Here is a 72,089-nt window from a genome sequence, read left to right as displayed (position 1 = left end):
GGAAACGGGCCGAGGTTTGTGACTGGGGGCCTATGGCTGGGAGTGACCGACTGGCTCCTGAAAAGCTATGATAGGCAGGATGGTGACCAGACCCATGGTGGCACCAGTGCCAAGTTGGGCTGGTTTGATAGTACCAAGTGGCTCCTGCAATCTGCCATCAAAAATTTGGCAGGCGAGTTTTGTTTTCCAGGGAAAAGCGCCGTTGTTTGTGTTTGGAGGCCTGTGGCTGGGAGTGCCCGGCTGGCTCCTTAGAATCCACGATATGCAGGATGGTTCCCAGACCCAAGGTGGCACCAGTGCCAAGTCAGACTGGTTTGATAGTACCAAGTGGCTCCTGCAATCTGCCATCCAGAAGCGGGGTAGCTTACTTTAGTTTGCCGGGGAAACGGGCAGAGCTTTGTGTCTGGGGCCCTATGGTTGGGAGTAACCGGCTGGCTCCTGAAAAGCTACGATAGGCAGGATGGTTCCCAGATCCAAGGTGGCACCAGTGCCAAGTCGGGCTGGTTTGATGGTGGAAAGTGGCTCCTGCAATCTGCCATCCAGATGCGGGGCAGCGGATTTTTGTTTCCAAGTGAAATGATGCGTGGTTTTTTTTTGGGTGTATATGGCTGGGCATGGCCAGCTGGCTCCTTAAAAAGCTACGATAGGCAGGATGGTTCCCTGACCCAAGGTGGCACCAGTGCCAAGTCGGGCGGTTTTCGTAGTACAAAGTGCGTCCTAAAATTTGCCATCCAGAAGAGGGGCAGTTGAGTCTTGTTTGCCAGAGAGAAGGGCCGTGGTTTGTTTATGGGGGCATATGGCTGAGAGTGGCCGGCTGGCCCCTGAAAATCCACGATAGGCAGGATGGTTCCCAGACCAGAGGTGGCACCAGTGCCAAGTCGGGCTGGTTTGATAGTACTAAATAGCTCCTGCAATCTGCCATCTAGGTGCGGGGCAGCTTACTATTGTTTGCCAGGGAAACGGGCCGAGGTTTGTGTCTGGGGGCCTATGGCTGGGAGTGACCGGCTGGCTCCTGAAATGCTACATTAGGCAGGATGGTTACCAGACCCATAGTGGCCCTAGTGTCAAGTTGGACTGGTTTGATAATACCAAGTGGCTCCTGCAATCTGCCATCTAAAAGTTGGCAAGCGAGTTTTGTTTTCCAGGGAAAAGTGCCGTTGTTTGTGTTTGGGGGACTGTGGCTGGGAGTGGCCGGCTGGCTCCTTCGAACAGACGATACGCAGGATGGTTCCCAGACCCAAGGTGGCACCAGTGCCAAGTCGGGCTGGTTTGATGGTGAAAAGTGGCTCCTGCAATCTGCCATCCTGAAGCGGGGTAGCTTACTTTTGTGTGCCAGGGAAACGGGCCGAGGTTTATGACTGGGGGCCTAGGGCTAGGAGTGACCGGCTGGCTCCTGAAAAGCTACAATAGGCAGGATGTTTCCCAGACCCAAGGTGGCACCAGGGCCAAGTTGGGCTGGTTTGATAGTACCAAGTGGCTCCTGCAATCTGCCATCAAAAAGTTGGCAGGCGAGTTTTGTTTTCCAGGGAAAAGCGCCGTTGATTTCGTTTGGAGGCCTGTGGCTGGCAGTGGCTCCCTGTCGTCTTAGAATCCGGGTTATGCAGCATGGTTCCCAGAGCCAAGGTGGCACCAGTGCCAAGTTGGGCTGGTTTGATAGTACCAAGTGGCTCCTGCAATCTGCCATCCAGAAGCGGGGCAGCTTACTTTTGTTTGCCAGGGAAACGGGCCGAGGTATTTGTCTGGGGGCCTATGGCTGGGAGTGACCGGCTGGCTCCTGAAAAGCTACGATAGGCAGGATGGTTACCAGACCCATGGTGGCACCAGTGCCAAGTTGGGCTGGTTTGATAGTACCAAGTGGCTCCTGCAATCTGCCATCAAAAAGTTGGCAGGCGAGTTTTGTTTTCCAGGGAAAAGCGCCGTTGTTTGTGTTTGGGGTCCTGTGGCTCGGAGTGGCCAGCTGGCTTCTTAGAATCCACGATACGCAGGATGGTTCCCAGGGCAGAGGTGGCACCAGTGCCATGTTGGGCTGTTTTGATGGTGCAAAGTGGCTCCTGCAATCTGCCATCCAGAAGCGGGGTAGCTTACTTTTGTTTGCCAGGGAAACGGGCCGAAATATTTGTCTGTGCGCCTCTGGCTGGGGGTGGCTGGCTGGCTCCTGAAAAGCTACGATAGGCAGGATGGTGACCAGACCCATGGTGGCACCAGTGCCAAGTTGGGCTGGTTTGATAGTACCAAGTGGCTCCTGCACTCTGCCATCTAAAAGTTGTCAGGCGAGTTTTGTTTTCCCGGGAAAAGCGCCGTTGTTTTTGTTTGGGGGCCTGTGGCTGGGAGTGGCCGGCTGCCTCCTTAGAATCCACGATACGCAGGATGGTTCCCAGACCTGAGGTGGCACCAGTGCCAAGTCGGGCTGGTTTGATGGTGCAAAGTGGCTCCTGCAATCTTCCATCCAGAAGCGCGGTAGCTTTCTTCTGTGTGCCAGGGAAACGGGCCGAGGTTTGTGTCTGGGGGCCTATGGCTGGCAGTGACCGGCTGGCTCCTGAAAAGCTACGATAGGCAGGATGGTGACCAGACCCATGGTGGCACCAGTGCCAAGTTGGGCTGGTTTGATAGTACCAAGTGGCTCCTGCAATCTGCCATCTAAAAGTTGGCAGGTGAGTTTTGTTTTCCAGGGTAATGCACCGTTGTGTGTGTTTTGGGGCCTGTGGCTGGGAGTGGCAGCTGGCTCCTTAGAATCCACGATACGCAGGAAGGTTCACCGACCCAAGGTGGCACCAGTGCCAAGTCGGGCTTGTTTGTTAGTACCAAGTGGTTCCTGCAATCTGCCATCCAGAAGCGGGGCAGCTGAATTTTGTTTGCCAGAGAAAAAGGCTGTTGCTTGTGTTTCGGGGCCTGTGGCTGGCAGTGGCCGGCTGGCTCCTGAAAATCCATGATATGCAGCATGGTTCCCAGACCCAAGGTGGCACCAGTGCCATGTAGGGCTGGTTTCATAGTACCCAGTGGCTCCTGCAATCTGCCATCCAGAAGAGGGGCAGTTGAGTTTTGTTTTCCAGAGAAAAGGGCCGTGGTTTGTGTTTGGGGTCTGTGGCCGAGAGTGGTCGGCTGTCTCCTGACAATCCACAATACGCAGGATGGTTCCCAGACCCAAGGTGGCACCAGTGCCAAGTCGTGCTGGTTTGATAGTACCAAGTGTCTCCTGCAATCTGCCATCCAGAAGCGGTGCAGCTGAGTTTTTTTTGCCAGAGAAAAGGGCCGTGGGTTGTGTTTGGGGGCATATGGCTGGGAGTGGCCGGCTGTCTCATTAAAAAGATCGATACGCAGCATGGTTCCCAGACCCAAGGTGGCACCACTGCCAAGTCGGGCTGTTTTTATAGTACCAAGTGCGTCCTGCAATTTGCCATCCAGAAGAGGGGCAGTTGAGTTTTGTTTGCCAGAGAAAAGCGCCGTTGTTTGGGTTTGGGGGCTTGTGGCTGGGAGTGGCCGACTGGCGCCTTAGAATCTGCGTTACGCAGCATGGTTCCCAGACCCAAGGTGGCACCAGTGCCAAGTCGGGCTGGTTTGATAGTACCAAGTGGCTCCTGCAATCTGCCATCCAGAAGCGAGTTAACTTACTTTTGTTTGCCAGGGAAACGGGCCGAGGTTTGTGACTGGGGGCCTATGGATGGGAGTGACCGGCTGGCTCCTGAAAAGCTACAATAGGCAGGATGGTGACCAGACCCATGGTGGCACCAGTGCCAAGTTGGGCTGGTTTGATAGTACCAAGTGGCTCCTGCAATCTGCCATCAAAAAGTTGGCAGGCGAGTTTTGTTTTCCAGGGAAAAGCGCCGTTGTTTGTGTTTGGGGGCCTGTGGCTGGGAGTGGCCGGCTGGCTCCTTAGAATCCACGATACGCAGGATGGTTCCCAGAGCAGAGGTGGCACCAGTGCCACGTTGGGCTGGTTTGATACTACCAAGTGCGTCCTGCAATCTGCCATCCAGAAGCGGGGCAGCTTAATTTTGTTTGCCAGGGAAACGGGCCGTGGGTTTTGTTTGGGGGCATATAGCTGAGAGTGGCCGGCTGGCTCCTGAAAATCCACGCTAGGCAGGATGGTTCCCAGATTCAAGGTGGCACCAGTGCCAAGTCGGGCTGGTTTGATGGTGCAAAGTGGCTCCTGCAATCTGCCATCCAGAAGCGGGGCAGCTGATTTTTGTTTGCCAGAGAAAAATTCCGTGGATTGTCTTTGGGGGCATATTGCTGGGAGTGGCCGGCTGGCTCCTTAAAATGCTCGATACGCATGATGGTTCCCAGGCCCAAGGTGTCACCACTACCAAGTGAGCCGGCGGTTTTAGTATCAAGTTCATCCTGCAATTTGCCATCCAGAAGAGGGGCAGTTGAGTTTTGTTTGCCAGAGAAACGGGCCGAGGTTTCTGTTTGGGGGCATATGGCTGAGAGTGGCCGGCTGGCCCCTGAAAATCCACGATACACAGCATGGTTCCCAGATCCAAGGTGGCACCAGTGCCAAGTTGGGCTGGTTTGATAGTCCCAAGTGTCTCCTGCAATCTGCCATCCAGAAGCGGGGCAGCTTACTTTTGTTTGCCAGAGAAATAGGCCTAGGTTTTTGTTTGGGGGCCTGTGGCTGGGAGTGGCCGGCTGGCTCCTAAGAATCCACGATACGCAGGATGTTTCCCAGACCCAAGTTGGCACCAGTGCCAAGTCGGGCTGGTTTGATAGTACCAAGTGGCTCCTGCAAACTCCATCAAAAAGTTGGCAGGCGTGTTTTGTTTTCCAGGGAACAGCGCCGTTGATTTTGTTTGGGGGCCTGTGGCTGGGAGTGGCCGTCTGGCTCCTTTGAATCCACGATACGCAGGATGGTTCCCAGACCTGAGGTGGCACCAGTGCCAAGTCGGGCTGGTTTGATTACACCAAGTGGCTTCTGCAATCTGCCATCCAGAAGTGAGGCAGCTAAGTTTTGTTTGCCAGAAAAAAGGGCCGTGGTTTTTGTTGGGGGCCTGTGGCTGGGAGTAGCCGGCTGGCTCCTTAAAATCCACGATAGGCAGGATGGTTCCCAGACCCAAGGTGGCACCAGTGCCAAGTCGGGCTGGTTTGATAGTACCAAGTGGCTCCTGCAATCTGCCATCCAGAAGCGGGGCAGCTGAGTTTTGTTTGCCAGAGAAAAAGGCTGTGGTTTGTGTTTGGGGGCCTGTGGCTGGCAGTGGCCGGCTGTCTCCTGAAAATCCACGATACGCAGCATGGTTCCCAGACCCAAGGTGGCACCAGTGCCAAGTGGGGCTCGTTTGACAGTGTCAAGTGCCTCCTGCAATCTGCCATCCAGAAGCGGGGCAGCTGAGTTTTTTTTGCCAGGGAAACGGGCCTTTGTTTTTGATTGGGGTCTGTGGCCGAGAGTGGTCGGCTGTCTCCTGACAATCCACAATACGCAGGTTGGTTCCCAGACCCAAGGTGGCACCAGTGCCAAGTCGGGCTGGTTTGATAGTACCAAGTGTCTCCTGCAATCTGCCATCCAGAAGCGGGGCAGCTGAGTTTTGTTTGCCAGAGAAAAGGGCCGTGGGTTGTGTTTGGGGGCATATGGCTGGGAGTGGCCACCTGGCTCCTTAAATTGCACGATACGCCGCATGGTAACCAGACGCAAGGTGGGACCAGTGCCAAGTCGTGCTGTTTTTGTAGTACCCAGTGGCTCCTGCAATTTGCCATCCAGAAGCGGGGCAGCTAAATTTTGTTTGCTAGAGAAAAGGGCTGTGGTTTGTGTTTGGGGGCCTATGGCTGAGAGAGGCCGGCTGGCCCCTGAAAATCAACGATAGGCAGGATGGTTCCCAGATCCAAGGTGGCACGAGTGCCAAGTAAGGCTGGTTGTATGGTTCAAAGTGACTCCTGCAATCTGCCATCCAGAAGCGGGACAGCTGAGTTTTTTTTGCCAGAGAAAAGGTCCGTGGTTTCTTTTTGGGGCATACGGCTGGGAATTGCCGGCTGGCTCCTTAAAATGCTTGATACGCAGGATGGTTCCCAGAGCCAAGGTGGCACCACTGCCAAGTCGGGCTCTTTTTGTAGTACCAAGTGCGTCCTGCAATTTGCCATCCAGAAGAGGGGCAGTTGAGTTTTGTTTGCCAGAGAAAAGGGCCGAGGTTTGTGTTTGGGGGCATATCGCTGGGAATGACCGGCTGGCCCCTGAAAATCCACGATACGCAGGATGGTTCCCAGATCCAAGGTGGTACCATTACCAAGTCGGGCTGGTTTGATAGTCCCAAGTGGCTCCTGCAAACTGCCATCCAGAAGCGGGGCAGTTGAGTTTTGTTTGCCAGGGAAATGGGCCGTTGTTTGTGTTTGGGGGCCTGTGGCTGGGAGTGTTCGGCTGGTTCCTGAATATGTACGATACGCAGGATTGTTCCCAGATCCAAGGTGGCAGCAGTGCCATGTTGTGCTGGTGTGATAGTCCCAAGTGGCTCCTGCAATCTGCCATCCAGAAGTGGGGCAGCTGATTTTTGTTTGCCAGAGAAAAGGTCCGTGGTTTGTTTTTGGGGGCATATGGCTGAGAGTGGCCGGCTGGCCCCTGAAAATCCACGATACACAGGATGGTTCCCAGATCCAAGGTGGCACCTGTGCCAAGTCGGGCTGATTTGATAGTACTAAGTAGCTCCTGCAATCTGCCATCCAGAAGTGGGGCAGTTGAGTTTTGTTTGCCAGAGAAAAGCGCCGTTGTTTGGGTTTGGGGGCTTGTGGCTGGGAGTGGCCGACTGGCGCCTTAGAATCTGCGTTACGCAGCATGGTTCCCAGACCCAAGGTGGCACCAGTGCCAAGTCGGGCTGGTTTGATAGTACCAAGTGGCTCCTGCAATCTGCCATCCAGAAGCGAGTTAACTTACTTTTGTTTGCCAGGGAAACGGGCCGAGGTTTGTGACTGGGGGCCTATGGATGGGAGTGACCGGCTGGCTCCTGAAAAGCTACAATAGGCAGGATGGTGACCAGACCCATGGTGGCACCAGTGCCAAGTTGGGCTGGTTTGATAGTACCAAGTGGCTCCTGCAATCTGCCATCAAAAAGTTGGCAGGCGAGTTTTGTTTTCCAGGGAAAAGCGCCGTTGTTTGTGTTTGGGGGCCTGTGGCTGGGAGTGGCCGGCTGGCTCCTTAGAATCCACGATACGCAGGATGGTTCCCAGAGCAGAGGTGGCACCAGTGCCACGTTGGGCTGGTTTGATACTACCAAGTGCGTCCTGCAATCTGCCATCCAGAAGCGGGGCAGCTTAATTTTGTTTGCCAGGGAAACGGGCCGTGGGTTTTGTTTGGGGGCATATAGCTGAGAGTGGCCGGCTGGCTCCTGAAAATCCACGCTAGGCAGGATGGTTCCCAGATTCAAGGTGGCACCAGTGCCAAGTCGGGCTGGTTTGATGGTGCAAAGTGGCTCCTGCAATCTGCCATCCAGAAGCGGGGCAGCTGATTTTTGTTTGCCAGAGAAAAATTCCGTGGATTGTCTTTGGGGGCATATTGCTGGGAGTGGCCGGCTGGCTCCTTAAAATGCTCGATACGCATGATGGTTCCCAGGCCCAAGGTGTCACCACTACCAAGTGAGCCGGCGGTTTTAGTATCAAGTTCATCCTGCAATTTGCCATCCAGAAGAGGGGCAGTTGAGTTTTGTTTGCCAGAGAAACGGGCCGAGGTTTCTGTTTGGGGGCATATGGCTGAGAGTGGCCGGCTGGCCCCTGAAAATCCACGATACACAGCATGGTTCCCAGATCCAAGGTGGCACCAGTGCCAAGTTGGGCTGGTTTGATAGTCCCAAGTGTCTCCTGCAATCTGCCATCCAGAAGCGGGGCAGCTTACTTTTGTTTGCCAGAGAAATAGGCCTAGGTTTTTGTTTGGGGGCCTGTGGCTGGGAGTGGCCGGCTGGCTCCTAAGAATCCACGATACGCAGGATGTTTCCCAGACCCAAGTTGGCACCAGTGCCAAGTCGGGCTGGTTTGATAGTACCAAGTGGCTCCTGCAAACTCCATCAAAAAGTTGGCAGGCGTGTTTTGTTTTCCAGGGAACAGCGCCGTTGATTTTGTTTGGGGGCCTGTGGCTGGGAGTGGCCGTCTGGCTCCTTTGAATCCACGATACGCAGGATGGTTCCCAGACCTGAGGTGGCACCAGTGCCAAGTCGGGCTGGTTTGATTACACCAAGTGGCTTCTGCAATCTGCCATCCAGAAGTGAGGCAGCTAAGTTTTGTTTGCCAGAAAAAAGGGCCGTGGTTTTTGTTGGGGGCCTGTGGCTGGGAGTAGCCGGCTGGCTCCTTAAAATCCACGATAGGCAGGATGGTTCCCAGACCCAAGGTGGCACCAGTGCCAAGTCGGGCTGGTTTGATAGTACCAAGTGGCTCCTGCAATCTGCCATCCAGAAGCGGGGCAGCTGAGTTTTGTTTGCCAGAGAAAAAGGCTGTGGTTTGTGTTTGGGGGCCTGTGGCTGGCAGTGGCCGGCTGTCTCCTGAAAATCCACGATACGCAGCATGGTTCCCAGACCCAAGGTGGCACCAGTGCCAAGTGGGGCTCGTTTGACAGTGTCAAGTGCCTCCTGCAATCTGCCATCCAGAAGCGGGGCAGCTGAGTTTTTTTTGCCAGGGAAACGGGCCTTTGTTTTTGATTGGGGTCTGTGGCCGAGAGTGGTCGGCTGTCTCCTGACAATCCACAATACGCAGGTTGGTTCCCAGACCCAAGGTGGCACCAGTGCCAAGTCGGGCTGGTTTGATAGTACCAAGTGTCTCCTGCAATCTGCCATCCAGAAGCGGGGCAGCTGAGTTTTGTTTGCCAGAGAAAAGGGCCGTGGGTTGTGTTTGGGGGCATATGGCTGGGAGTGGCCACCTGGCTCCTTAAATTGCACGATACGCCGCATGGTAACCAGACGCAAGGTGGGACCAGTGCCAAGTCGTGCTGTTTTTGTAGTACCCAGTGGCTCCTGCAATTTGCCATCCAGAAGCGGGGCAGCTAAATTTTGTTTGCTAGAGAAAAGGGCTGTGGTTTGTGTTTGGGGGCCTATGGCTGAGAGAGGCCGGCTGGCCCCTGAAAATCAACGATAGGCAGGATGGTTCCCAGATCCAAGGTGGCACGAGTGCCAAGTAAGGCTGGTTGTATGGTTCAAAGTGACTCCTGCAATCTGCCATCCAGAAGCGGGACAGCTGAGTTTTTTTTGCCAGAGAAAAGGTCCGTGGTTTCTTTTTGGGGCATACGGCTGGGAATTGCCGGCTGGCTCCTTAAAATGCTTGATACGCAGGATGGTTCCCAGAGCCAAGGTGGCACCACTGCCAAGTCGGGCTCTTTTTGTAGTACCAAGTGCGTCCTGCAATTTGCCATCCAGAAGAGGGGCAGTTGAGTTTTGTTTGCCAGAGAAAAGGGCCGAGGTTTGTGTTTGGGGGCATATCGCTGGGAATGACCGGCTGGCCCCTGAAAATCCACGATACGCAGGATGGTTCCCAGATCCAAGGTGGTACCATTACCAAGTCGGGCTGGTTTGATAGTCCCAAGTGGCTCCTGCAAACTGCCATCCAGAAGCGGGGCAGTTGAGTTTTGTTTGCCAGGGAAATGGGCCGTTGTTTGTGTTTGGGGGCCTGTGGCTGGGAGTGTTCGGCTGGTTCCTGAATATGTACGATACGCAGGATTGTTCCCAGATCCAAGGTGGCAGCAGTGCCATGTTGTGCTGGTGTGATAGTCCCAAGTGGCTCCTGCAATCTGCCATCCAGAAGTGGGGCAGCTGATTTTTGTTTGCCAGAGAAAAGGTCCGTGGTTTGTTTTTGGGGGCATATGGCTGAGAGTGGCCGGCTGGCCCCTGAAAATCCACGATACACAGGATGGTTCCCAGATCCAAGGTGGCACCTGTGCCAAGTCGGGCTGATTTGATAGTACTAAGTAGCTCCTGCAATCTGCCATCCAGAAGCGGGGCAGCTTACTTTTGTTTGCCAGGGAAACGGGCCGAGGTTTGTGTTTGGGGGCCTATGGCTGAGAGTGACCGGCTGGCTCCTGAAAAGCTACAATAGGCAGGATGGTGACCAGACCCATGGTGGCACCAGTGCCAAGTTGGGCTGGTTTGATAGTACCAAGTGGCTCCTGCAATCTGCCATCCAGAAGCAGGGCAGCTGAGTTTTGTTTGCCAGAGAAAAGGGCCTTGGTTTGTGTTTGGGGGCATATGGCTGGGTGTGGCCAGCTGGCTCCTTAAAATGCACGATATGCAACATGGCTCCCAGACCCAAGGTGGCACCAGTGCCAAGTTGGGCTGGTTTGATAGTACCAAGTGGCTCCTGCAATCTTCCATGATCACGTGGAGAAATACTTTCTGGTTTCAGCCATATGCTCTTTCTTCTCTCCCTCAACTTCTCTATCACCTCTCATCTGGTTCACATGCGCTGTCTTCAAGGTCCACAGGCTACTTTTCCCAGAATCTTCTGGCCTGATGAAGTAAGAATGATGAATAGAACAGAGCTGGGATCTATTTTCCAGTTTGGATAAAATGCATTCTGCACACAAATCCAAGGAGAACGGGCTGCCCCGATGCCCAGAAAATCTTTCACTCCTGCTAGTGTTCTACGTCAACCGCAACTTAGTCTGAAAGAAAAGCTTTTTCTCTGAGAGCATCTGAGAGGTTTGCATGAAGCCCTGATATCTGACATATGCAATTTTGAATAGGAGAGGAAAAAGAAAATGGCAAGGAGTTTTTAATTTTAGTGGTTTCAATTTTAATTTCCGTGCACTTTTTCAAAACTTGTCAGCTCAAATGCCCATCAACATCTTTTAGTCATCTGTAAGTCAGTATTCATATAAAATGTGCTTCAAATCCAAAGAATTTCAAATTTGCACTCCAAGCTTCTATGCCTAGATTTATGATTTCCTACACATATTAGATGAAAGGAAGGCCTTTTTTACTGTGGGAGTGCTGGAACACTGGAACAGGTTGCTCAGAGAAGTTGTGGGTGTCCCATCCCTGAAAGTATTCAAGGTCACCTTGGATGGGGCTTGGAGCAGCAACAAAGGAGAAGCTTGATGGTAGAGAAACAAAGTTGGACTATAGAAGAAACTCGGATTGAAGTATAGGATCAAGTGTTTCTCTCAGCTCTTGGGGTAAATTCAAAGTTGTACAAAATGACATTTATCTGTGCTATTCACTACTGTAACAGAAAGTTTCATGAAAACTGTACAGAAGATAGTAAATTTTAAAAGAGATAAGAATTACAGCATAAAATCCATGGGATAGGTTACAACATGAGACACTCTCTAAGAGAAAATCTCTGTGTTTCAGCACTTCATCGGGGTAAGATTTCATGAAGTGCCAAAGAAGGCGGCAAAATATCATTCGGGACATTATTTACTGGAATTCAGCCTGGCCATTAGTAGGAACTGCCTTTGAACATATCATGTAGATATACCACACACACTTTCCCTTCACTGAAAAATTACTGTTTACAACAAATAAGCAATTGACGATCAAAATTGATTGAAAGCATCTTAAACATGTCAAGTATTTCATTGTAGATGATCTGTGATCCAAATGCTTCTTCCACCTTCGAGAGGGACAGAAGAATTCTTCCATCTCATGATGGTTTAAAATTGTATCAACCAATGTTTTCTGCTGAAAAGATATCATCTATTTTTTTCTATTTTTGGAAGAAAATATTCCTAGACATACAACAGGTGAGAACTAAGTAATTTTAAAGAAACAAATGAAATGAAAATATTCTGTAAATAGAATGAAATGAAAAGCTGTGTTTTAAATAGGAGCTAAATATTAAACAGAATTTTTGTACCAGGCATTTGAATTACTGCACCAGCTCTTTTGCCCATCAAGAGAGGCATTTAGCATTTCAGTCTTTTCCAAGGTGTTCATGATCTGCTATGCTGATCTCTGTGTGTGCCTAGGTGTGTGTGGAGGGGGGGGCATATGAAGGGGAGTGTGTATGTTTCCTTTACAATTGTTGTGGCAGATTCATGCCTCAGCTCCACATTTTGTTTTAAAAAGGTCACACCGAGTGGATATGAAGTTTACTATCAACAAGAGATCGATTCCCAAATCATCCATTTGACTCTCCCTTATAAATCATGTGCTTTGTTGCATATTTTATCAAATATACTTTCAAGCCAGATGGAGGAAGGAGGATGTGGGAATCCCTCCACCATCTTGCAACTTTTATGTAAGTAGGTTTTCAAGAAAATCATCATTTCTCTTTTAAATATGTCTGGAACAGGCATGATGGTAGTGTCAACCTGTTGGAGTTTTTGTTGCTGGAAGAAGTTGTACAAAAGGATTGGTTTTTACATTGACCAGTTACTGAATCAAGCGCGGGAATACATTGGAAATTTAGCTGGGGGTTCCTTTTCCCAGCAGACTACTTCTAGAACGAGCTTGTACACTGAAGCTGACTCTTTTGCTCTCTTTTTGTTTCTTTCCTATTTTCTTGGCTTCTTTGCCACTATCTAGACAATTTTGGAACTTTGTTCCCAACTAAAATGGTTTCAATAGTCTGATTGTGATCATACATTTTTACAAGGAATTTTTAAAATCTTTCCTCGAGTCCAGAAAGTCAAGGACTTAGATCTTTTTCTTCCCTTATCAATATTGCCATGAAATTGATAAATAAAGACCAACTCTTTATTTTTGTTTTTAACCCACGTAGATAATTCCCATCCATTAATCCATTTTGTGGACCAATAGCTGCCATTCTGATGGAAGCTGTCACTTCTTAACAATAGGCATTCTGTGACTATGTTGACAGCACTTTGGGTGAAGATCCTAACTGGTCTTAGATATACATAGGGAGAAATTTGCTCAGCCAGTGTCAGTCTTAAGCATGCGTATCAGAAGATCTTTCTAGAGCTGGGAATTTTCCCATGAAAGGGATTCAGTTAGGGAAGAGACACTTGTGCCAGAGTTTTACATTCTTCTTGAACACTGCTTAAGGAACTTAGATGCCATGTCCATTTGGATCTCTGTCTGCACAGAACTTTGTCATGCCAGTGCTTTGAAATGCATCTTGAAGAGAATTCACTAGCACAGAATGAAAGAGAGTGGAAGGGGTTGGTGGGGCTAACCAGGCCCAACCCCCTTGCCTAAACCAGGATAACTAGAGCCTCTTGCCCAGGATTCTATCTGGGTGTACTTTTAATGTCTTCAAAGATCCAGGCTCCACAATCTTTCTGGGCAGTCTGTGCCGTGGTTCAGTCACCCTGACAGTAAAGAAACATTTACTGATGTTCAAAGGCAATCTCCTGTATTTCAGTGTGTGCCCACTGCCTCTTGTCTTTTCCCTCAGCATCACTGAAAAGACACTGATTCCCTCCCCTTTGCACTATTGCTTCCATATGTATGTGTGATGCCATGTAGAGGTATGTCAAAAACCTCCCTGAAGCCCAGGCAGATAATATTCCCTTCATCTACCAGTCAAGTTGATTCATCAGAGGAGTTTAAAGTGATGTTCAGCATGAAATTCCCCTGAAAAATCATGCTAACTACATTATTTGGTCATCTTTCATGTGCCTGGCAAGGATTTCCAGGAAGAGCTGCTTCATCAACTTCCTGGGGATAAAAAAGAGGCTGGCTGGTTTGTACTATCGCGAGTCCTCTTAATTGCCTTTTTTGAAGATGGGTGTCATTTGTTAACATCCACTCTTTAGCCTCTCTTGTCGTCTACATCTTAGCAAAACGCCTTTCCACTATGTCTGGCTAGGAAAAACTGTGCCAGCACAGAAAACATCTCCCATCGTGTTCTAGAAGTTGCACGGATGTCTGCCAAGTGTTTGGCAGGAAGAAAAGAAAAGTTGTCCAAAACAGCTTCCAATCGAATGTTCATGTGATTGGAAAAGTCAGGAGAGTGCAAAGGTACTGTTTTCTATCAGTTGGCAAGGTGCGCACACAATCCCAGTGTTGTACAGCTTGCTTCTTCACCTTCCCGAAGCTGCCGCTCTCGCCGGCTGCCGGAGCCCAAGAAGCGGCTTCTTCGCGCAAAGACGATTGTGCCGCTCACAGTGCTCTCCTTAGCGCGGCTTCTGCCGAAAGACGCCCGGCAGCGGCTCTTAGCTGCGGAGAGCATCCTACCTTCGTCTTTAGCGTCTCTTCTCATCTACATCTCAGCAAAAAGCTTTTCCACTATGTCTGGCTAGGAAAAACTGTGCCTGCACAGAAAACATCTCCCATCGTGTTCTAGACGTTGCACGGATGTCTGCCAAGTGTTTGGCAGGAAGAAAAGAAAAGTTGTCCAAAACAGCTTCCAATCGAATGTTCATGTGATTGGAAGAGTCGGGAGAGTGCAAAAGTACTGTTTTCTATCAGTTGGCAAGGTGCGCACACAATCCCAGTGTTGTACAGCTTGCTTCTTCACCTTCCCGAAGCTGCCGCTCTCGCCGGCTGCCGGAGCCGAAGAAGCGGCTTCTTCGCGCAAAGACGATTGTGCCGCTCACAGTGCTCTCCTTAGCGCGGCTTCTGCCGAAAGACGCCCGGCAGCGGCTCTTACTTCCGGAGAGCATCCTACCTTCGTCTTTAGCGTCTCTTCTCATCTACATCTCAGAAAAATGCTTTCCCACTCTGTCTGGCTAGGAAAAACTGTGCCAGCACAGAAAACATCTCCCATCGTGTTCTAGAAGTTGCACGGAGGTCTGCCAAGTGTTTGGCAGGAAGAAAAGAAAAGTTGTCCAAAACAGCTTCCAATCGAATGTTCATGTGATTGGAAAAGTCAGGAGAGTGCAAAAGTACTGTTTTCTATCAGTTGGCAAGGTGCGCACACAATCCCAGTGTTGTACAGTTTGCTTCTTCACCTTCCCGAAGTTTCCGCTCTCTCCGGCTGCCGGAGCTGAAGAAGCGGCTTCTTCGCGCAAAGACGATTGTGCCGCTCACAGTGCTCTCCTTAGCGCGGCTTCTGCCGAAAGACGCCCGGCAGCGGCTCTTAGCTGCGGAGAGCATCCTACCTTCGTCTTTAGCGTCTCTTCTCATCTACATCTCAGCAAAAAGCTTTTCCACTATGTCTGGCTAGGAAAAACTGTGCCTGCACAGAAAACATCTCCCATCGTGTTCTAGACGTTGCACGGATGTCTGCCAAGTGTTTGGCAGGAAGAAAAGAAAAGTTGTCCAAAACAGCTTCCAATCGAATGTTCATGTGATTGGAAGAGTCGGGAGACTGCAAAGGTACTGTTTTCTATCAGTTGGCAAGGTGCGCACACAATCCCAGTGTTGTACAGCTTGCTTCTTCACCTTCCCGAAGTTGCCGCTCTCTCCGGCTCCCGGAGCCGAAGAAGCGGCTTCTTCGCGCAAAGACGATTGTGCCGCTCACAGTGCTCTCCTTAGCGCGGCTTCTGCCGAAAGACGCCCGGCAGCGGCTCTTAGCTGCGGACAGCATCCTACCTTCGTCTTTAGCGTCTCTTCTCATCTACATCTCAGCAAAAAGCTTTTCCACTATGTCTGGCTAGGAAAAACTGTGCCTGCACAGAAAACATCTCCCATCGTGTTCTAGACGTTGCACGGATGTCTGCCAAGTGTTTGGCAGGAAGAAAAGAAAAGTTGTCCAAAACAGCTTCCAATCGAATGTTCATGTGATTGGAAGAGTCGGGAGACTGCAAAGGTACTGTTTTCTATCAGTTGGCAAGGTGCGCACACAATCCCAGTGTTGTACAGCTTGCTTCTTCACCTTCCCGAAGTTGCCGCTCTCTCCGGCTCCCGGAGCCGAAGAAGCGGCTTCTTCGCGCAAAGACGATTGTGCCGCTCACAGTGCTCTCCTTAGCGCGGCTTCTGCCGAAAGACGCCCGGCAGCGGCTCTTAGCTGCGGACAGCATCCTACCTTCGTCTTTAGCGTCTTTTGTAGTCTACATCTCAGCAAAAAGCTTTCCCACTATGTCTGGCTAGGAAAAAATGTGCCAGCACAGAAAACATCTCCCATCGTGTTCTAGACGTTGCACGGATGTCTGCCAAGTGTTTGGCAGGAAGAAAAGAAAAGTTGTCCAAAACAGCTTCCAAGCGAATGTTCATGTGATTGGAAGAGTCAGGAGAGTGCAAAAGTACTTTTTTCTATCACTTGGAAGCTGCGCTCACAATCCCAGTGTTGTACAGCTTGCTTCTTCACCTTCCCGAAGCTGCCGCTCTCGCCGGCTGCCGGAGCCGAAGAAGCGGCTTCTTCGCGCAAAGACGATTGTGCCGCTCACAGTGCTCTCCTTAGCGCGGCTTCTGCCGAAAGACGCCCCGGAGCGGCTCTTAGCTCCGTACCTTCCAATTCAATTTTTTGGCTCGACAAACCAAATGGTATACTTGCAGCAGTAGGGCATGACAGTGAACCTGACTTTCTCCTTGTAGAGAGAAGCTAATGAAAAAGTTTCACTGCAATCAGAGCAGGCTGTCAAACAAGAGAAATGTCATGAAAATAAGCCAGCCTTATCCTCTTAGTCTTGCTTGTTGTGATTGACCAAGAATGAAATATGTCAACTCTGTGTTTCTGGGTATCACATCAGTAACAGGTACTTCAGCTGCTGTACTTCTCTCCTAAAGTTAAGAACAGAATCCAAGGAATTGTGCTTCCATGGTCTCAATTCACCCTATGAAAAAGGAGTGGAAGGTGCAGGGGTCAATTAACTTGAATGGCCTATGTCAATCAGCGGCCACTGATTTCCTGAAGGCTTCAACAGGTTACTTGCCCATGTTTTTCTTGGAATTGTTTTAACCTTTGGTCATGTTTTTCTTGGGATTCTTTTACCCTTTCCCCATTTGTTCAGCCTTTGCTCTCAAGCCTTTGCTGACATTTCCAATATCTCGGTAGCCTGGAAAAGTGTTGTCTTGATTGATCACATCATTATTCCCTTCCAAGGGTCGTTTGCCTCAAGTCTCAGTTTGGCTGGTTTTCTGCCACCTGTCAGAGGGCAGCAGGTGTTTTGTAAGAGCAAGTACACAATCCCATAGCTTGCTTTTCTTGGATTTGGCCTGTCTAGAAAATGGAATGACTAAACATCTCTGAGAGGCTTTTCTCTCCCCATTAGGTTTCACTGGAAGAGCAGATGCAAATCGTCTACCTAAAGTCTTGGCACAGAAGAAAGTAGTGTTTTGCTGCTGCATATAGCTAGAAGCTTAAAAAAGGAAGGCCTTGGGCTGAGGCCCATTACTTTGGCTAAGTAGAAAAGGACTGTGGGAGGTGAGGCAGCTGAATTAGAGGTATATCAACAAGTTCTAGAACCGTCGTGTGTTCACAGCGTGGTGCATGGTGGTGGGTTGAATTGTGTTTGTTATGGCTAAAAGCTTTGGAACTGATAAAGGCCTGATGTTGGAATCCATAAGGTTAGAGGATTTTTAAGAAATGGTTACAAAGAAGTATGTAGGCCTTAGACTGGAGTTTTGTTAGCATTGCAGAAAAGTTTCCCATGCAAGCAGAAAAGATCTCCGTGCAAGCAGAAAAGTTTCCCAAGCAGCAGACGTGAAAAATGGAAACAAGGTCATTTATTGTATATCTTTAGAAGGTTAGCATGAATAGAACTCTGTTCTTTGTCTCTTATCAACTAGTCTTTGTTTTAGCTACGATTACCTATGTTTTATAAGATTGGATAGAATGCTTGTCAGGATGTGTTTTCTGTGTCTGATTGGCTGAATTCTAGTCTGAGATGATTTTATGTATTGCTGTATGAGCCCTGTTGAAGGAGACATTTTTGGTGTGGATCAGTGAGCTGTCATGTCTCCATTTTGTATTTTGAGACTGATGTGCTGGAAATAAAAGCAAAAATCTCTTCACTGGTCTGGTTACCATGTTATCCATATTTGGATATTTTGCCGCGACCTAGTGGGTTCCTTTTTTAAGGCGCGGGCTAGTGACACCATTGGACTTATACCTGTCCCGTCCCCCGCATATTGGTGCCTCGTGTCAGGACGTAGAATAGAAGAAAAACAAAGAAAAATCGTGGAAGTAGCAGCTGCGGAGGCCCAAGTGATAACAAGGAGCACACTGTATCATCTCTCCCGCCGAAGCCAAGAAAATTGTAAGTAACTTATCTCGGGAGAGCGCTTGGGTGACGTTGGGAGGCAAAATAGAGAAAAAGAAAATTATTACAAGAACACAAAAATGGGAACGAATTTATCAAAAGTTGAATGGGATGTTTTTCATCATTTAGAGACAATGTTACAAGAAAAAGGTCACTCTGAAATTTCAAAAACTGAGCTTAAAAACTTACTTATCTGGGTTAAAGCGAATACGCAAGATTTAAATCTGCAGTCTGCTTTTAGTTTTCATTTTTGGGATCAGATAAACTGGAGAATCTATAATCTAGTCTCTCTCAAAAAAGATGAAAGCTTAAGAGAACTTATGCCGGTTTGTAGAGCGCTGTTGGAGTGCTGTTTTAAACAAACGGATAATAATAAGATCAACTTGGACTCAGAAAACAAAGCTTCTGGTTCTGTCTCATTAAATTCCAGTAAACCGGAGACTGTGTGAGTATCGGAGAATGTTACAAGTGTTGTTGCAAATGCTGAAAGTATTGCTTTGAACTCTGTTGACCAAAATCTTTCTTCTCTCTCTCTGGGAAAAAATGAGACTCTTTTGGACTTTTCTTTGCGTTGTTCTGTGAATGTAAAAATATGTGACTCTTGTAAGGGGGATGGAACAAAGTGTGTAAAAGATGGAAATGAAAAAGTGACTGTACTTCCTAAAATTGTTTGTGCAGGGACACTGAAACTTGAATTGGATTCTGTTGGGCCTGGGGTGGAGGCTGAGGTGGCTGCTTCCACTCGGGAAATTGTGGTTCCGGGGAACTCTTTTTCAGTTAAGCAAAAACATGGTTGTTCTGGTGTTTGTCAATCTATAGATACAGAGAAAGAAAAATTGGCTTTAAGGGTGGAGTCCTTTGAAAGGAAGAGATGGAAGAAACTCGCGACTGTGTTGTTGCTGAAATTCAAAAAGCTGGACTTGAAATCTCTGCAACGAAAATTCAACAAGTTTCACCTTAGAAGTACCTGGGATGGAAGATGACTGAGACGACAAGAAGACCACAGAAAATTCAGATCCGAACCAGAGTCAACAACCTACAAGAGTTACAACAACTTCTAGGAGAAATCAACTGGGTCAGACCGATGTTGGGAATCACCAATGATGAACTGAGTCCGCTCTTCCATTTGCTGAGAGGAAGTTGCGACATCACTTTGCCAAGAACTTTAACCCCTGAAGCTCGTGCTGCTCTCGACAAAGTCACAGAAGCTCTTCAAAAAAGACAAGCTCATCGCTGCGTTCCTGAAAATCCTTTCTTTCTTGCAATCTTAGGAGAGAAGATGCAGCTTTGTGGTCTCATTTTCCAGTGGGATGCCACAGAACAAGATCCTTTGTTAATAATGGAATGGGTTTTTCCTCCCTACAGGTTTTCAAAGACCATTTGCTCAGTTTTAGAAATGATTGCATACATTATAATTAAGGCTAGAACCAGATTGTTAACTTTGGCAGGTCAAGAATGTTCAGTTATCTATTTGCCATTGAAAAATGATTATTTCAATTGGGCAATGCAAAATTCTGATGATTTACAATATGCATTCTTAGGTTTTCCAGGTGTTTGTTCCATACACTCTCCAGCTCACAAACTACTGCAAGCAAAATTGAGTTTCAGAGAAAAACCTAAATTAAGTGAAGAACCTTTACATGCTGTGACTCTCTTCACTGATGGCTCTGGTAAAAGCCACAAGTCCGTTGTGACTTGGTTTAATCAAAAGACTGATGTTTGGGAATCTGATATTCAAACAGTAGAGGGATCCCCTCAAATTGTTGAGCTTGCTGCAGTAGTTTGAGCTTTTCAGCTGTTTCCTCAGCCTTTTAATTTGGTCACAGATTCTGCTTATGTTGCTAATGTAGTCAGGAGAATAGAAGGTTCCATTTTAAAGGATGTTAGTAATGAAACTTTACATCGTTGGCTTTCATGTCTTTTTATAACTTTGCAATATAGAACTAATCCATATTTTGTTTCTCACATTAGGGCGCATTCTTCACTTCCTGGATTTGTAGTGGAAGGAAATGCAAGAGCGGACAAGCTGACAATGGTCATTTCTAACACATTGCCAAATATTTTTGAACAAGCAAAATTGAGTCATGCCTTTTTCCACCAAAATGCACAAGCACTCATGCGAATGTTCCAAATCACTAAAAGTCAAGCTAAAGCTATCATTCATACTTGCCCTGACTGTCAATTGGTACAACCTCCTGTTTCTACAGGAGCAATCAACCCCCGAGGCTTACAAAGCCTACAGTTGTGGCAAACAGGTGTTACTAAATAGCCTTCTTTTGGTAAATTTAAAAATATTCATGTTTCCATAGACACGTTCTCTGGTGCAGTTTTTGCTTCCCTTCACACAGGTGAAACTGGCAGCCATGCCTGTCATCATTTTCTGCAAGCTTTTGCTTCATTGGGTATACCCCAAGAAGTAAAAACTGACAATGGTCCCGCATACATATCTCAAAAATTGGCCACATTTTTAAATGAATGGGGTGTTCAACACATTTTTGGTATTCCCCACTCTCCCACAAGCCAAGCAATCATTGAAAGAACACATCAAACCTTAAAACGCATATTAGATCAACAGAGCGGGAAAACGGAAATCACCCCACAGATGAGACTGAGTAAGGCTTTGTATGGTTTTAATTTTCTAAATAGTTCAAGTACAGAACCAGATCCACCAATCTTTAGACACTTTTCAAATAGCACCCAGGCAAAACTGAAAGAACATCCTCCTCTTCTAATTAGAAACCCTGACTCTGGACAGATGGAAGGCCCGTTTCAATTAATAACGTGGGGCAAAGGGTATGCTTCTATTTCCACAGGTGCTGGAAGAATTAAGTGGGTTCCTGCCAAAAACGTCAAACCGTATCGCACTTCAGAACCTGTTGTCGAGCCTAGAACTGAGGAAGCGAGTACGCAGACCTGGACTGAATGGAAGGATCCCGGGTCTCGCCTGACGCCTCTTGTGCCTGACGTTCTTTGTGCATTGGTGGAACCCATGAACTCTGATTTTGTGCCAATGTTATTTATGAGCATACGAATTGAATGCTGAATGTTTGTTTAACAAAGCTAATTTTTGGCTGAAAATTTAGGTTGTTGTTTTTGTTTAGAAAGAATTCTGCCAAAACTTAGTTCTTGAAAGAGATGGAGCAGAATCAAATGGTATACTTGTTTTGCTTGATGTTAATTGTTTTTTGTCGTGCAGATTTGCCTGTGGATCAACGAAAAACGAATGTTTGGGTGACCTTAGCCAAGGCTGCCGGATCGGATACTATATGTCTGTCTAATTCGGAACCAGAAAAGCCTTTCTCAACCTGTTTGGTGGGTGTGCCAGTGAAAGAGTTTCCTTTGGTCAGAAAAGAATCCAATGGTAAACCAGGTGGAATTGACAATGGAAACAGTCCTTCCTTCAATTGGAACATTTGTTTGAAAAAACTTCTCAGGGCAGCAAATGTTTCAAACAGTTGGGATGTGTTTCTGGAGACGGACCAATATCCACGGCAATTGCCAAAAGGGTATTGGATCATTTGCGGAGACAGAGGTTGGCAAGGCATTCCAGCCCACCTTGAAGGTGGCCCTTGTAGCATTGGTATGCTTACCATAATTGCCCCCACTGCCAAAGCAGTGATGAAAAAGAAACAAAGGAAAACAAGAGCTGTTCCTCATTATGATGACAACTGTCAGAGTGATTTTATGCCTTGGAATGCCGCCAGAAGGCTTTCAGCAGGTATATTTCTACCCCAATTGGCTTCAGCTGTGGCATTGAGACAATTAGATCGAGTTGGATGTTGGCTGAGCAAACAAGCTAATGCCACATCCTCCGCAATCAGTGATATGTTGACCGATGTTGATAGTATTAGACATGCTACTCTTCAAAACAGAGCAGCCATTGATTTTCTCTTACTGGCAGAAGGACATGGTTGTGAGGAATTTGAAGGATTGTGTTGTATGAATTTGTCTGATCATTCTGAATCCATTCACAAAAGCATTCAAAAATTAAAGGATCTGACAGCCCAAATTAAAGAAGATGGAGGTTCCTGGTTGGATGATTTGTTTCAAAATTGGAGTTTTGCACCTTGGCTAAGGCAACTTTGCAAGATAGGTCTTTACATATTAGGTGTTCTAATACTGATATTGATAGTGGCACCTTGTATACTCTGTTGTCTTCGGCGAATGATGAACAAAACAGTCCGAGAAGTTTTTGTCATTCAAGCAGGAGAACTAGGAAGTAGAAGCACAGAGAGTGTACGAAATCTCATGAAAGCAGTAGATGAGGGTATTGACATGAACGAAGGTTTTGAATTAAGGCCTTGGAATCGACCAGAGTTTTTTGAACGATGCCTTGTGACTGTTGCCAAACGTGATTCATATCTCTCTTTCAGGGATTGGGTCTTCACAGCATGAAGTTGCTGTGCCGTAATATAGCAATGCTTCAGTTTAGTGAAAATAGGTCTTCAGCAGATAATAAGCAGAAATTTTGCAATAGAGCTATGAAACGCAAATAGCAAGCGACAAGAAAATGAAAGCTTCTGGGTCAAACAGAGAGGGGGAAATGTTGGAATCCATAAGGTTAGAGGATTTTTAAGAAATGGTTACAAAGAAGTATGTAGGCCTTAGACTGGAGTTTTGTTAGCATTGCAGAAAAGTTTCCCATGCAAGCAGAAAAAGTTTTCCATGCAAGCAGAAAAGTTTCCCAAGCTGTAGACGTGACAAATAACAATAGGCTTCTGTAGAATTGGCTTTAGGATGGCAACAAGGTTATTTAATGTATATCTTTAGAAGGTTAGCATGAATAGAACTCTGTTCTTTGTCTCTTATCAACTAGTCTTTGTTTTAGCTACGATTACCTATGTTTTATAAGATTGGATAGAATGCTTGTCAGGATGTGTTTTCTGTGTCTGATTGGCTGAATTCTAGTCTGAGATGATTTTATGTATTGCTGTATGAGCCCTGTTGAAGGAGACATTTTTTGGTGTGGATCAGTGAGCTGTCATGTCTCCATTTTGTATTTTGAGACTGATGTGCTGGAAATAAAAGCAAAAATCTCTTCACTGGTCTGGTTACCATGTTATCCATATTTGGATATTTTGCCGCGACCTAGTGGGTTCCTTTTTTAAGGCGTGGGCTCCTGACACCATTGGACTTATACCTGTCCCGTCCCCCGCATATTGGTGCCTCGTGTCAGGACGTAGAATAGAAGAAAAACAAAGAAAAATCGTGGAAGTAGCAGCTGCGGAGACCCAAGTGTTAACAAGGAGCACACTGTATCATCTCTCCCGCCGAAGCCAAGAAAATTGTAAGTAACTTATCTCGGGAGAGCGCTTGGGTGACGTTGGGAGGCAAAATAGAGAAAAAGAAAATTATTACAAGAACACAAAAATGGGAACGAATTTATCAAAAGTTGAATGGGATGTTTTTCATCATTTAGAGACAATGTTACAAGAAAAAGGTCACTCTGAAATTTCAAAAACTGAGCTTAAAAACTTACTTATCTGGGTTAAAGCGAATACGCAAGATTTAAATCTGCAGTCTGCTTTTAGTTTTCATTTTTGGGATCAGATAAACTGGAGAATCTATAATCTAGTCTCTCTCAAAAAAGATGAAAGCTTAAGAGAACTTATGCCGGTTTGTAGAGCGCTGTTGGAGTGCTGTTTTAAACAAACGGATAATAATAAGATCAACTTGGACTCAGAAAACAAAGCTTCTGGTTCTGTCTCATTAAATTCCAGTAAACCGGAGACTGTGTGAGTATCGGAGAATGTTACAAGTGTTGTTGCAAATGCTGAAAGTATTGCTTTGAACTCTGTTGACCAAAATCTTTCTTCTCTCTCTCTGGGAAAAAATGAGACTCTTTTGGACTTTTCTTTGCGTTGTTCTGTTAATGTAAAAATATGTGACTCTTGTAAGGGGGATGGAACAAAGTGTGTAAAAGATGGAAATGAAAAAGTGACTGTACTTCTTAAAATTGTTTGTGCAGGGACACTGAAACTTGAATTGGATTCTGTTGGGCCTGGGGTGGAGGCTGAGGTGGCTGCTTCCACTCGGGAAATTGTGGTTCCGGGGAACTCTTTTTCAGTTAAGCAAAAACATGGTTGTTCTGGTGTTTGTCAATCTATAGATACAGAGAAAGAAAAATTGGCTTTAAGGGTGGAGTCCTTTGAAAGGAAGAGATGGAAGAAACTCGCGACTGTGTTGTTGCTGAAATTCAAAAAGCTGGACTTGAAATCTCTGCAACGAAAATTCAACAAGTTTCACCTTAGAAGTACCTGGGATGGAAGATGACTGAGACGACAAGAAGACCACAGAAAATTCAGATCCGAACCAGAGTCAACAACCTACAAGAGTTACAACAACTTCTAGGAGAAATCAACTGGGTCAGACCGATGTTGGGAATCACCAATGATGAACTGAGTCCGCTCTTCCATTTGCTGAGAGGAAGTTGCGACATCACTTTGCCAAGAACTTTAACCCCTGAAGCTCGTGCTGCTCTCGACAAAGTCACAGAAGCTCTTCAAAAAAGACAAGCTCATCGCTGCGTTCCTGAAAATCCTTTCTTTCTTGCAATCTTAGGAGAGAAGATGCAGCTTTGTGCTCTCATTTTCCAGTGGGATGCCACAGAACAAGATCCTTTGTTAATAATGGAATGGGTTTTTCCTCCCTACAGGTTTTCAAAGACCATTTGCTCAGTTTTAGAAATGATTGCATACATTATAATTAAGGCTAGAACCAGATTGTTAACTTTGGCAGGTCAAGAATGTTCAGTTATCTATTTGCCATTGAAAAATGATTATTTCAATTGGGCAATGCAAAATTCTGATGATTTACAATATGCATTCTTAGGTTTTCCAGGTGTTTGTTCCATACACTCTCCAGCTCACAAACTACTGCAAGCAAAATTGAGTTTCAGAGAAAAACCTAAATTAAGTGAAGAACCTTTACATGCTGTGACTCTCTTCACTGATGGCTCTGGTAAAAGCCACAAGTCCGTTGTGACTTGGTTTAATCAAAAGACTGATGTTTGGGAATCTGATATTCAAACAGTAGAGGGATCCCCTCAAATTGTTGAGCTTGCTGCAGTAGTTTGAGCTTTTCAGCTGTTTCCTCAGCCTTTTAATTTGGTCACAGATTCTGCTTATGTTGCTAATGTAGTCAGGAGAATAGAAGGTTCCATTTTAAAGGATGTTAGTAATGAAACTTTACATCGTTGGCTTTCATGTCTTTTTATAACTTTGCAATATAGAACTAATCCATATTTTGTTTCTCACATTAGGGCGCATTCTTCACTTCCTGGATTTGTAGTGGAAGGAAATGCAAGAGCGGACAAGCTGACAATGGTCATTTCTAACACATTGCCAAATATTTTTGAACAAGCAAAATTGAGTCATGCCTTTTTCCACCAAAATGCACAAGCACTCATGCGAATGTTCCAAATCACTGAAAGTCAAGCTAAAGCTATCATTCATACTTGCCCTGACTGTCAATTGGTACAACCTCCTGTTTCTACAGGAGCAATCAACCCCCGAGGCTTACAAAGCCTACAGTTGTGGCAAACAGGTGTTACTAAATAGCCTTCTTTTGGTAAATTTAAAAATATTCATGTTTCCATAGACACGTTCTCTGGTGCAGTTTTTGCTTCCCTTCACACAGGTGAAACTGGCAGCCATGCCTGTCATCATTTTCTGCAAGCTTTTGCTTCATTGGGTATACCCCAAGAAGTAAAAACTGACAATGGTCCCGCATACATATCTCAAAAATTGGCCACATTTTTAAATGAATGGGGTGTTCAACACATTTTTGGTATTCCCCACTCTCCCACAAGCCAAGCAATCATTGAAAGAACACATCAAACCTTAAAACGCATATTAGATCAACAGAGAGGGGGAACAGAAATCACCCCACAGATGAGACTGAGTAAGGCTTTGTATGGTTTTAATTTTCTAAATAGTTCAAGTACAGAACCAGATCCACCAATCTTTAGACACTTTTCAAATAGCACCCAGGCAAAACTGAAAGAACATCCTCCTCTTCTAATTAGAAACCCTGACTCTGGACAGATGGAAGGCCCGTTTCAATTAATAACGTGGGGCAAAGGGTATGCTTCTATTTCCACAGGTGCTGGAAGAATTAAGTGGGTTCCTGCCAAAAACGTCAAACCGTATCGCACTTCAGAACCTGTTGTCGAGCCTAGAACTGAGGAAGCGAGTACGCAGACGTGGACCGAATGGAAGGATCCCGGGTCTCGCCTGACGCCTCTTGTGCCTGACGTTCTTTGTGCATCGGTGGAACCCATGAACTCTGATTTTGTGCCAGTGTTATTTATGAGCATACGAATTGAATGCTGAATGTTTGTTTAACAAAGCTAATTTTTGGCTGAAAATTTAGGTTATTGTTTTTGTTTAGAAAGAATTCTGCCAAAACTTAGTTCTTGAAAGAGATGGGGCAGAATCAAATGGTATACTTGTTTTGCTTGATGTTAATTGTTTTGTGTCGTGCAGATTTGCCTGTGGATCAACTGAAAATGAATGTTTGGGTGACCTTAGCCAAGGCTGCCGGATCGGATACTATATGTCTGTCTAATTCGGAACCAGAAAAGCCTTTCTCAACCTGTTTGGTGGGTGTGCCAGTGAGTTTCCTTTGGTCAGAAAAGAATCCAATGGTAAACCAGGTGGAATTGACAATGGAAACAGTCCTTCCTTCAATTGGAACATTTGTTTGAAAAAACTTCTCAGGGCAGCAAATGTTTCAAACAGTTGGGATGTGTTTCTGGAGACGGACCAATATCCAGGGCAATTGCCAAAAGGGTATTGGATCATTTGCGGAGACAGAGGTTGGCAAGGCATTCCAGCCCACCTTGAAGGTGGCCCTTGTAGCATTGGTATGCTTACCATAATTGCCCCCACTGCCAAAGCAGTGATGAAAAAGAAACAAAGGAAAACAAGAGCTGTTCCTCATTATGATGAGAACTGTCAGAGTGATTTTATGCCTTGGAATGCCGCCAGAAGGCTTTCAGCAGGTATATTTCTACCCCAATTGGCTTCAGCTGTGGCATTGAGACAATTAGATCGAGTTGGATGTTGGCTGAGCAAACAAGCTAATGCCACATCCTCCGCAATCAGTGATATGTTGTTGATAGTATTAGACATGCTACTCTTCAAAACAGAGCAGCCATTGATTTTCTCTTACTGGCAGAAGGACATGGTTGTGAGGAATTTGAAGGATTGTGTTGTATGAATTTGTCTGATCATTCTGAATCCATTCACAAAAGCATTCAAAAATTAAAGGATCTGACAGCCCAAATTAAAGAAGATGGAGGTTCCTGGTTGGATGATTTGTTTCAAAATTGGAGTTTTGCACCTTGGCTAAGGCAACTTTGCAAGATAGGTCTTTACATATTAGGTGTTCTAATACTGATATTGATAGTGGCACCTTGTATACTCTGTTGTCTTCGGCGAATGATGAACAAAACAGTCCGAGAAGTTTTTGTCATTCAAGCAGGAGAACTAGGAAGTAGAAGCACAGAGAGTGTACGAAATCTCACGAAAGCAGTAGATGAGGGTATTGACATGAACGAAGGTTTTGAATTAAGGCCTTGGAATCGACCAGAGTTTTTTGAACGATGCCTTGTGACTGTTGCCAAACGTGATTCATATCTCTCTTTCAGGGATTGGGTCTTCACAGCATGAAGTTGCTGTGCCGTAATATAGCAATGCTTCAGTTTAGTGAAAATAGGTCTTCAGCAGATAATAAGCAGAAATTTTGCAATAGAGCTATGAAACGCAAATAGCAAGCGACAAGAAAATGAAAGCTTCTGGGTCAAACAGAGAGGGGGAAATGTTGGAATCCATAAGGTTAGAGGATTTTTAAGAAATGGTTACAAAGAAGTATGTAGGCCTTAGACTGGAGTTTTGTTAGCATTGCAGAAAAGTTTCCCATGCAAGCAGAAAAAGTTTTCCATGCAAGCAGAAAAGTTTCCCAAGCTGTAGATGTGACAAATAACAATAGGCTTCTGTAGAATTGGCTTTAGGATGGCAACAAGGTTATTAATGTATATCTTTAGAAGGTTAGCATGAATAGAACTCTGTTCTTTGTCTCTTATCAACTAGTCTTTGTTTTAGCTACGATTACCTATGTTTTATAAGATTGGATAGAATGCTTGTCAGGATGTGTTTTCTGTGTCTGATTGGCTGAATTCTAGCCTGAGATGATTTTATGTATTGCTGTATGAGCCCTGTTGAAGGAGACATTTTTTGGTGTGGATCAGTGAGCTGTCATGTCTCCATTTTGTATTTTGAGACTGATGTGCTGGAAATAAAAGCAAAAATCTCTTCACTGGTCTGGTTACCATGTTATCCATATTTGGATATTTTGCCGCGACCTAGTGGGTTCCTTTTTTAAGGCGTGGGCTAGTGACACCATTGGACTTATACCTGTCCCGTCCCCCGCATATTGGTGCCTCGTGTCAGGACGTAGAATAGAAGAAAAACAAAGAAAAATCGTGGAAGTAGCAGCTGCGGAGACCCAAGTGTTAACAAGGAGCACACTGTATCATCTCTCCCGCCGAAGCCAAGAAAATTGTAAGTAACTTATCTCGGGAGAGCGCTTGGGTGACGTTGGGAGGCAAAATAGAGAAAAAGAAAATTATTACAAGAACACAAAAATGGGAACGAATTTATCAAAAGTTGAATGGGATGTTTTTCATCATTTAGAGACAATGTTACAAGAAAAAGGTCACTCTGAAATTTCAAAAACTGAGCTTAAAAACTTACTTATCTGGGTTAAAGCGAATACGCAAGATTTAAATCTGCAGTCTGCTTTTAGTTTTCATTTTTGGGATCAGATAAACTGGAGAATCTATAATCTAGTCTCTCTCAAAAAAGATGAAAGCTTAAGAGAACTTATGCCGGTTTGTAGAGCGCTGTTGGAGTGCTGTTTTAAACAAACGGATAATAATAAGATCAACTTGGACTCAGAAAACAAAGCTTCTGGTTCTGTCTCATTAAATTCCAGTAAACCGGAGACTGTGTGAGTATCGGAGAATGTTACAAGTGTTGTTGCAAATGCTGAAAGTATTGCTTTGAACTCTGTTGACCAAAATCTTTCTTCTCTCTCTCTGGGAAAAAATGAGACTCTTTTGGACTTTTCTTTGCGTTGTTCTGTTAATGTAAAAATATGTGACTCTTGTAAGGGGGATGGAACAAAGTGTGTAAAAGATGGAAATGAAAAAGTGACTGTACTTCTTAAAATTGTTTGTGCAGGGACACTGAAACTTGAATTGGATTCTGTTGGGCCTGGGGTGGAGGCTGAGGTGGCTGCTTCCACTCGGGAAATTGTGGTTCCGGGGAACTCTTTTTCAGTTAAGCAAAAACATGGTTGTTCTGGTGTTTGTCAATCTATAGATACAGAGAAAGAAAAATTGGCTTTAAGGGTGGAGTCCTTTGAAAGGAAGAGATGGAAGAAACTCGCGACTGTGTTGTTGCTGAAATTCAAAAAGCTGGACTTGAAATCTCTGCAACGAAAATTCAACAAGTTTCACCTTAGAAGTACCTGGGATGGAAGATGACTGAGACGACAAGAAGACCACAGAAAATTCAGATCCGAACCAGAGTCAACAACCTACAAGAGTTACAACAACTTCTAGGAGAAATCAACTGGGTCAGACCGATGTTGGGAATCACCAATGATGAACTGAGTCCGCTCTTCCATTTGCTGAGAGGAAGTTGCGACATCACTTTGCCAAGAACTTTAACCCCTGAAGCTCGTGCTGCTCTCGACAAAGTCACAGAAGCTCTTCAAAAAAGACAAGCTCATCGCTGCGTTCCTGAAAATCCTTTCTTTCTTGCAATCTTAGGAGAGAAGATGCAGCTTTGTGCTCTCATTTTCCAGTGGGATGCCACAGAACAAGATCCTTTGTTAATAATGGAATGGGTTTTTCCTCCCTACAGGTTTTCAAAGACCATTTGCTCAGTTTTAGAAATGATTGCATACATTATAATTAAGGCTAGAACCAGATTGTTAACTTTGGCAGGTCAAGAATGTTCAGTTATCTATTTGCCATTGAAAAATGATTATTTCAATTGGGCAATGCAAAATTCTGATGATTTACAATATGCATTCTTAGGTTTTCCAGGTGTTTGTTCCATACACTCTCCAGCTCACAAACTACTGCAAGCAAAATTGAGTTTCAGAGAAAAACCTAAATTAAGTGAAGAACCTTTACATGCTGTGACTCTCTTCACTGATGGCTCTGGTAAAAGCCACAAGTCCGTTGTGACTTGGTTTAATCAAAAGACTGATGTTTGGGAATCTGATATTCAAACAGTAGAGGGATCCCCTCAAATTGTTGAGCTTGCTGCAGTAGTTTGAGCTTTTCAGCTGTTTCCTCAGCCTTTTAATTTGGTCACAGATTCTGCTTATGTTGCTAATGTAGTCAGGAGAATAGAAGGTTCCATTTTAAAGGATGTTAGTAATGAAACTTTACATCGTTGGCTTTCATGTCTTTTTATAACTTTGCAATATAGAACTAATCCATATTTTGTTTCTCACATTAGGGCGCATTCTTCACTTCCTGGATTTGTAGTGGAAGGAAATGCAAGAGCGGACAAGCTGACAATGGTCATTTCTAACACATTGCCAAATATTTTTGAACAAGCAAAATTGAGTCATGCCTTTTTCCACCAAAATGCACAAGCACTCATGCGAATGTTCCAAATCACTGAAAGTCAAGCTAAAGCTATCATTCATACTTGCCCTGACTGTCAATTGGTACAACCTCCTGTTTCTACAGGAGCAATCAACCCCCGAGGCTTACAAAGCCTACAGTTGTGGCAAACAGGTGTTACTAAATAGCCTTCTTTTGGTAAATTTAAAAATATTCATGTTTCCATAGACACGTTCTCTGGTGCAGTTTTTGCTTCCCTTCACACAGGTGAAACTGGCAGCCATGCCTGTCATCATTTTCTGCAAGCTTTTGCTTCATTGGGTATACCCCAAGAAGTAAAAACTGACAATGGTCCCGCATACATATCTCAAAAATTGGCCACATTTTTAAATGAATGGGGTGTTCAACACATTTTTGGTATTCCCCACTCTCCCACAAGCCAAGCAATCATTGAAAGAACACATCAAACCTTAAAACGCATATTAGATCAACAGAGAGGGGGAACAGAAATCACCCCACAGATGAGACTGAGTAAGGCTTTGTATGGTTTTAATTTTCTAAATAGTTCAAGTACAGAACCAGATCCACCAATCTTTAGACACTTTTCAAATAGCACCCAGGCAAAACTGAAAGAACATCCTCCTCTTCTAATTAGAAACCCTGACTCTGGACAGATGGAAGGCCCGTTTCAATTAATAACGTGGGGCAAAGGGTATGCTTCTATTTCCACAGGTGCTGGAAGAATTAAGTGGGTTCCTGCCAAAAACGTCAAACCGTATCGCACTTCAGAACCTGTTGTCGAGCCTAGAACTGAGGAAGCGAGTACGCAGACGTGGACCGAATGGAAGGATCCCGGGTCTCGCCTGACGCCTCTTGTGCCTGACGTTCTTTGTGCATCGGTGGAACCCATGAACTCTGATTTTGTGCCAGTGTTATTTATGAGCATACGAATTGAATGCTGAATGTTTGTTTAACAAAGCTAATTTTTGGCTGAAAATTTAGGTTATTGTTTTTGTTTAGAAAGAATTCTGCCAAAACTTAGTTCTTGAAAGAGATGGGGCAGAATCAAATGGTATACTTGTTTTGCTTGATGTTAATTGTTTTGTGTCGTGCAGATTTGCCTGTGGATCAACTGAAAATGAATGTTTGGGTGACCTTAGCCAAGGCTGCCGGATCGGATACTATATGTCTGTCTAATTCGGAACCAGAAAAGCCTTTCTCAACCTGTTTGGTGGGTGTGCCAGTGAGTTTCCTTTGGTCAGAAAAGAATCCAATGGTAAACCAGGTGGAATTGACAATGGAAACAGTCCTTCCTTCAATTGGAACATTTGTTTGAAAAAACTTCTCAGGGCAGCAAATGTTTCAAACAGTTGGGATGTGTTTCTGGAGACGGACCAATATCCAGGGCAATTGCCAAAAGGGTATTGGATCATTTGCGGAGACAGAGGTTGGCAAGGCATTCCAGCCCACCTTGAAGGTGGCCCTTGTAGCATTGGTATGCTTACCATAATTGCCCCCACTGCCAAAGCAGTGATGAAAAAGAAACAAAGGAAAACAAGAGCTGTTCCTCATTATGATGACAACTGTCAGAGTGATTTTATGCCTTGGAATGCCGCCAGAAGGCTTTCAGCAGGTATATTTCTACCCCAATTGGCTTCAGCTGTGGCATTGAGACAATTAGATCGAGTTGGATGTTGGCTGAGCAAACAAGCTAATGCCACATCCTCCGCAATCAGTGATATGTTGTTGATAGTATTAGACATGCTACTCTTCAAAACAGAGCAGCCATTGATTTTCTCTTACTGGCAGAAGGACATGGTTGTGAGGAATTTGAAGGATTGTGTTGTATGAATTTGTCTGATCATTCTGAATCCATTCACAAAAGCATTCAAAAATTAAAGGATCTGACAGCCCAAATTAAAGAAGATGGAGGTTCCTGGTTGGATGATTTGTTTCAAAATTGGAGTTTTGCACCTTGGCTAAGGCAACTTTGCAAGATAGGTCTTTACATATTAGGTGTTCTAATACTGATATTGATAGTGGCACCTTGTATACTCTGTTGTCTTCGGCGAATGATGAACAAAACAGTCCGAGAAGTTTTTGTCATTCAAGCAGGAGAACTAGGAAGTAGAAGCACAGAGAGTGTACGAAATCTCACGAAAGCAGTAGATGAGGGTATTGACATGAACGAAGGTTTTGAATTAAGGCCTTGGAATCGACCAGAGTTTTTTGAACGATGCCTTGTGACTGTTGCCAAACGTGATTCATATCTCTCTTTCAGGGATTGGGTCTTCACAGCATGAAGTTGCTGTGCCGTAATATAGCAATGCTTCAGTTTAGTGAAAATAGGTCTTCAGCAGATAATAAGCAGAAATTTTGCAATAGAGCTATGAAACGCAAATAGCAAGCGACAAGAAAATGAAAGCTTCTGGGTCAAACAGAGAGGGGGAAATGTTGGAATCCATAAGGTTAGAGGATTTTTAAGAAATGGTTACAAAGAAGTATGTAGGCCTTAGACTGGAGTTTTGTTAGCATTGCAGAAAAGTTTCCCATGCAAGCAGAAAAAGTTTTCCATGCAAGCAGAAAAGTTTCCCAAGCTGTAGATGTGACAAATAACAATAGGCTTCTGTAGAATTGGCTTTAGGATGGCAACAAGGTTATTAATGTATATCTTTAGAAGGTTAGCATGAATAGAACTCTGTTCTTTGTCTCTTATCAACTAGTCTTTGTTTTAGCTACGATTACCTATGTTTTATAAGATTGGATAGAATGCTTGTCAGGATGTGTTTTCTGTGTCTGATTGGCTGAATTCTAGTCTGAGATGATTTTATGTATTGCTGTATGAGCCCTGTTGAAGGAGACATTTTTTGGTGTGGATCAGTGAGCTGTCATGTCTCCATTTTGTATTTTGAGACTGATGTGCTGGAAATAAAAGCAAAAATCTCTTCACTGGTCTGGTTACCATGTTATCCATATTTGGATATTTTGCCGCGACCTAGTGGGTTCCTTTTTTAAGGCGTGGGCTCCTGACACCATTGGACTTATACCTGTCCCGTCCCCCGCATATTGGTGCCTCGTGTCAGGACGTAGAATAGAAGAAAAACAAAGAAAAATCGTGGAAGTACCAGCTGCGGAGACCCAAGTGTTAACAAGGAGCACACTGTATCATCTCTCCCGCCGAAGCCAAGAAAATTGTAAGTAACTTATCTCGGGAGAGCGCTTGGGTGACGTTGGGAGGCAAAATAGAGAAAAAGAAAATTATTACAAGAACACAAAAATGGGAACGAATTTATCAAAAGTTGAATGGGATGTTTTTCATCATTTAGAGACAATGTTACAAGAAAAAGGTCACTCTGAAATTTCAAAAACTGAGCTTAAAAACTTACTTATCTGGGTTAAAGCGAATACGCAAGATTTAAATCTGCAGTCTGCTTTTAGTTTTCATTTTTGGGATCAGATAAACTGGAGAATCTATAATCTAGTCTCTCTCAAAAAAGATGAAAGCTTAAGAGAACTTATGCCGGTTTGTAGAGCGCTGTTGGAGTGCTGTTTTAAACAAACGGATAATAATAAGATCAACTTGGACTCAGAAAACAAAGCTTCTGGTTCTGTCTCATTAAATTCCAGTAAACCGGAGACTGTGTGAGTATCGGAGAATGTTACAAGTGTTGTTGCAAATGCTGAAAGTATTGCTTTGAACTCTGTTGACCAAAATCTTTCTTCTCTCTCTCTGGGAAAAAATGAGACTCTTTTGGACTTTTCTTTGCGTTGTTCTGTTAATGTAAAAATATGTGACTCTTGTAAGGGGGATGGAACAAAGTGTGTAAAAGATGGAAATGAAAAAGTGACTGTACTTCTTAAAATTGTTTGTGCAGGGACACTGAAACTTGAATTGGATTCTGTTGGGCCTGGGGTGGAGGCTGAGGTGGCTGCTTCCACTCGGGAAATTGTGGTTCCGGGGAACTCTTTTTCAGTTAAGCAAAAACATGGTTGTTCTGGTGTTTGTCAATCTATAGATACAGAGAAAGAAAAATTGGCTTTAAGGGTGGAGTCCTTTGAAAGGAAGAGATGGAAGAAACTCGCGACTGTGTTGTTGCTGAAATTCAAAAAGCTGGACTTGAAATCTCTGCAACGAAAATTCAACAAGTTTCACCTTAGAAGTACCTGGGATGGAAGATGACTGAGACGACAAGAAGACCACAGAAAATTCAGATCCGAACCAGAGTCAACAACCTACAAGAGTTACAACAACTTCTAGGAGAAATCAACTGGGTCAGACCGATGTTGGGAATCACCAATGATGAACTGAGTCCGCTCTTCCATTTGCTGAGAGGAAGTTGCGACATCACTTTGCCAAGAACTTTAACCCCTGAAGCTCGTGCTGCTCTCGACAAAGTCACAGAAGCTCTTCAAAAAAGACAAGCTCATCGCTGCGTTCCTGAAAATCCTTTCTTTCTTGCAATCTTAGGAGAGAAGATGCAGCTTTGTGGTCTCATTTTCCAGTGGGATGCCACAGAACAAGATCCTTTGTTAATAATGGAATGGGTTTTTCCTCCCTACAGGTTTTCAAAGACCATTTGCTCAGTTTTAGAAATGATTGCATACATTATAATTAAGGCTAGAACCAGATTGTTAACTTTGGCAGGTCAAGAATGTTCAGTTATCTATTTGCCATTGAAAAATGATTATTTCAATTGGGCAATGCAAAATTCTGATGATTTACAATATGCATTCTTAGGTTTTCCAGGTGTTTGTTCCATACACTCTCCAGCTCACAAACTACTGCAAGCAAAATTGAGTTTCAGAGAAAAACCTAAATTAAGTGAAGAACCTTTACATGCTGTGACTCTCTTCACTGATGGCTCTGGTAAAAGCCACAAGTCCGTTGTGACTTGGTTTAATCAAAAGACTGATGTTTGGGAATCTGATATTCAAACAGTAGAGGGATCCCCTCAAATTGTTGAGCTTGCTGCAGTAGTTTGAGCTTTTCAGCTGTTTCCTCAGCCTTTTAATTTGGTCACAGATTCTGCTTATGTTGCTAATGTAGTCAGGAGAATAGAAGGTTCCATTTTAAAGGATGTTAGTAATGAAACTTTACATCGTTGGCTTTCATGTCTTTTTATAACTTTGCAATATAGAACTAATCCATATTTTGTTTCTCACATTAGGGCGCATTCTTCACTTCCTGGATTTGTAGTGGAAGGAAATGCAAGAGCGGACAAGCTGACAATGGTCATTTCTAACACATTGCCAAATATTTTTGAACAAGCAAAATTGAGTCATGCCTTTTTCCACCAAAATGCACAAGCACTCATGCGAATGTTCCAAATCACTGAAAGTCAAGCTAAAGCTATCATTCATACTTGCCCTGACTGTCAATTGGTACAACCTCCTGTTTCTACAGGAGCAATCAACCCCCGAGGCTTACAAAGCCTACAGTTGTGGCAAACAGGTGTTACTAAATAGCCTTCTTTTGGTAAATTTAAAAATATTCATGTTTCCATAGACACGTTCTCTGGTGCAGTTTTTGCTTCCCTTCACACAGGTGAAACTGGCAGCCATGCCTGTCATCATTTTCTGCAAGCTTTTGCTTCATTGGGTATACCCCAAGAAGTAAAAACTGACAATGGTCCCGCATACATATCTCAAAAATTGGCCACATTTTTAAATGAATGGGGTGTTCAACACATTTTTGGTATTCCCCACTCTCCCACAAGCCAAGCAATCATTGAAAGAACACATCAAACCTTAAAACGCATATTAGATCAACAGAGAGGGGGAACAGAAATCACCCCACAGATGAGACTGAGTAAGGCTTTGTATGGTTTTAATTTTCTAAATAGTTCAAGTACAGAACCAGATCCACCAATCTTTAGACACTTTTCAAATAGCACCCAGGCAAAACTGAAAGAACATCCTCCTCTTCTAATTAGAAACCCTGACTCTGGACAGATGGAAGGCCCGTTTCAATTAATAACGTGGGGCAAAGGGTATGCTTCTATTTCCACAGGTGCTGGAAGAATTAAGTGGGTTCCTGCCAAAAACGTCAAACCGTATCGCACTTCAGAACCTGTTGTCGAGCCTAGAACTGAGGAAGCGAGTACGCAGACGTGGACTGAATGGAAGGATCCCGGGTCTCGCCTGACGCCTCTTGTGCCTGACGTTCTTTGTGCATCGGTGGAACCCATGAACTCTGATTTTGTGCCAGTGTTATTTATGAGCATACGAATTGAATGCTGAATGTTTGTTTAACAAAGCTAATTTTTGGCTGAAAATTTAGGTTATTGTTTTTGTTTAGAAAGAATTCTGCCAAAACTTAGTTCTTGAAAGAGATGGGGCAGAATCAAATGGTATACTTGTTTTGCTTGATTTTAATTGTTTTGTGTCGTGCAGATTTGCCTGTGGATCAACTGAAAATGAATGTTTGGGTGACCTTAGCCAAGGCTGCCGGATCGGATACTATATGTCTGTCTAATTCGGAACCAGAAAAGCCTTTCTCAACCTGTTTGGTGGGTGTGCCAGTGAAAGAGTTTCCTTTGGTCAGAAAAGAATCCAATGGTAAACCAGGTGGAATTGACAATGGAAACAGTCCTTCCTTCAATTGGAACATTTGTTTGAAAAAACTTCTCAGGGCAGCAAATGTTTCAAACAGTTGGGATGTGTTTCTGGAGACGGACCAATATCCAGGGCAATTGCCAAAAGGGTATTGGATCATTTGCGGAGACAGAGGTTGGCAAGGCATTCCAGCCCACCTTGAAGGTGGCCCTTGTAGCATTGGTATGCTTACCATAATTGCCCCCACTGCCAAAGCAGTGATGAAAAAGAAACAAAGGAAAACAAGAGCTGTTCCTCATTATGATGACAACTGTCAGAGTGATTTTATGCCTTGGAATGCCGCCAGAAGGCTTTCAGCAGGTATATTTCTACCCCAATTGGCTTCAGCTGTGGCATTGAGACAATTAGATCGAGTTGGATGTTGGCTGAGCAAACAAGCTAATGCCACATCCTCCGCAATCAGTGATATGTTGACCGATGTTGATAGTATTAGACATGCTACTCTTCAAAACAGAGCAGCCATTGATTTTCTCTTACTGGCAGAAGGACATGGTTGTGAGGAATTTGAAGGATTGTGTTGTATGAATTTGTCTGATCATTCTGAATCCATTCACAAAAGCATTCAAAAATTAAAGGATCTGACAGCCCAAATTAAAGAAGATGGAGGTTCCTGGTTGGATGATTTGTTTCAAAATTGGAGTTTTGCACCTTGGCTAAGGCAACTTTGCAAGATAGGTCTTTACATATTAGGTGTTCTAATACTGATATTGATAGTGGCACCTTGTATACTCTGTTGTCTTCGGCGAATGATGAACAAAACAGTCCGAGAAGTTTTTGTCATTCAAGCAGGAGAACTAGGAAGTAGAAGCACAGAGAGTGTACGAAATCTCACGAAAGCAGTAGATGAGGGTATTGACATGAACGAAGGTTTTGAATTAAGGCCTTGGAATCGACCAGAGTTTTTTGAACGATGCCTTGTGACTGTTGCCAAACGTGATTCATATCTCTCTTTCAGGGATTGGGTCTTCACAGCATGAAGTTGCTGTGCCGTAATATAGCAATGCTTCAGTTTAGTGAAAATAGGTCTTCAGCAGATAATAAGCAGAAATTTTGCAATAGAGCTATGAAACGCAAATAGCAAGCGACAAGAAAATGAAAGCTTCTGGGTCAAACAGAGAGGGGGAAATGTTGGAATCCATAAGGTTAGAGGATTTTTAAGAAATGGTTACAAAGAAGTATGTAGGCCTTAGACTGGAGTTTTGTTAGCATTGCAGAAAAGTTTCCCATGCAAGCAGAAAAAGTTTTCCATGCAAGCAGAAAAGTTTCCCAAGCTGTAGACGTGACAAATAACAATAGGCTTCTGTAGAATTGGCTTTAGGATGGCAACAAGGTTATTTAATGTATATCTTTAGAAGGTTAGCATGAATAGAACTCTGTTCTTTGTCTCTTATCAACTAGTCTTTGTTTTAGCTACGATTACCTATGTTTTATAAGATTGGATAGAATGCTTGTCAGGATGTGTTTTCTGTGTCTGATTGGCTGAATTCTAGTCTGAGATGATTTTATGTATTGCTGTATGAGCCCTGTTGAAGGAGACATTTTTTGGTGTGGATCAGTGAGCTGTCATGTCTCCATTTTGTATTTTGAGACTGATGTGCTGGAAATAAAAGCAAAAATCTCTTCACTGCTCTGGTTACCATGTTATCCATATTTGGATATTTTGCCGCGACCTAGTGGGTTCCTTTTTTAAGGCGTGGGCTCCTGACACCATTGGACTTATACCTGTCCCGTCCCCCGCATATTGGTGCCTCGTGTCAGGACGTAGAATAGAAGAAAAACAAAGAAAAATCGTGGAAGTAGCAGCTGCGGAGACCCAAGTGTTAACAAGGAGCACACTGTATCATCTCTCCCGCCGAAGCCAAGAAAATTGTAAGTAACTTATCTCGGGAGAGCGCTTGGGTGACGTTGGGAGGCAAAATAGAGAAAAAGAAAATTATTACAAGAACACAAAAATGGGAACGAATTTATCAAAAGTTGAATGGGATGTTTTTCATCATTTAGAGACAATGTTACAAGAAAAAGGTCACTCTGAAATTTCAAAAACTGAGCTTAAAAACTTACTTATCTGGGTTAAAGCGAATACGCAAGATTTAAATCTGCAGTCTGCTTTTAGTTTTCATTTTTGGGATCAGATAAACTGGAGAATCTATAATCTAGTCTCTCTCAAAAAAGATGAAAGCTTAAGAGAACTTATGCCGGTTTGTAGAGCGCTGTTGGAGTGCTGTTTTAAACAAACGGATAATAATAAGATCAACTTGGACTCAGAAAACAAAGCTTCTGGTTCTGTCTCATTAAATTCCAGTAAACCGGAGACTGTGTGAGTATCGGAGAATGTTACAAGTGTTGTTGCAAATGCTGAAAGTATTGCTTTGAACTCTGTTGACCAAAATCTTTCTTCTCTCTCTCTGGGAAAAAATGAGACTCTTTTGGACTTTTCTTTGCGTTGTTCTGTTAATGTCAAAATATGTGACTCTTGTAAGGGGGATGGAACAAAGTGTGTAAAAGATGGAAATGAAAAAGTGACTGTACTTCTTAAAATTGTTTGTGCAGGGACACTGAAACTTGAATTGGATTCTGTTGGGCCTGGGGTGGAGGCTGAGGTGGCTGCTTCCACTCGGGAAATTGTGGTTCCGGGGAACTCTTTTTCAGTTAAGCAAAAACATGGTTGTTCTGGTGTTTGTCAATCTATAGATACAGAGAAAGAAAAATTGGCTTTAAGGGTGGAGTCCTTTGAAAGGAAGAGATGGAAGAAACTCGCGACTGTGTTGTTGCTGAAATTCAAAAAGCTGGACTTGAAATCTCTGCAACGAAAATTCAACAAGTTTCACCTTAGAAGTACCTGGGATGGAAGATGACTGAGACGACAAGAAGACCACAGAAAATTCAGATCCGAACCAGAGTCAACAACCTACAAGAGTTACAACAACTTCTAGGAGAAATCAACTGGGTCAGACCGATGTTGGGAATCACCAATGATGAACTGAGTCCGCTCTTCCATTTGCTGAGAGGAAGTTGCGACATCACTTTGCCAAGAACTTTAACCCCTGAAGCTCGTGCTGCTCTCGACAAAGTCACAGAAGCTCTTCAAAAAAGACAAGCTCATCGCTGCGTTCCTGAAAATCCTTTCTTTCTTGCAATCTTAGGAGAGAAGATGCAGCTTTGTGCTCTCATTTTCCAGTGGGATGCCACAGAACAAGATCCTTTGTTAATAATGGAATGGGTTTTTCCTCCCTACAGGTTTTCAAAGACCATTTGCTCAGTTTTAGAAATGATTGCATACATTATAATTAAGGCTAGAACCAGATTGTTAACTTTGGCAGGTCAAGAATGTTCAGTTATCTATTTGCCATTGAAAAATGATTATTTCAATTGGGCAATGCAAAATTCTGATGATTTACAATATGCATTCTTAGGTTTTCCAGGTGTTTGTTCCATACACTCTCCAGCTCACAAACTACTGCAAGCAAAATTGAGTTTCAGAGAAAAACCTAAATTAAGTGAAGAACCTTTACATGCTGTGACTCTCTTCACTGATGGCTCTGGTAAAAGCCACAAGTCCGTTGTGACTTGGTTTAATCAAAAGACTGATGTTTGGGAATCTGATATTCAAACAGTAGAGGGATCCCCTCAAATTGTTGAGCTTGCTGCAGTAGTTTGAGCTTTTCAGCTGTTTCCTCAGCCTTTTAATTTGGTCACAGATTCTGCTTATGTTGCTAATGTAGTCAGGAGAATAGAAGGTTCCATTTTAAAGGATGTTAGTAATGAAACTTTACATCGTTGGCTTTCATGTCTTTTTATAACTTTGCAATATAGAACTAATCCATATTTTGTTTCTCACATTAGGGCGCATTCTTCACTTCCTGGATTTGTAGTGGAAGGAAATGCAAGAGCGGACAAGCTGACAATGGTCATTTCTAACACATTGCCAAATATTTTTGAACAAGCAAAATTGAGTCATGCCTTTTTCCACCAAAATGCACAAGCACTCATGCGAATGTTCCAAATCACTGAAAGTCAAGCTAAAGCTATCATTCATACTTGCCCTGACTGTCAATTGGTACAACCTCCTGTTTCTACAGGAGCAATCAACCCCCGAGGCTTACAAAGCCTACAGTTGTGGCAAACAGGTGTTACTAAATAGCCTTCTTTTGGTAAATTTAAAAATATTCATGTTTCCATAGACACGTTCTCTGGTGCAGTTTTTGCTTCCCTTCACACAGGTGAAACTGGCAGCCATGCCTGTCATCATTTTCTGCAAGCTTTTGCTTCATTGGGTATACCCCAAGAAGTAAAAACTGACAATGGTCCCGCATACATATCTCAAAAATTGGCCACATTTTTAAATGAATGGGGTGTTCAACACATTTTTGGTATTCCCCACTCTCCCACAAGCCAAGCAATCATTGAAAGAACACATCAAACCTTAAAACGCATATTAGATCAACAGAGAGGGGGAACAGAAATCACCCCACAGATGAGACTGAGTAAGGCTTTGTATGGTTTTAATTTTCTAAATAGTTCAAGTACAGAACCAGATCCACCAATCTTTAGACACTTTTCAAATAGCACCCAGGCAAAACTGAAAGAACATCCTCCTCTTCTAATTAGAAACCCTGACTCTGGACAGATGGAAGGCCCGTTTCAATTAATAACGTGGGGCAAAGGGTATGCTTCTATTTCCACAGGTGCTGGAAGAATTAAGTGGGTTCCTGCCAAAAACGTCAAACCGTATCGCACTTCAGAACCTGTTGTCGAGCCTAGAACTGAGGAAGCGAGTACGCAGACGTGGACCGAATGGAAGGATCCCGGGTCTCGCCTGACGCCTCTTGTGCCTGACGTTCTTTGTGCATCGGTGGAACCCATGAACTCTGATTTTGTGCCAATGTTATTTATGAGCATACGAATTGAATGCTGAATGTTTGTTTAACAAAGCTAATTTTTGGCTGAAAATTTAGGTTATTGTTTTTGTTTAGAAAGAATTCTGCCAAAACTTAGTTCTTGAAAGAGATGGGGCAGAATCAAATGGTATACTTGTTTTGCTTGATTTTAATTGTTTTGTGTCGTGCAGATTTGCCTGTGGATCAACTGAAAATGAATGTTTGGGTGACCTTAGCCAAGGCTGCCGGATCGGATACTATATGTCTGTCTAATTCGGAACCAGAAAAGCCTTTCTCAACCTGTTTGGTGGGTGTGCCAGTGAAAGAGTTTCCTTTGGTCAGAAAAGAATCCAATGGTAAACCAGGTGGAATTGACAATGGAAACAGTCCTTCCTTCAATTGGAACATTTGTTTGAAAAAACTTCTCAGGGCAGCAAATGTTTCAAACAGTTGGGATGTGTTTCTGGAGACGGACCAATATCCAGGGCAATTGCCAAAAGGGTATTGGATCATTTGCGGAGACAGAGGTTGGCAAGGCATTCCAGCCCACCTTGAAGGTGGCCCTTGTAGCATTGGTATGCTTACCATAATTGCCCCCACTGCCAAAGCAGTGATGAAAAAGAAACAAAGGAAAACAAGAGCTGTTCCTCATTATGATGACAACTGTCAGAGTGATTTTATGCCTTGGAATGCCGCCAGAAGGCTTTCAGCAGGTATATTTCTACCCCAATTGGCTTCAGCTGTGGCATTGAGACAATTAGATCGAGTTGGATGTTGGCTGAGCAAACAAGCTAATGCCACATCCTCCGCAATCAGTGATATGTTGACCGATGTTGATAGTATTAGACATGCTACTCTTCAAAACAGAGCAGCCATTGATTTTCTCTTACTGGCAGAAGGACATGGTTGTGAGGAATTTGAAGGATTGTGTTGTATGAATTTGTCTGATCATTCTGAATCCATTCACAAAAGCATTCAAAAATTAAAGGATCTGACAGCCCAAATTAAAGAAGATGGAGGTTCCTGGTTGGATGATTTGTTTCAAAATTGGAGTTTTGCACCTTGGCTAAGGCAACTTTGCAAGATAGGTCTTTACATATTAGGTGTTCTAATACTGATATTGATAGTGGCACCTTGTATACTCTGTTGTCTTCGGCGAATGATGAACAAAACAGTCCGAGAAGTTTTTGTCATTCAAGCAGGAGAACTAGGAAGTAGAAGCACAGAGAGTGTACGAAATCTCACGAAAGCAGTAGATGAGGGTATTGACATGAACGAAGGTTTTGAATTAAGGCCTTGGAATCGACCAGAGTTTTTTGAACGATGCCTTGTGACTGTTGCCAAACGTGATTCATATCTCTCTTTCAGGGATTGGGTCTTCACAGCATGAAGTTGCTGTGCCGTAATATAGCAATGCTTCAGTTTAGTGAAAATAGGTCTTCAGCAGATAATAAGCAGAAATTTTGCAATAGAGCTATGAAACGCAAATAGCAAGCGACAAGAAAATGAAAGCTTCTGGGTCAAACAGAGAGGGGGAAATGTTGGAATCCATAAGGTTAGAGGATTTTTAAGAAATGGTTACAAAGAAGTATGTAGGCCTTAGACTGGAGTTTTGTTAGCATTGCAGAAAAGTTTCCCATGCAAGCAGAAAAAGTTTTCCATGCAAGCAGAAAAGTTTCCCAAGCTGTAGACGTGACAAATAACAATAGGCTTCTGTAGAATTGGCTTTAGGATGGCAACAAGGTTATTTAATGTATATCTTTAGAAGGTTAGCATGAATAGAACTCTGTTCTTTGTCTCTTATCAACTAGTCTTTGTTTTAGCTACGATTACCTATGTTTTATAAGATTGGATAGAATGCTTGTCAGGATGTGTTTTCTGTGTCTGATTGGCTGAATTCTAGTCTGAGATGATTTTATGTATTGCTGTATGAGCCCTGTTGAAGGAGACATTTTTTGGTGTGGATCAGTGAGCTGTCATGTCTCCATTTTGTATTTTGAGACTGATGTGCTGGAAATAAAAGCAAAAATCTCTTCACTGCTCTGGTTACCATGTTATCCATATTTGGATATTTTGCCGCGACCTAGTGGGTTCCTTTTTTAAGGCGTGGGCTCCTGACACCATTGGACTTATACCTGTCCCGTCCCCCGCATATTGGTGCCTCGTGTCAGGACGTAGAATAGAAGAAAAACAAAGAAAAATCGTGGAAGTAGCAGCTGCGGAGACCCAAGTGTTAACAAGGAGCACACTGTATCATCTCTCCCGCCGAAGCCAAGAAAATTGTAAGTAACTTATCTCGGGAGAGCGCTTGGGTGACGTTGGGAGGCAAAATAGAGAAAAAGAAAATTATTACAAGAACACAAAAATGGGAACGAATTTATCAAAAGTTGAATGGGATGTTTTTCATCATTTAGAGACAATGTTACAAGAAAAAGGTCACTCTGAAATTTCAAAAACTGAGCTTAAAAACTTACTTATCTGGGTTAAAGCGAATACGCAAGATTTAAATCTGCAGTCTGCTTTTAGTTTTCATTTTTGGGATCAGATAAACTGGAGAATCTATAATCTAGTCTCTCTCAAAAAAGATGAAAGCTTAAGAGAACTTATGCCGGTTTGTAGAGCGCTGTTGGAGTGCTGTTTTAAACAAACGGATAATAATAAGATCAACTTGGACTCAGAAAACAAAGCTTCTGGTTCTGTCTCATTAAATTCCAGTAAACCGGAGACTGTGTGAGTATCGGAGAATGTTACAAGTGTTGTTGCAAATGCTGAAAGTATTGCTTTGAACTCTGTTGACCAAAATCTTTCTTCTCTCTCTCTGGGAAAAAATGAGACTCTTTTGGACTTTTCTTTGCGTTGTTCTGTTAATGTAAAAATATGTGACTCTTGTAAGGGGGATGGAACAAAGTGTGTAAAAGATGGAAATGAAAAAGTGACTGTACTTCTTAAAATTGTTTGTGCAGGGACACTGAAACTTGAATTGGATTCTGTTGGGCCTGGGGTGGAGGCTGAGGTGGCTGCTTCCACTCGGGAAATTGTGGTTCCGGGGAACTCTTTTTCAGTTAAGCAAAAACATGGTTGTTCTGGTGTTTGTCAATCTATAGATACAGAGAAAGAAAAATTGGCTTTAAGGGTGGAGTCCTTTGAAAGGAAGAGATGGAAGAAACTCGCGACTGTGTTGTTGCTGAAATTCAAAAAGCTGGACTTGAAATCTCTGCAACGAAAATTCAACAAGTTTCACCTTAGAAGTACCTGGGATGGAAGATGACTGAGACGACAAGAAGACCACAGAAAATTCAGATCCGAACCAGAGTCAACAACCTACAAGAGTTACAACAACTTCTAGGAGAAATCAACTGGGTCAGACCGATGTTGGGAATCACCAATGATGAACTGAGTCCGCTCTTCCATTTGCTGAGAGGAAGTTGCGACATCACTTTGCCAAGAACTTTAACCCCTGAAGCTCGTGCTGCTCTCGACAAAGTCACAGAAGCTCTTCAAAAAAGACAAGCTCATCGCTGCGTTCCTGAAAATCCTTTCTTTCTTGCAATCTTAGGAGAGAAGATGCAGCTTTGTGCTCTCATTTTCCAGTGGGATGCCACAGAACAAGATCCTTTGTTAATAATGGAATGGGTTTTTCCTCCCTACAGGTTTTCAAAGACCATTTGCTCAGTTTTAGAAATGATTGCATACATTATAATTAAGGCTAGAACCAGATTGTTAACTTTGGCAGGTCAAGAATGTTCAGTTATCTATTTGCCATTGAAAAATGATTATTTCAATTGGGCAATGCAAAATTCTGATGATTTACAATATGCATTCTTAGGTTTTCCAGGTGTTTGTTCCATACACTCTCCAGCTCACAAACTACTGCAAGCAAAATTGAGTTTCAGAGAAAAACCTAAATTAAGTGAAGAACCTTTACATGCTGTGACTCTCTTCACTGATGGCTCTGGTAAAAGCCACAAGTCCGTTGTGACTTGGTTTAATCAAAAGACTGATGTTTGGGAATCTGATATTCAAACAGTAGAGGGATCCCCTCAAATTGTTGAGCTTGCTGCAGTAGTTTGAGCTTTTCAGCTGTTTCCTCAGCCTTTTAATTTGGTCACAGATTCTGCTTATGTTGCTAATGTAGTCAGGAGAATAGAAGGTTCCATTTTAAAGGATGTTAGTAATGAAACTTTACATCGTTGGCTTTCATGTCTTTTTATAACTTTGCAATATAGAACTAATCCATATTTTGTTTCTCACATTAGGGCGCATTCTTCACTTCCTGGATTTGTAGTGGAAGGAAATGCAAGAGCGGACAAGCTGACAATGGTCATTTCTAACACATTGCCAAATATTTTTGAACAAGCAAAATTGAGTCATGCCTTTTTCCACCAAAATGCACAAGCACTCATGCGAATGTTCCAAATCACTGAAAGTCAAGCTAAAGCTATCATTCATACTTGCCCTGACTGTCAATTGGTACAACCTCCTGTTTCTACAGGAGCAATCAACCCCCGAGGCTTACAAAGCCTACAGTTGTGGCAAACAGGTGTTACTAAATAGCCTTCTTTTGGTAAATTTAAAAATATTCATGTTTCCATAGACACGTTCTCTGGTGCAGTTTTTGCTTCCCTTCACACAGGTGAAACTGGCAGCCATGCCTGTCATCATTTTCTGCAAGCTTTTGCTTCATTGGGTATACCCCAAGAAGTAAAAACTGACAATGGTCCCGCATACATATCTCAAAAATTGGCCACATTTTTAAATGAATGGGGTGTTCAACACATTTTTGGTATTCCCCACTCTCCCACAAGCCAAGCAATCATTGAAAGAACACATCAAACCTTAAAACGCATATTAGATCAACAGAGAGGGGGAACAGAAATCACCCCACAGATGAGACTGAGTAAGGCTTTGTATGGTTTTAATTTTCTAAATAGTTCAAGTACAGAACCAGATCCACCAATCTTTAGACACTTTTCAAATAGCACCCAGGCAAAACTGAAAGAACATCCTCCTCTTCTAATTAGAAACCCTGACTCTGGACAGATGGAAGGCCCGTTTCAATTAATAACGTGGGGCAAAGGGTATGCTTCTATTTCCACAGGTGCTGGAAGAATTAAGTGGGTTCCTGCCAAAAACGTCAAACCGTATCGCACTTCAGAACCTGTTGTCGAGCCTAGAACTGAGGAAGCGAGTACGCAGACGTGGACCGAATGGAAGGATCCCGGGTCTCGCCTGACGCCTCTTGTGCCTGACGTTCTTTGTGCATCGGTGGAACCCATGAACTCTGATTTTGTGCCAATGTTATTTATGAGCATACGAATTGAATGCTGAATGTTTGTTTAACAAAGCTAATTTTTGGCTGAAAATTTAGGTTATTGTTTTTGTTTAGAAAGAATTCTGCCAAAACTTAGTTCTTGAAAGAGATGGGGCAGAATCAAATGGTATACTTGTTTTGCTTGATTTTAATTGTTTTGTGTCGTGCAGATTTGCCTGTGGATCAACTGAAAATGAATGTTTGGGTGACCTTAGCCAAGGCTGCCGGATCGGATACTATATGTCTGTCTAATTCGGAACCAGAAAAGCCTTTCTCAACCTGTTTGGTGGGTGTGCCAGTGAAAGAGTTTCCTTTGGTCAGAAAAGAATCCAATGGTAAACCAGGTGGAATTGACAATGGAAACAGTCCTTCCTTCAATTGGAACATTTGTTTGAAAAAACTTCTCAGGGCAGCAAATGTTTCAAACAGTTGGGATGTGTTTCTGGAGACGGACCAATATCCAGGGCAATTGCCAAAAGGGTATTGGATCATTTGCGGAGACAGAGGTTGGCAAGGCATTCCAGCCCACCTTGAAGGTGGCCCTTGTAGCATTGGTATGCTTACCATAATTGCCCCCACTGCCAAAGCAGTGATGAAAAAGAAACAAAGGAAAACAAGAGCTGTTCCTCATTATGATGAGAATTGTCAGAGTGATTTTATGCCTTGGAATGCCGCCAGAAGGCTTTCAGCAGGTATATTTCTACCCCAATTGGCTTCAGCTGTGGCATTGAGACAATTAGATCGAGTTGGATGTTGGCTGAACAAACAAGCTAATGCCACATCCTCCGCAATCAGTGATATGTTGACCGATGTTGATAGTATTAGACATGCTACTCTTCAAAACAGAGCAGCCATTGATTTTCTCTTACTGGCACAAGGACATGGTTGTGAGGAATTTGAAGGATTGTGTTGTATGAATTTGTCTGATCATTCTGAATCCATTCACAAAAGCATTCAAAAATTAAAGGATCTGACAGCCCAAATTAAAGAAGATGGAGGTTCCTGGTTGGATGATTTGTTTCAAAATTGGAGTTTTGCACCTTGGCTAAGGCAACTTTGCAAGATAGGTCTTTACATATTAGGTGTTCTAATACTGATATTGATAGTGGCACCTTGTATACTCTGTTGTCTTCGGCGAATGATGAACAAAACAGTCCGAGAAGTTTTTGTCATTCAAGCAGGAGAACTAGGAAGTAGAAGCACAGAGAGTGTACGAAATCTCACGAAAGCAGTAGATGAGGGTATTGACATGAACGAAGGTTTTGAATTAAGGCCTTGGAATCGACCAGAGTTTTTTGAACGATGCCTTGTGACTGTTGCCAAACGTGATTCATATCTCTCTTTCAGGGATTGGGTCTTCACAGCATGAAGTTGCTGTGCCGTAATATAGCAATGCTTCAGTTTAGTGAAAATAGGTCTTCAGCAGATAATAAGCAGAAATTTTGCAATAGAGCTATGAAACGCAAATAGCAAGCGACAAGAAAATGAAAGCTTCTGGGTCAAACAGAGAGGGGGAAATGTTGGAATCCATAAGGTTAGAGGATTTTTAAGAAATGGTTACAAAGAAGTATGTAGGCCTTAGACTGGAGTTTTGTTAGCATTGCAGAAAAGTTTCCCATGCAAGCAGAAAAAGTTTTCCATGCAAGCAGAAAAGTTTCCCAAGCTGTAGATGTGACAAATAACAATAGGCTTCTGTAGAATTGGCTTTAGGATGGCAACAAGGTTATTAATGTATATCTTTAGAAGGTTAGCATGAATAGAACTCTGTTCTTTGTCTCTTATCAACTAGTCTTTGTTTTAGCTACGATTACCTATGTTTTATAAGATTGGATAGAATGCTTGTCAGGATGTGTTTTCTGTGTCTGATTGGCTGAATTCTAGCCTGAGATGATTTTATGTATTGCTGTATGAGCCCTGTTGAAGGAGACATTTTTTGGTGTGGATCAGTGAGCTGTCATGTCTCCATTTTGTATTTTGAGACTGATGTGCTGGAAATAAAAGCAAAAATCTCTTCACTGGTCTGGTTACCATGTTATCCATATTTGGATATTTTGCCGCGACCTAGTGGGTTCCTTTTTTAAGGCGTGGGCTAGTGACACCATTGGACTTATACCTGTCCCATCCCCCGCATATTGGTGCCTCGTGTCAGGACGTAGAATAGAAGAAAAACAAAGAAAAATCGTGGAAGTAGCAGCTGCGGAGACCCAAGTGTTAACAAGGAGCACACTGTATCATCTCTCCCGCCGAAGCCAAGAAAATTGTAAGTAACTTATCTCGGGAGAGCGCTTGGGTGACGTTGGGAGGCAAAATAGAGAAAAAGAAAATTATTACAAGAACACAAAAATGGGAACGAATTTATCAAAAGTTGAATGGGATGTTTTTCATCATTTAGAGACAATGTTACAAGAAAAAGGTCACTCTGAAATTTCAAAAACTGAGCTTAAAAACTTACTTATCTGGGTTAAAGCGAATACGCAAGATTTAAATCTGCAGTCTGCTTTTAGTTTTCATTTTTGGGATCAGATAAACTGGAGAATCTATAATCTAGTCTCTCTCAAAAAAGATGAAAGCTTAAGAGAACTTATGCCGGTTTGTAGAGCGCTGTTGGAGTGCTGTTTTAAACAAACGGATAATAATAAGATCAACTTGGACTCAGAAAACAAAGCTTCTGGTTCTGTCTCATTAAATTCCAGTAAACCGGAGACTGTGTGAGTATCGGAGAATGTTACAAGTGTTGTTGCAAATGCTGAAAGTATTGCTTTGAACTCTGTTGACCAAAATCTTTCTTCTCTCTCTCTGGGAAAAAATGAGACTCTTTTGGACTTTTCTTTGCGTTGTTCTGTTAATGTCAAAATATGTGACTCTTGTAAGGGGGATGGAACAAAGTGTGTAAAAGATGGAAATGAAAAAGTGACTGTACTTCTTAAAATTGTTTGTGCAGGGACACTGAAACTTGAATTGGATTCTGTTGGGCCTGGGGTGGAGGCTGAGGTGGCTGCTTCCACTCGGGAAATTGTGGTTCCGGGGAACTCTTTTTCAGTTAAGCAAAAACATGGTTGTTCTGGTGTTTGTCAATCTATAGATACAGAGAAAGAAAAATTGGCTTTAAGGGTGGAGTCCTTTGAAAGGAAGAGATGGAAGAAACTCGCGACTGTGTTGTTGCTGAAATTCAAAAAGCTGGACTTGAAATCTCTGCAACGAAAATTCAACAAGTTTCACCTTAGAAGTACCTGGGATGGAAGATGACTGAGACGACAAGAAGACCACAGAAAATTCAGATCCGAACCAGAGTCAACAACCTACAAGAGTTACAACAACTTCTAGGAGAAATCAACTGGGTCAGACCGATGTTGGGAATCACCAATGATGAACTGAGTCCGCTCTTCCATTTGCTGAGAGGAAGTTGCGACATCACTTTGCCAAGAACTTTAACCCCTGAAGCTCGTGCTGCTCTCGACAAAGTCACAGAAGCTCTTCAAAAAAGACAAGCTCATCGCTGCGTTCCTGAAAATCCTTTCTTTCTTGCAATCTTAGGAGAGAAGATGCAGCTTTGTGCTCTCATTTTCCAGTGGGATGCCACAGAACAAGATCCTTTGTTAATAATGGAATGGGTTTTTCCTCCCTACAGGTTTTCAAAGACCATTTGCTCAGTTTTAGAAATGATTGCATACATTATAATTAAGGCTAGAACCAGATTGTTAACTTTGGCAGGTCAAGAATGTTCAGTTATCTATTTGCCATTGAAAAATGATTATTTCAATTGGGCAATGCAAAATTCTGATGATTTACAATATGCATTCTTAGGTTTTCCAGGTGTTTGTTCCATACACTCTCCAGCTCACAAACTACTGCAAGCAAAATTGAGTTTCAGAGAAAAACCTAAATTAAGTGAAGAACCTTTACATGCTGTGACTCTCTTCACTGATGGCTCTGGTAAAAGCCACAAGTCCGTTGTGACTTGGTTTAATCAAAAGACTGATGTTTGGGAATCTGATATTCAAACAGTAGAGGGATCCCCTCAAATTGTTGAGCTTGCTGCAGTAGTTTGAGCTTTTCAGCTGTTTCCTCAGCCTTTTAATTTGGTCACAGATTCTGCTTATGTTGCTAATGTAGTCAGGAGAATAGAAGGTTCCATTTTAAAGGATGTTAGTAATGAAACTTTACATCGTTGGCTTTCATGTCTTTTTATAACTTTGCAATATAGAACTAATCCATATTTTGTTTCTCACATTAGGGCGCATTCTTCACTTCCTGGATTTGTAGTGGAAGGAAATGCAAGAGCGGACAAGCTGACAATGGTCATTTCTAACACATTGCCAAATATTTTTGAACAAGCAAAATTGAGTCATGCCTTTTTCCACCAAAATGCACAAGCACTCATGCGAATGTTCCAAATCACTGAAAGTCAAGCTAAAGCTATCATTCATACTTGCCCTGACTGTCAATTGGTACAACCTCCTGTTTCTACAGGAGCAATCAACCCCCGAGGCTTACAAAGCCTACAGTTGTGGCAAACAGGTGTTACTAAATAGCCTTCTTTTGGTAAATTTAAAAATATTCATGTTTCCATAGACACGTTCTCTGGTGCAGTTTTTGCTTCCCTTCACACAGGTGAAACTGGCAGCCATGCCTGTCATCATTTCCTGCAAGCTTTTGCTTCATTGGGTATACCCCAAGAAGTAAAAACTGACAATGGTCCCGCATACATATCTCAAAAATTGGCCACATTTTTAAATGAATGGGGTGTTCAACACATTTTTGGTATTCCCCACTCTCCCACAAGCCAAGCAATCATTGAAAGAACACATCAAACCTTAAAACGCATATTAGATCAACAGAGAGGGGGAACAGAAATCACCCCACAGATGAGACTGAGTAAGGCTTTGTATGGTTTTAATTTTCTAAATAGTTCAAGTACAGAACCAGATCCACCAATCTTTAGACACTTTTCAAATAGCACCCAGGCAAAACTGAAAGAACATCCTCCTCTTCTAATTAGAAACCCTGACTCTGGACAGATGGAAGGCCCGTTTCAATTAATAACGTGGGGCAAAGGGTATGCTTCTATTTCCACAGGTGCTGGAAGAATTAAGTGGGTTCCTGCCAAAAACGTCAAACTGTATCGCACTTCAGAACCTGTTGTCGAGCCTAGAACTGAGGAAGCGAGTACGCAGACGTGGACCGAATGGAAGGATCCCGGGTCTCGCCTGACGCCTCTTGTGCCTGACGTTCTTTGTGCATCGGTGGAACCCATGAACTCTGATTTTGTGCCAGTGTTATTTATGAGCATACGAATTGAATGCTGAATGTTTGTTTAACAAAGCTAATTTTTGGCTGAAAATTTAGGTTATTGTTTTTGTTTAGAAAGAATTCTGCCAAAACTTAGTTCTTGAAAGAGATGGGGCAGAATCAAATGGTATACTTGTTTTGCTTGATTTTAATTGTTTTGTGTCGTGCAGATTTGCCTGTGGATCAACTGAAAATGAATGTTTGGGTGACCTTAGCCAAGGCTGCCGGATCGGATACTATATGTCTGTCTAATTCGGAACCAGAAAAGCCTTTCTCAACCTGTTTGGTGGGTGTGCCAGTGAGTTTCCTTTGGTCAGAAAAGAATCCAATGGTAAACCAGGTGGAATTGACAATGGAAACAGTCCTTCCTTCAATTGGAACATTTGTTTGAAAAAACTTCTCAGGGCAGCAAATGTTTCAAACAGTTGGGATGTGTTTCTGGAGACGGACCAATATCCAGGGCAATTGCCAAAAGGGTATTGGATCATTTGCGGAGACAGAGGTTGGCAAGGCATTCCAGCCCACCTTGAAGGTGGCCCTTGTAGCATTGGTATGCTTACCATAATTGCCCCCACTGCCAAAGCAGTGATGAAAAAGAAACAAAGGAAAACAAGAGCTGTTCCTCATTATGATGACAACTGTCAGAGTGATTTTATGCCTTGGAATGCCGCCAGAAGGCTTTCAGCAGGTATATTTCTACCCCAATTGGCTTCAGCTGTGGCATTGAGACAATTAGATCGAGTTGGATGTTGGCTGAACAAACAAGCTAATGCCACATCCTCCGCAATCAGTGATATGTTGACCGATGTTGATAGTATTAGACATGCTACTCTTCAAAACAGAGCAGCCATTGATTTTCTCTTACTGGCACAAGGACATGGTTGTGAGGAATTTGAAGGATTGTGTTGTATGAATTTGTCTGATCATTCTGAATCCATTCACAAAAGCATTCAAAAATTAAAGGATCTGACAGCCCAAATTAAAGAAGATGGAGGTTCCTGGTTGGATGATTTGTTTCAAAATTGGAGTTTTGCACCTTGGCTAAGGCAACTTTGCAAGATAGGTCTTTACATATTAGGTGTTCTAATACTGATATTGATAGTGGCACCTTGTATACTCTGTTGTCTTCGGCGAATGATGAACAAAACAGTCCGAGAAGTTTTTGTCATTCAAGCAGGAGAACTAGGAAGTAGAAGCACAGAGAGTGTACGAAATCTCACGAAAGCAGTAGATGAGGGTATTGACATGAACGAAGGTTTTGAATTAAGGCCTTGGAATCGACCAGAGTTTTTTGAACGATGCCTTGTGACTGTTGCCAAACGTGATTCATATCTCTCTTTCAGGGATTGGGTCTTCACAGCATGAAGTTGCTGTGCCGTAATATAGCAATGCTTCAGTTTAGTGAAAATAGGTCTTCAGCAGATAATAAGCAGAAATTTTGCAATAGAGCTATGAAACGCAAATAGCAAGCGACAAGAAAATGAAAGCTTCTGGGTCAAACAGAGAGGGGGAAATGTTGGAATCCATAAGGTTAGAGGATTTTTAAGAAATGGTTACAAAGAAGTATGTAGGCCTTAGACTGGAGTTTTGTTAGCATTGCAGAAAAGTTTCCCATGCAAGCAGAAAAAGTTTTCCATGCAAGCAGAAAAGTTTCCCAAGCTGTAGATGTGACAAATAACAATAGGCTTCTGTAGAATTGGCTTTAGGATGGCAACAAGGTTATTAATGTATATCTTTAGAAGGTTAGCATGAATAGAACTCTGTTCTTTGTCTCTTATCAACTAGTCTTTGTTTTAGCTACGATTACCTATGTTTTATAAGATTGGATAGAATGCTTGTCAGGATGTGTTTTCTGCGTCTGATTGGCTGAATTCTAGCCTGAGATGATTTTATGTATTGCTGTATGAGCCCTGTTGAAGGAGACATTTTTTGGTGTGGATCAGTGAGCTGTCATGTCTCCATTTTGTATTTTGAGACTGATGTGCTGGAAATAAAAGCAAAAATCTCTTCACTGGTCTGGTTACCATGTTATCCATATTTGGATATTTTGCCGCGACCTAGTGGGTTCCTTTTTTAAGGCGTGGGCTAGTGACACCATTGGACTTATACCTGTCCCATCCCCCGCATATTGGTGCCTCGTGTCAGGACGTAGAATAGAAGAAAAACAAAGAAAAATCGTGGAAGTAGCAGCTGCGGAGACCCAAGTGTTAACAAGGAGCACACTGTATCATCTCTCCCGCCGAAGCCAAGAAAATTGTAAGTAACTTATCTCGGGAGAGCGCTTGGGTGACGTTGGGAGGCAAAATAGAGAAAAAGAAAATTATTACAAGAACACAAAAATGGGAACGAATTTATCAAAAGTTGAATGGGATGTTTTTCATCATTTAGAGACAATGTTACAAGAAAAAGGTCACTCTGAAATTTCAAAAACTGAGCTTAAAAACTTACTTATCTGGGTTAAAGCGAATACGCAAGATTTAAATCTGCAGTCTGCTTTTAGTTTTCATTTTTGGGATCAGATAAACTGGAGAATCTATAATCTAGTCTCTCTCAAAAAAGATGAAAGCTTAAGAGAACTTATGCCGGTTTGTAGAGCGCTGTTGGAGTGCTGTTTTAAACAAACGGATAATAATAAGATCAACTTGGACTCAGAAAACAAAGCTTCTGGTTCTGTCTCATTAAATTCCAGTAAACCGGAGACTGTGTGAGTATCGGAGAATGTTACAAGTGTTGTTGCAAATGCTGAAAGTATTGCTTTGAACTCTGTTGACCAAAATCTTTCTTCTCTCTCTCTGGGAAAAAATGAGACTCTTTTGGACTTTTCTTTGCGTTGTTCTGTTAATGTCAAAATATGTGACTCTTGTAAGGGGGATGGAACAAAGTGTGTAAAAGATGGAAATGAAAAAGTGACTGTACTTCTTAAAATTGTTTGTGCAGGGACACTGAAACTTGAATTGGATTCTGTTGGGCCTGGGGTGGAGGCTGAGGTGGCTGCTTCCACTCGGGAAATTGTGGTTCCGGGGAACTCTTTTTCAGTTAAGCAAAAACATGGTTGTTCTGGTGTTTGTCAATCTATAGATACAGAGAAAGAAAAATTGGCTTTAAGGGTGGAGTCCTTTGAAAGGAAGAGATGGAAGAAACTCGCGACTGTGTTGTTGCTGAAATTCAAAAAGCTGGACTTGAAATCTCTGCAACGAAAATTCAACAAGTTTCACCTTAGAAGTACCTGGGATGGAAGATGACTGAGACGACAAGAAGACCACAGAAAATTCAGATCCGAACCAGAGTCAACAACCTACAAGAGTTACAACAACTTCTAGGAGAAATCAACTGGGTCAGACCGATGTTGGGAATCACCAATGATGAACTGAGTCCGCTCTTCCATTTGCTGAGAGGAAGTTGCGACATCACTTTGCCAAGAACTTTAACCCCTGAAGCTCGTGCTGCTCTCGACAAAGTCACAGAAGCTCTTCAAAAAAGACAAGCTCATCGCTGCGTTCCTGAAAATCCTTTCTTTCTTGCAATCTTAGGAGAGAAGATGCAGCTTTGTGCTCTCATTTTCCAGTGGGATGCCACAGAACAAGATCCTTTGTTAATAATGGAATGGGTTTTTCCTCCCTACAGGTTTTCAAAGACCATTTGCTCAGTTTTAGAAATGATTGCATACATTATAATTAAGGCTAGAACCAGATTGTTAACTTTGGCAGGTCAAGAATGTTCAGTTATCTATTTGCCATTGAAAAATGATTATTTCAATTGGGCAATGCAAAATTCTGATGATTTACAATATGCATTCTTAGGTTTTCCAGGTGTTTGTTCCATACACTCTCCAGCTCACAAACTACTGCAAGCAAAATTGAGTTTCAGAGAAAAACCTAAATTAAGTGAAGAACCTTTACATGCTGTGACTCTCTTCACTGATGGCTCTGGTAAAAGCCACAAGTCCGTTGTGACTTGGTTTAATCAAAAGACTGATGTTTGGGAATCTGATATTCAAACAGTAGAGGGATCCCCTCAAATTGTTGAGCTTGCTGCAGTAGTTTGAGCTTTTCAGCTGTTTCCTCAGCCTTTTAATTTGGTCACAGATTCTGCTTATGTTGCTAATGTAGTCAGGAGAATAGAAGGTTCCATTTTAAAGGATGTTAGTAATGAAACTTTACATCGTTGGCTTTCATGTCTTTTTATAACTTTGCAATATAGAACTAATCCATATTTTGTTTCTCACATTAGGGCGCATTCTTCACTTCCTGGATTTGTAGTGGAAGGAAATGCAAGAGCGGACAAGCTGACAATGGTCATTTCTAACACATTGCCAAATATTTTTGAACAAGCAAAATTGAGTCATGCCTTTTTCCACCAAAATGCACAAGCACTCATGCGAATGTTCCAAATCACTGAAAGTCAAGCTAAAGCTATCATTCATACTTGCCCTGACTGTCAATTGGTACAACCTCCTGTTTCTACAGGAGCAATCAACCCCCGAGGCTTACAAAGCCTACAGTTGTGGCAAACAGGTGTTACTAAATAGCCTTCTTTTGGTAAATTTAAAAATATTCATGTTTCCATAGACACGTTCTCTGGTGCAGTTTTTGCTTCCCTTCACACAGGTGAAACTGGCAGCCATGCCTGTCATCATTTTCTGCAAGCTTTTGCTTCATTGGGTATACCCCAAGAAGTAAAAACTGACAATGGTCCCGCATACATATCTCAAAAATTGGCCACATTTTTAAATGAATGGGGTGTTCAACACATTTTTGGTATTCCCCACTCTCCCACAAGCCAAGCAATCATTGAAAGAACACATCAAACCTTAAAACGCATATTAGATCAACAGAGAGGGGGAACAGAAATCACCCCACAGATGAGACTGAGTAAGGCTTTGTATGGTTTTAATTTTCTAAATAGTTCAAGTACAGAACCAGATCCACCAATCTTTAGACACTTTTCAAATAGCACCCAGGCAAAACTGAAAGAACATCCTCCTCTTCTAATTAGAAACCCTGACTCTGGACAGATGGAAGGCCCGTTTCAATTAATAACGTGGGGCAAAGGGTATGCTTCTATTTCCACAGGTGCTGGAAGAATTAAGTGGGTTCCTGCCAAAAACGTCAAACCGTATCGCACTTCAGAACCTGTTGTCGAGCCTAGAACTGAGGAAGCGAGTACGCAGACGTGGACCGAATGGAAGGATCCCGGGTCTCGCCTGACGCCTCTTGTGCCTGACGTTCTTTGTGCATCGGTGGAACCCATGAACTCTGATTTTGTGCCAGTGTTATTTATGAGCATACGAATTGAATGCTGAATGTTTGTTTAACAAAGCTAATTTTTGGCTGAAAATTTAGGTTATTGTTTTTGTTTAGAAAGAATTCTGCCAAAACTTAGTTCTTGAAAGAGATGGGGCAGAATCAAATGGTATACTTGTTTTGCTTGATTTTAATTGTTTTGTGTCGTGCAGATTTGCCTGTGGATCAACTGAAAATGAATGTTTGGGTGACCTTAGCCAAGGCTGCCGGATCGGATACTATATGTCTGTCTAATTCGGAACCAGAAAAGCCTTTCTCAACCTGTTTGGTGGGTGTGCCAGTGAGTTTCCTTTGGTCAGAAAAGAATCCAATGGTAAACCAGGTGGAATTGACAATGGAAACAGTCCTTCCTTCAATTGGAACATTTGTTTGAAAAAACTTCTCAGGGCAGCAAATGTTTCAAACAGTTGGGATGTGTTTCTGGAGACGGACCAATATCCAGGGCAATTGCCAAAAGGGTATTGGATCATTTGCGGAGACAGAGGTTGGCAAGGCATTCCAGCCCACCTTGAAGGTGGCCCTTGTAGCATTGGTATGCTTACCATAATTGCCCCCACTGCCAAAGCAGTGATGAAAAAGAAACAAAGGAAAACAAGAGCTGTTCCTCATTATGATGACAACTGTCAGAGTGATTTTATGCCTTGGAATGCCGCCAGAAGGCTTTCAGCAGGTATATTTCTACCCCAATTGGCTTCAGCTGTGGCATTGAGACAATTAGATCGAGTTGGATGTTGGCTGAACAAACAAGCTAATGCCACATCCTCCGCAATCAGTGATATGTTGACCGATGTTGATAGTATTAGACATGCTACTCTTCAAAACAGAGCAGCCATTGATTTTCTCTTACTGGCACAAGGACATGGTTGTGAGGAATTTGAAGGATTGTGTTGTATGAATTTGTCTGATCATTCTGAATCCATTCACAAAAGCATTCAAAAATTAAAGGATCTGACAGCCCAAATTAAAGAAGATGGAGGTTCCTGGTTGGATGATTTGTTTCAAAATTGGAGTTTTGCACCTTGGCTAAGGCAACTTTGCAAGATAGGTCTTTACATATTAGGTGTTCTAATACTGATATTGATAGTGGCACCTTGTATACTCTGTTGTCTTCGGCGAATGATGAACAAAACAGTCCGAGAAGTTTTTGTCATTCAAGCAGGAGAACTAGGAAGTAGAAGCACAGAGAGTGTACGAAATCTCACGAAAGCAGTAGATGAGGGTATTGACATGAACGAAGGTTTTGAATTAAGGCCTTGGAATCGACCAGAGTTTTTTGAACGATGCCTTGTGACTGTTGCCAAACGTGATTCATATCTCTCTTTCAGGGATTGGGTCTTCACAGCATGAAGTTGCTGTGCCGTAATATAGCAATGCTTCAGTTTAGTGAAAATAGGTCTTCAGCAGATAATAAGCAGAAATTTTGCAATAGAGCTATGAAACGCAAATAGCAAGCGACAAGAAAATGAAAGCTTCTGGGTCAAACAGAGAGGGGGAAATGTTGGAATCCATAAGGTTAGAGGATTTTTAAGAAATGGTTACAAAGAAGTATGTAGGCCTTAGACTGGAGTTTTGTTAGCATTGCAGAAAAGTTTCCCATGCAAGCAGAAAAAGTTTTCCATGCAAGCAGAAAAGTTTCCCAAGCTGTAGATGTGACAAATAACAATAGGCTTCTGTAGAATTGGCTTTAGGATGGCAACAAGGTTATTAATGTATATCTTTAGAAGGTTAGCATGAATAGAACTCTGTTCTTTGTCTCTTATCAACTAGTCTTTGTTTTAGCTACGATTACCTATGTTTTATAAGATTGGATAGAATGCTTGTCAGGATGTGTTTTCTGCGTCTGATTGGCTGAATTCTAGCCTGAGATGATTTTATGTATTGCTGTATGAGCCCTGTTGAAGGAGACATTTTTTGGTGTGGATCAGTGAGCTGTCATGTCTCCATTTTGTATTTTGAGACTGATGTGCTGGAAATAAAAGCAAAAATCTCTTCACTGGTCTGGTTACCATGTTATCCATATTTGGATATTTTGCCGCGACCTAGTGGGTTCCTTTTTTAAGGCGTGGGCTAGTGACACCATTGGACTTATACCTGTCCCATCCCCCGCATATTGGTGCCTCGTGTCAGGACGTAGAATAGAAGAAAAACAAAGAAAAATCGTGGAAGTACCAGCTGCGGAGACCCAAGTGTTAACAAGGAGCACACTGTATCATCTCTCCCGCCGAAGCCAAGAAAATTGTAAGTAACTTATCTCGGGAGAGCGCTTGGGTGACGTTGGGAGGCAAAATAGAGAAAAAGAAAATTATTACAAGAACACAAAAATGGGAACGAATTTATCAAAAGTTGAATGGGATGTTTTTCATCATTTAGAGACAATGTTACAAGAAAAAGGTCACTCTGAAATTTCAAAAACTGAGCTTAAAAACTTACTTATCTGGGTTAAAGCGAATACGCAAGATTTAAATCTGCAGTCTGCTTTTAGTTTTCATTTTTGGGATCAGATAAACTGGAGAATCTATAATCTAGTCTCTCTCAAAAAAGATGAAAGCTTAAGAGAACTTATGCCGGTTTGTAGAGCGCTGTTGGAGTGCTGTTTTAAACAAACGGATAATAATAAGATCAACTTGGACTCAGAAAACAAAGCTTCTGGTTCTGTCTCATTAAATTCCAGTAAACCGGAGACTGTGTGAGTATCGGAGAATGTTACAAGTGTTGTTGCAAATGCTGAAAGTATTGCTTTGAACTCTGTTGACCAAAATCTTTCTTCTCTCTCTCTGGGAAAAAATGAGACTCTTTTGGACTTTTCTTTGCGTTGTTCTGTTAATGTAAAAATATGTGACTCTTGTAAGGGGGATGGAACAAAGTGTGTAAAAGATGGAAATGAAAAAGTGACTGTACTTCTTAAAATTGTTTGTGCAGGGACACTGAAACTTGAATTGGATTCTGTTGGGCCTGGGGTGGAGGCTGAGGTGGCTGCTTCCACTCGGGAAATTGTGGTTCCGGGGAACTCTTTTTCAGTTAAGCAAAAACATGGTTGTTCTGGTGTTTGTCAATCTATAGATACAGAGAAAGAAAAATTGGCTTTAAGGGTGGAGTCCTTTGAAAGGAAGAGATGGAAGAAACTCGCGACTGTGTTGTTGCTGAAATTCAAAAAGCTGGACTTGAAATCTCTGCAACGAAAATTCAACAAGTTTCACCTTAGAAGTACCTGGGATGGAAGATGACTGAGACGACAAGAAGACCACAGAAAATTCAGATCCGAACCAGAGTCAACAACCTACAAGAGTTACAACAACTTCTAGGAGAAATCAACTGGGTCAGACCGATGTTGGGAATCACCAATGATGAACTGAGTCCGCTCTTCCATTTGCTGAGAGGAAGTTGCGACATCACTTTGCCAAGAACTTTAACCCCTGAAGCTCGTGCTGCTCTCGACAAAGTCACAGAAGCTCTTCAAAAAAGACAAGCTCATCGCTGCGTTCCTGAAAATCCTTTCTTTCTTGCAATCTTAGGAGAGAAGATGCAGCTTTGTGCTCTCATTTTCCAGTGGGATGCCACAGAACAAGATCCTTTGTTAATAATGGAATGGGTTTTTCCTCCCTACAGGTTTTCAAAGACCATTTGCTCAGTTTTAGAAATGATTGCATACATTATAATTAAGGCTAGAACCAGATTGTTAACTTTGGCAGGTCAAGAATGTTCAGTTATCTATTTGCCATTGAAAAATGATTATTTCAATTGGGCAATGCAAAATTCTGATGATTTACAATATGCATTCTTAGGTTTTCCAGGTGTTTGTTCCATACACTCTCCAGCTCACAAACTACTGCAAGCAAAATTGAGTTTCAGAGAAAAACCTAAATTAAGTGAAGAACCTTTACATGCTGTGACTCTCTTCACTGATGGCTCTGGTAAAAGCCACAAGTCCGTTGTGACTTGGTTTAATCAAAAGACTGATGTTTGGGAATCTGATATTCAAACAGTAGAGGGATCCCCTCAAATTGTTGAGCTTGCTGCAGTAGTTTGAGCTTTTCAGCTGTTTCCTCAGCCTTTTAATTTGGTCACAGATTCTGCTTATGTTGCTAATGTAGTCAGGAGAATAGAAGGTTCCATTTTAAAGGATGTTAGTAATGAAACTTTACATCGTTGGCTTTCATGTCTTTTTATAACTTTGCAATATAGAACTAATCCATATTTTGTTTCTCACATTAGGGCGCATTCTTCACTTCCTGGATTTGTAGTGGAAGGAAATGCAAGAGCGGACAAGCTGACAATGGTCATTTCTAACACATTGCCAAATATTTTTGAACAAGCAAAATTGAGTCATGCCTTTTTCCACCAAAATGCACAAGCACTCATGCGAATGTTCCAAATCACTGAAAGTCAAGCTAAAGCTATCATTCATACTTGCCCTGACTGTCAATTGGTACAACCTCCTGTTTCTACAGGAGCAATCAACCCCCGAGGCTTACAAAGCCTACAGTTGTGGCAAACAGGTGTTACTAAATAGCCTTCTTTTGGTAAATTTAAAAATATTCATGTTTCCATAGACACGTTCTCTGGTGCAGTTTTTGCTTCCCTTCACACAGGTGAAACTGGCAGCCATGCCTGTCATCATTTCCTGCAAGCTTTTGCTTCATTGGGTATACCCCAAGAAGTAAAAACTGACAATGGTCCCGCATACATATCTCAAAAATTGGCCACATTTTTAAATGAATGGGGTGTTCAACACATTTTTGGTATTCCCCACTCTCCCACAAGCCAAGCAATCATTGAAAGAACACATCAAACCTTAAAACGCATATTAGATCAACAGAGAGGGGGAACAGAAATCACCCCACAGATGAGACTGAGTAAGGCTTTGTATGGTTTTAATTTTCTAAATAGTTCAAGTACAGAACCAGATCCACCAATCTTTAGACACTTTTCAAATAGCACCCAGGCAAAACTGAAAGAACATCCTCCTCTTCTAATTAGAAACCCTGACTCTGGACAGATGGAAGGCCCGTTTCAATTAATAACGTGGGGCAAAGGGTATGCTTCTATTTCCACAGGTGCTGGAAGAATTAAGTGGGTTCCTGCCAAAAACGTCAAACCGTATCGCACTTCAGAACCTGTTGTCGAGCCTAGAACTGAGGAAGCGAGTACGCAGACGTGGACCGAATGGAAGGATCCCGGGTCTCGCCTGACGCCTCTTGTGCCTGACGTTCTTTGTGCATCGGTGGAACCCATGAACTCTGATTTTGTGCCAGTGTTATTTATGAGCATACGAATTGAATGCTGAATGTTTGTTTAACAAAGCTAATTTTTGGCTGAAAATTTAGGTTATTGTTTTTGTTTAGAAAGAATTCTGCCAAAACTTAGTTCTTGAAAGAGATGGGGCAGAATCAAATGGTATACTTGTTTTGCTTGATTTTAATTGTTTTGTGTCGTGCAGATTTGCCTGTGGATCAACTGAAAATGAATGTTTGGGTGACCTTAGCCAAGGCTGCCGGATCGGATACTATATGTCTGTCTAATTCGGAACCAGAAAAGCCTTTCTCAACCTGTTTGGTGGGTGTGCCAGTGAGTTTCCTTTGGTCAGAAAAGAATCCAATGGTAAACCAGGTGGAATTGACAATGGAAACAGTCCTTCCTTCAATTGGAACATTTGTTTGAAAAAACTTCTCAGGGCAGCAAATGTTTCAAACAGTTGGGATGTGTTTCTGGAGACGGACCAATATCCAGGGCAATTGCCAAAAGGGTATTGGATCATTTGCGGAGACAGAGGTTGGCAAGGCATTCCAGCCCACCTTGAAGGTGGCCCTTGTAGCATTGGTATGCTTACCATAATTGCCCCCACTGCCAAAGCAGTGATGAAAAAGAAACAAAGGAAAACAAGAGCTGTTCCTCATTATGATGACAACTGTCAGAGTGATTTTATGCCTTGGAATGCCGCCAGAAGGCTTTCAGCAGGTATATTTCTACCCCAATTGGCTTCAGCTGTGGCATTGAGACAATTAGATCGAGTTGGATGTTGGCTGAACAAACAAGCTAATGCCACATCCTCCGCAATCAGTGATATGTTGACCGATGTTGATAGTATTAGACATGCTACTCTTCAAAACAGAGCAGCCATTGATTTTCTCTTACTGGCACAAGGACATGGTTGTGAGGAATTTGAAGGATTGTGTTGTATGAATTTGTCTGATCATTCTGAATCCATTCACAAAAGCATTCAAAAATTAAAGGATCTGACAGCCCAAATTAAAGAAGATGGAGGTTCCTGGTTGGATGATTTGTTTCAAAATTGGAGTTTTGCACCTTGGCTAAGGCAACTTTGCAAGATAGGTCTTTACATATTAGGTGTTCTAATACTGATATTGATAGTGGCACCTTGTATACTCTGTTGTCTTCGGCGAATGATGAACAAAACAGTCCGAGAAGTTTTTGTCATTCAAGCAGGAGAACTAGGAAGTAGAAGCACAGAGAGTGTACGAAATCTCACGAAAGCAGTAGATGAGGGTATTGACGTGAACGAAGGTTTTGAATTAAGGCCTTGGAATCGACCAGAGTTTTTTGAACGATGCCTTGTGACTGTTGCCAAACGTGATTCATATCTCTCTTTCAGGGATTGGGTCTTCACAGCATGAAGTTGCTGTGCCGTAATATAGCAATGCTTCAGTTTAGTGAAAATAGGTCTTCAGCAGATAATAAGCAGAAATTTTGCAATAGAGCTATGAAACGCAAATAGCAAGCGACAAGAAAATGAAAGCTTCTGGGTCAAACAGAGAGGGGGAAATGTTGGAATCCATAAGGTTAGAGGATTTTTAAGAAATGGTTACAAAGAAGTATGTAGGCCTTAGACTGGAGTTTTGTTAGCATTGCAGAAAAGTTTCCCATGCAAGCAGAAAAAGTTTTCCATGCAAGCAGAAAAGTTTCCCAAGCTGTAGATGTGACAAATAACAATAGGCTTCTGTAGAATTGGCTTTAGGATGGCAACAAGGTTATTAATGTATATCTTTAGAAGGTTAGCATGAATAGAACTCTGTTCTTTGTCTCTTATCAACTAGTCTTTGTTTTAGCTACGATTACCTATGTTTTATAAGATTGGATAGAATGCTTGTCAGGATGTGTTTTCTGCGTCTGATTGGCTGAATTCTAGCCTGAGATGATTTTATGTATTGCTGTATGAGCCCTGTTGAAGGAGACATTTTTTGGTGTGGATCAGTGAGCTGTCATGTCTCCATTTTGTATTTTGAGACTGATGTGCTGGAAATAAAAGCAAAAATCTCTTCACTGGTCTGGTTACCATGTTATCCATATTTGGATATTTTGCCGCGACCTAGTGGGTTCCTTTTTTAAGGCGTGGGCTAGTGACACCATTGGACTTATACCTGTCCCATCCCCCGCATATTGGTGCCTCGTGTCAGGACGTAGAATAGAAGAAAAACAAAGAAAAATCGTGGAAGTAGCAGCTGCGGAGACCCAAGTGTTAACAAGGAGCACACTGTATCATCTCTCCCGCCGAAGCCAAGAAAATTGTAAGTAACTTATCTCGGGAGAGCGCTTGGGTGACGTTGGGAGGCAAAATAGAGAAAAAGAAAATTATTACAAGAACACAAAAATGGGAACGAATTTATCAAAAGTTGAATGGGATGTTTTTCATCATTTAGAGACAATGTTACAAGAAAAAGGTCACTCTGAAATTTCAAAAACTGAGCTTAAAAACTTACTTATCTGGGTTAAAGCGAATACGCAAGATTTAAATCTGCAGTCTGCTTTTAGTTTTCATTTTTGGGATCAGATAAACTGGAGAATCTATAATCTAGTCTCTCTCAAAAAAGATGAAAGCTTAAGAGGACTTATGCCGGTTTGTAGAGCGCTGTTGGAGTGCTGTTTTAAACAAACGGATAATAATAAGATCAACTTGGACTCAGAAAACAAAGCTTCTGGTTCTGTCTCATTAAATTCCAGTAAACCGGAGACTGTGTGAGTATCGGAGAATGTTACAAGTGTTGTTGCAAATGCTGAAAGTATTGCTTTGAACTCTGTTGACCAAAATCTTTCTTCTCTCTCTCTGGGAAAAAATGAGACTCTTTTGGACTTTTCTTTGCGTTGTTCTGTTAATGTCAAAATATGTGACTCTTGTAAGGGGGATGGAACAAAGTGTGTAAAAGATGGAAATGAAAAAGTGACTGTACTTCTTAAAATTGTTTGTGCAGGGACACTGAAACTTGAATTGGATTCTGTTGGGCCTGGGGTGGAGGCTGAGGTGGCTGCTTCCACTCGGGAAATTGTGGTTCCGGGGAACTCTTTTTCAGTTAAGCAAAAACATGGTTGTTCTGGTGTTTGTCAATCTATAGATACAGAGAAAGAAAAATTGGCTTTAAGGGTGGAGTCCTTTGAAAGGAAGAGATGGAAGAAACTCGCGACTGTGTTGTTGCTGAAATTCAAAAAGCTGGACTTGAAATCTCTGCAACGAAAATTCAACAAGTTTCACCTTAGAAGTACCTGGGATGGAAGATGACTGAGACGACAAGAAGACCACAGAAAATTCAGATCCGAACCAGAGTCAACAACCTACAAGAGTTACAACAACTTCTAGGAGAAATCAACTGGGTCAGACCGATGTTGGGAATCACCAATGATGAACTGAGTCCGCTCTTCCATTTGCTGAGAGGAAGTTGCGACATCACTTTGCCAAGAACTTTAACCCCTGAAGCTCGTGCTGCTCTCGACAAAGTCACAGAAGCTCTTCAAAAAAGACAAGCTCATCGCTGCGTTCCTGAAAATCCTTTCTTTCTTGCAATCTTAGGAGAGAAGATGCAGCTTTGTGCTCTCATTTTCCAGTGGGATGCCACAGAACAAGATCCTTTGTTAATAATGGAATGGGTTTTTCCTCCCTACAGGTTTTCAAAGACCATTTGCTCAGTTTTAGAAATGATTGCATACATTATAATTAAGGCTAGAACCAGATTGTTAACTTTGGCAGGTCAAGAATGTTCAGTTATCTATTTGCCATTGAAAAATGATTATTTCAATTGGGCAATGCAAAATTCTGATGATTTACAATATGCATTCTTAGGTTTTCCAGGTGTTTGTTCCATACACTCTCCAGCTCACAAACTACTGCAAGCAAAATTGAGTTTCAGAGAAAAACCTAAATTAAGTGAAGAACCTTTACATGCTGTGACTCTCTTCACTGATGGCTCTGGTAAAAGCCACAAGTCCGTTGTGACTTGGTTTAATCAAAAGACTGATGTTTGGGAATCTGATATTCAAACAGTAGAGGGATCCCCTCAAATTGTTGAGCTTGCTGCAGTAGTTTGAGCTTTTCAGCTGTTTCCTCAGCCTTTTAATTTGGTCACAGATTCTGCTTATGTTGCTAATGTAGTCAGGAGAATAGAAGGTTCCATTTTAAAGGATGTTAGTAATGAAACTTTACATCGTTGGCTTTCATGTCTTTTTATAACTTTGCAATATAGAACTAATCCATATTTTGTTTCTCACATTAGGGCGCATTCTTCACTTCCTGGATTTGTAGTGGAAGGAAATGCAAGAGCGGACAAGCTGACAATGGTCATTTCTAACACATTGCCAAATATTTTTGAACAAGCAAAATTGAGTCATGCCTTTTTCCACCAAAATGCACAAGCACTCATGCGAATGTTCCAAATCACTGAAAGTCAAGCTAAAGCTATCATTCATACTTGCCCTGACTGTCAATTGGTACAACCTCCTGTTTCTACAGGAGCAATCAACCCCCGAGGCTTACAAAGCCTACAGTTGTGGCAAACAGGTGTTACTAAATAGCCTTCTTTTGGTAAATTTAAAAATATTCATGTTTCCATAGACACGTTCTCTGGTGCAGTTTTTGCTTCCCTTCACACAGGTGAAACTGGCAGCCATGCCTGTCATCATTTTCTGCAAGCTTTTGCTTCATTGGGTATACCCCAAGAAGTAAAAACTGACAATGGTCCCGCATACATATCTCAAAAATTGGCCACATTTTTAAATGAATGGGGTGTTCAACACATTTTTGGTATTCCCCACTCTCCCACAAGCCAAGCAATCATTGAAAGAACACATCAAACCTTAAAACGCATATTAGATCAACAGAGAGGGGGAACAGAAATCACCCCACAGATGAGACTGAGTAAGGCTTTGTATGGTTTTAATTTTCTAAATAGTTCAAGTACAGAACCAGATCCACCAATCTTTAGACACTTTTCAAATAGCACCCAGGCAAAACTGAAAGAACATCCTCCTCTTCTAATTAGAAACCCTGACTCTGGACAGATGGAAGGCCCGTTTCAATTAATAACGTGGGGCAAAGGGTATGCTTCTATTTCCACAGGTGCTGGAAGAATTAAGTGGGTTCCTGCCAAAAACGTCAAACCGTATCGCACTTCAGAACCTGTTGTCGAGCCTAGAACTGAGGAAGCGAGTACGCAGACGTGGACCGAATGGAAGGATCCCGGGTCTCGCCTGACGCCTCTTGTGCCTGACGTTCTTTGTGCATCGGTGGAACCCATGAACTCTGATTTTGTGCCAGTGTTATTTATGAGCATACGAATTGAATGCTGAATGTTTGTTTAACAAAGCTAATTTTTGGCTGAAAATTTAGGTTATTGTTTTTGTTTAGAAAGAATTCTGCCAAAACTTAGTTCTTGAAAGAGATGGGGCAGAATCAAATGGTATACTTGTTTTGCTTGATTTTAATTGTTTTGTGTCGTGCAGATTTGCCTGTGGATCAACTGAAAATGAATGTTTGGGTGACCTTAGCCAAGGCTGCCGGATCGGATACTATATGTCTGTCTAATTCGGAACCAGAAAAGCCTTTCTCAACCTGTTTGGTGGGTGTGCCAGTGAGTTTCCTTTGGTCAGAAAAGAATCCAATGGTAAACCAGGTGGAATTGACAATGGAAACAGTCCTTCCTTCAATTGGAACATTTGTTTGAAAAAACTTCTCAGGGCAGCAAATGTTTCAAACAGTTGGGATGTGTTTCTGGAGACGGACCAATATCCAGGGCAATTGCCAAAAGGGTATTGGATCATTTGCGGAGACAGAGGTTGGCAAGGCATTCCAGCCCACCTTGAAGGTGGCCCTTGTAGCATTGGTATGCTTACCATAATTGCCCCCACTGCCAAAGCAGTGATGAAAAAGAAACAAAGGAAAACAAGAGCTGTTCCTCATTATGATGACAACTGTCAGAGTGATTTTATGCCTTGGAATGCCGCCAGAAGGCTTTCAGCAGGTATATTTCTACCCCAATTGGCTTCAGCTGTGGCATTGAGACAATTAGATCGAGTTGGATGTTGGCTGAGCAAACAAGCTAATGCCACATCCTCCGCAATCAGTGATATGTTGACCGATGTTGATAGTATTAGACATGCTACTCTTCAAAACAGAGCAGCCATTGATTTTCTCTTACTGGCACAAGGACATGGTTGTGAGGAATTTGAAGGATTGTGTTGTATGAATTTGTCTGATCATTCTGAATCCATTCACAAAAGCATTCAAAAATTAAAGGATCTGACAGCCCAAATTAAAGAAGATGGAGGTTCCTGGTTGGATGATTTGTTTCAAAATTGGAGTTTTGCACCTTGGCTAAGGCAACTTTGCAAGATAGGTCTTTACATATTAGGTGTTCTAATACTGATATTGATAGTGGCACCTTGTATACTCTGTTGTCTTCGGCGAATGATGAACAAAACAGTCCGAGAAGTTTTTGTCATTCAAGCAGGAGAACTAGGAAGTAGAAGCACAGAGAGTGTACGAAATCTCACGAAAGCAGTAGATGAGGGTATTGACATGAACGAAGGTTTTGAATTAAGGCCTTGGAATCGACCAGAGTTTTTTGAACGATGCCTTGTGACTGTTGCCAAACGTGATTCATATCTCTCTTTCAGGGATTGGGTCTTCACAGCATGAAGTTGCTGTGCCGTAATATAGCAATGCTTCAGTTTAGTGAAAATAGGTCTTCAGCAGATAATAAGCAGAAATTTTGCAATAGAGCTATGAAACGCAAATAGCAAGCGACAAGAAAATGAAAGCTTCTGGGTCAAACAGAGAGGGGGAAATGTTGGAATCCATAAGGTTAGAGGATTTTTAAGAAATGGTTACCAAGAAGTATGTAGGCCTTAGACTGGAGTTTTGTTAGCATTGCAGAAAAGTTTCCCATGCAAGCAGAAAAAGTTTTCCATGCAAGCAGAAAAGTTTCCCAAGCTGTAGACGTGACAAATAACAATAGGCTTCTGTAGAATTGGCTTTAGGATGGCAACAAGGTTATTAATGTATATCTTTAGAAGGTTAGCATGAATAGAACTCTGTTCTTTGTCTCTTATCAACTAGTCTTTGTTTTAGCTACGATTACCTATGTTTTATAAGATTGGATAGAATGCTTGTCAGGATGTGTTTTCTGTGTCTGATTGGCTGAATTCTAGTCTGAGATGATTTTATGTATTGCTGTATGAGCCCTGTTGAAGGAGACATTTTTTGGTGTGGATCAGTGAGCTGTCATGTCTCCATTTTGTATTTTGAGACTGATGTGCTGGAAATAAAAGCAAAAATCTCTTCACTGGTCTGGTTACCATGTTATCCATATTTGGATATTTTGCCGCGACCTAGTGGGTTCCTTTTTTAAGGCGTGGGCTAGTGACACCATTGGACTTATACCTGTCCCGTCCCCCGCATATTGGTGCCTCGTGTCAGGACGTAGAATAGAAGAAAAACAAAGAAAAATCGTGGAAGTAGCAGCTGCGGAGACCCAAGTGTTAACAAGGAGCACACTGTATCATCTCTCCTGCCGAAGCCAAGAAAATTGTAAGTAACTTATCTCGGGAGAGCGCTTGGGTGACGTTGGGAGGCAAAATAGAGAAAAAGAAAATTATTACAAGAACACAAAAATGGGAACGAATTTATCAAAAGTTGAATGGGATGTTTTTCATCATTTAGAGACAATGTTACAAGAAAAAGGTCACTCTGAAATTTCAAAAACTGAGCTTAAAAACCTACTTATCTGGGTTAAAGCGAATACGCAAGATTTAAATCTGCAGTCTGCTTTTAGTTTTCATTTTTGGGATCAGATAAACTGGAGAATCTATAATCTAGTCTCTCTCAAAAAAGATGAAAGCTTAAGAGAACTTATGCCGGTTTGTAGAGCGCTGTTGGAGTGCTGTTTTAAACAAACGGATAATAATAAGATCAACTTGGACTCAGAAAACAAAGCTTCTGGTTCTGTCTCATTAAATTCCAGTAAACCGGAGACTGTGTGAGTATCGGAGAATGTTACAAGTGTTGTTGCAAATGCTGAAAGTATTGCTTTGAACTCTGTTGAACAAAATCTTTCTTCTCTCTCTCTGGGAGAAAATGAGACTCTTTTGGACTTTTCTTTGCGTTGTTCTGTTAATGTAAAAATATGTGACTCTTGTAAGGGGGATGGAACAAAGTGTGTAAAAGATGGAAATGAAAAAGTGACTGTACTTCTTAAAATTGTTTGTGCAGGGACACTGAAACTTGAATTGGATTCTGTTGGGCCTGGGGTGGAGGCTGAGGTGGCTGCTTCCACTCGGGAAATTGTGGTTCCGGGGAACTCTTTTTCAGTTAAGCAAAAACATGGTTGTTCTGGTGTTTGTCAATCTATAGATACAGAGAAAGAAAAATTGGCTTTAAGGGTGGAGTCCTTTGAAAGGAAGAGATGGAAGAAACTCGCGACTGTGTTGTTGCTGAAATTCAAAAAGCTGGACTTGAAATCTCTGCAACGAAAATTCAACAAGTTTCACCTTAGAAGTACCTGGGATGGAAGATGATGGAAGACGATGGAAGACGACAATAATACCACAGAAAATTCAGATCCGAACCAGAGTCAACAACCTACAAGAGTTACAACAACTTCTAGGAGAAATCAACTGGGTCAGACCGATGTTGGGAATCACCAATGATGAACTGAGTCCGCTCTTCCATTTGCTGAGAGGAAGTTGCGACATCACTTTGCCAAGAACTTTAACCCCTGAAGCTCGTGCTGCTCTCGACAAAGTCACAGAAGCTCTTCAAAAAAGACAAGCTCATCGCTGCGTTCCTGAAAATCCTTTCTTTCTTGCAATCTTAGGAGAGAAGATG

Source organism: Melospiza melodia, chromosome 5, assembly GCF_035770615.1.
Source record: "Melospiza melodia melodia isolate bMelMel2 chromosome 5, bMelMel2.pri, whole genome shotgun sequence".
NCBI lineage: Eukaryota > Metazoa > Chordata > Aves > Passeriformes > Passerellidae > Melospiza > Melospiza melodia.
This window is presented reverse-complemented; position numbering follows the sequence as displayed.